Here is a 72,089-nt window from a genome sequence, read left to right as displayed (position 1 = left end):
AAATATCTTAAAAGATAAGATATTTTAAAATATCTTAAAAGATTTTATAAATATCTTAAAAGATATTTTTTTAAAATATCTTAAATATCTTAAAAGATATTATAAATATCTTAAAAGATATTACAAATATCTAAAAAATCTGACCTTAAATTTAAAAAAAAATATAATCAAATTTAAAAATAAGATAGATTTTTAAGCAAAAAGATAAATACTAATTCTATTCGAATTCAAATTACACTAATATCTTGAATTAATTTAAAAAAAATTAAATTAATTCAAAATGATAATTAGAATTGAATTAGGAATAGTAATAGTATATATACAAAACCATACAAAAAATTGGAAGTTAATTCCATGAAAAAGTATGAAAAATTGAAGAAAAAGGAAAAAATTCGAAACTGTACGGACAGTTCTGCGATCGTGCGAAACTATCAAGACATTGCCCCGATTTTGTCAAATCTTCAAAAAATCATAACTAATTCAAATAAAATCCAAATTGAGTTCTGTAAAAGGCTAACTTGCTTAATTTTTTCCATACTATCCAATAAAAATAATTCCAGAAACGAAATCACAATTATTGTTCACGAAAATTTCACAAACATCAATCAATCATCAAATAACACTCAATACAACATGATACCATCCAAAGAACATACAAACAATCGTTTTAAAGTCCAAATTTCTTGCAAATAAATCAATTACCATGGCTCTGAGGCCAGTTGTTGGAATTTATTTTACCAGGATCTTAGATCTACTCACAAGTATGTTTATTAACATCCTAAATATGAACTTTCTAAAACGATAAATTAAACACATATAAAGTTTAGGAAACCTTACATTAGGTGCAGCGGAATATAATGACTCCTTCCGTTCAGATATCTAGCCCTTGATTCCTTTCTGTAGCAGAACATTATCAATATCTGAACCTGGATCTCTTTCTCTGAATCTTTGATGCTGAAACTCCTTTGCTGATGATCTTTCTTCACGATCTTCCTCACTATGATTGAGGTATCACTTGATGTGTGTGGGCACTACTCATACACTAAGGATTTCGAAATTATCAAGGAAGAAGAGAGAGAGTGGTCAGCTAAAGATAGGGAGAGAGAAGGCTCAGTTTTTCTGAATAGAAAAAGTCAGAAGAAAAGTGTGTAATTTTCCTGAAGCCTTCACTATCGATTTATAGCATTCCACTAGGGTTTGATTTGAATTATATGGCATTAAAATAATGAAAAAATCATTTAAAAAAGATGACATAAGTGGCCGGCCCTAGGCTAGGTGGACTGGGCCTTGATTTTTGCAATTTTGCAATTTTACCACTTTTTTTTGTATCTGATTTTCTCAAAAATGCCAATTTCCTAATTCAATCATTTAAATGCCAATTCTAACTATTTAATAACTATAAATAATTATTAAATAATATTGTCATTTATCATATTTATTAATTGCACCATACAAAGTATCATAATTAACAAATATGCCCCTGTTAACTCTTTCTTTACAATTTCGCCCTTACTTAGTGAAAATTTCACAAATAGACATAGTCTAATTTGTGAATTATAATTGATTAATCAAAACCAATTACATGAGTCTTACAAGCAACATTATCTCAACTAGTGGGGGGACCATGGGTCTATATAACCGAGCTTCCAATAAGTAGATCAAGAATTTAACACTAAAATTCACTAACTTATTAATTCTTCGTTGAATCCACGCATAGAACTTAGAATTGCACTCTCAGTATATAGAATGCTCTATATGTTCCACCATATAGACACATCATTAGTTATCCATTGTTATAATCCTAATGTGATCAATGATCCTCTATATGAATGATCTACACTGTAAAGGGATTAAATTACCGTTACACCCTACAATGTATTTATTCCTTAAAACACTTGACCCCGTATAAATGATATTTCAGCTTATGTGAAATGAGTACTCCACCATTTATGTTCGTTTGGTCAAGCTCGAAGGAGATCATCCTTTGCTTACTATTCGCCAGATAGAAGCTATAGATTCCATGTTTATGATAGCGCTCCCACTCAATTGCACTACCGTGTTCCCAAAATGTACGTATCACCCTGACCTAAAAGTAGGCTTAACTAACAAATCAAAGAACACGAATAGCCTTTCAAGATTGAGCCTAATCATATCTGGATTAAGATCATTTGATCTAGGATCAACTAGGCGATATTGACTTGAATAGATATTACGGTAAGTTTAATAAATCTAAGTCAAAGTTCAATATCGGTCCCTTCCGATGCATACTCCATGCATCCAACCTGAGCTTTACTTTAACCAATGCTCTGGAAAGAACATAGCACTTCTCCAAATGCAAGTAAACTCTTGTTGTAGATTATCATATCAGTAAAACCCTGTGTCTGATAAATCTAGGAAACTTTATTCACATAGTCATGTTTACTTTCCAATGTGTTGACGGCACAATAAACAGGATCAAGTATGTGAAAAGGGTTTCAGATGAATTTATACATTATGTACATATAATCATGAAATAAATCATGTGAACCATGCAACATTAAATGTTATTTCTGATCTATATTAATAAACAAATCTGATTATATTGAAATGAGTTTTATTTAGGGCATAAAACCCAACACATGGACCTGATGAATAGAGTATTCAAGGATTTCCTCGATATCTGTGTGATTGTGTTTATCGACGACATCCTCGTGTACTCTCAATCAGAAGAGGAGCATGAGTTACATCTTCAGATGGTACTGCAACGACTTCGAGAACATAAGCTCTACGCCAAGTTCAAGAAATGTGAGTTTTGGTTGTCTCAGGTGTCCTTCCTAGGGCACATTGTGAGTAAAGTGGGATCAAGGTGGATCCCGGGAAGATTGAATCCGTCAGGGATTGGCCGAGACCGAAGACAGTGACAGAGATCAGAAGCTTCTTGGGATTAGCTGGGTACTACCGTAGGTTCGTGGAGGGGTTCTCCAAAATTTCAATGCTTCTAACCGAGCTTACAAAGAAGAATCAGCGGTTTATCTGGTCAGATAAATGCGAAGCTAGTTTTCAGGAGCTGAAACAGAGGTTGATTACTGCTCCGGTACTAGCTTTGCCTTCAGACAAGGAGAAGTTCGTAGTCTACTGTGACGCATCCAAACAGGGTCTGGGGTGTGTATTGATGCAAGCCGATCGGGTTATCGCTTATGCCTCCCGTCAGTTAAAGGATTATGAACAGCGATACCCGACTCATGATTTAGAATTGGCCGCAGTGGTTTTTGCACTGAAGATTTGGCGGCATTACCTTTACGGGGAGAAGTGTGAGATCTATACCGACCATAAAAGTCTCAAGTATTTCTTTACTCAGAAAGATTTGAACATGAGACAAAGGCGTTGGTTGGAATTAGTGAAGGATTACGATTGCGAGATCCTCTATCATCCCGGAAAAGCCAATGTAGTGGCCGATGCCCTGAGCAGGAAGGGTCCCGGGCAAGTAGCTAGCATGGTTCAGATCTCACCTCAGCTAGCAGAGGATATGGTTAGGTCCAGCATCGAGTTTGTGGTAGGTCAGCTTCACAACTTGACGCTGCAATCTGATCTGTTGGAAAGAATAAAAGTCGCTCAGATGACAGATCCGGAGTTAGTGAAGATCCGAGATGAGGTATTGGCTGGTCAAGCCAAAGACTTTTCGATGTCAGATAGTGGGATGCTTTTGTATAAAGCCAGGGTTTGTGTTCCGAACAGTGTGGAACTTAGAAATGAGATCTTCGAGGAGGCTCATTCTACCCCCTATTCTCTGCATCCCGGCACCACCAAGATGTACAAAGATTTGAAACCGTACTTCTGGTGGAGCGGTATGAAGAAGAATTTGGTAGAATTCGTATCGAGATGCCTCACGTGTCAGCAGATTAAGGCTGAACATCAGCGACCAGCAGGGTTGTTGCAGCCTCTAACCCTACCAGAATGGAAATGGGAGGATATTACGATGGATTTTGTGGTCGGGTTACCTAGGACCACGGGTATGTATGATTCCATCTGGGTAGTGGTGGATCGATTTACGAAATCTGCTCATTTTCTGCCGGTCAGAACAACATTTTCAGTGGATCAGTTGGCAGAACTGTACGTCAGAGAGATCGTGAGACTTCACGGGGTACCGAAGTCTATAGTTTCGGACAGGGATCCGAAATTCACCTCCAAATTCTGGCAAAGTTTGCAACGGGCAATGGGTACGAAGCTAAAATTCAGTACAGCATTCCATCCTCAGACAGATGGTCAGTCCGAAAGGACAATTCAGATATTGGAGGATATGTTGAGAGCCTGTGTTATGGACTTTGAAGGCTCATGGAGTAAGTATCTACCATTGATAGAATTCTCGTACAACAACAGTTATCAGAGTACGATAGGGATGGCTCCCTATGAACTGTTGTACGGTAGGAAATGCAGATCCCCTATCCACTGGGATGAGACAGGGGAGAGGAAATACCTAGGTCCAGAGTCAGTTCAGCGGACCAATGAGGCAATAGAAAAGATAAAAGCTAGAATGCTTGCCTCACAGAGCAGACAGAAGAGTTACGTAGATCCGAAACGCAGAGATGTTGAGTTCCAAGTAGGGGAACATGTGTTTTTACGAGTATCTCCGATGAAGGGGATTAAACGTTTCGGGAAAAGAGGCAAGTTATGCCCTAGATTTATAGGACCTTTCGAGATTCTCGAGAAGATAGGTCAAGTGGCATATCGGTTAGCATTGCCTCCAGCCTTATCAGCAGTGCACAACGTATTCCATCTCTCAATGTTGAGAAAATACGTTTCAGACCCCTCTCATATACTCAGTTATGAGAGTCTTCAACTTCAGCCAGACATGTCATATGAGGAACAGCCAGTGCAGATCCTGGATAGAAAGGATAAAGTCCTTCGAAATAAGACCATAGCTTTGGTCAAGGTTCTCTGGAGAAACAGTAAGGTGGAGGAAGCCACCTGGGAGCTAGAGGCAGATATGAGAGCTCAATATCCAGAGTTATTCAGGTTAGATTTCGGGGACGAAATCCTTTTAAGGGGGGGATAGTTGTAAAGCCCGCTTAGTTAATTTGGAAATTATCAGTTTGTTATGTTTAATTATGAAATTATTTATAGCTATTTAAATAATTTATTACTGTTATTTATGGAATTCAGAAATGCATGATTATGTCATCAGTAGTTTTTTATATTTTGCATTTCCGGTGTCCGGTATTTTGGAACTCGGCGTTTGGCTCAGTAGAAATCACAACTTAGTATGTTAGTAATTTGGGGACGGGTTTTAGACATTGGGAATGTCGGGAATGGCCGGGAATTTAGAATTTCCCAAAAATACCCCTTTAGTATGATTTTCATGATTTTATGGTGGAGGGGCAAAATGGTCTTTTTGCCCCATTAGTGTTTTGTCTTATGTGAGTTTATTAAATGAATTTAAATGGTTATTTTATTTTAATTAGTGGCTGAAATAAGTGGTTTAAGTGGCATTATTCATTTACTTTTCTCATTTTCTACACTTAGCAAAAATTAAGAAAGAACTTTGAAAAGAAAATTCTCTCAAGCCTTCTCTCTATTTCGGCTGAGGCATTAGGGTGCATGAAGCTGATTTTTCTCTTTGATTTCCAAGCAAACTCTCATCCTTTCTAAGCATTCTTCAAGCTAGGTTAGCTTCTCTTAATTTTCTTCTTTGAAATTATGAAAAATGGTGAAATTTTGAGTATATGCATGCTTCTTGTGGCTGTGGTTATTACTGTGTTTTGTTGTTGATTTCTGAAGTGTAAAGCATGTCTAATTGAAGTTAATTAAGTGATTTTGAAAGCATGTTAGATAGGTTGTGCAAGCTTTAAGTTTTTATGCAAAGTATGATTTTCAAAGAGTATTGATTGAATCTGTTGCTGGGTTATTGTTGAGGTTTTTGTTTGATTTCAGAAGCTATTTCAAGCTTATTTGAGTAGAATTAACTAGGTTTGAATGCATGTTAGTGGATTTAACCAAGTTTGAGTTTTGGAACTCAAAGCTTGGTCTTTAATGGTGAATTTTGTCTCTGTGAGTTCTGGGTGAATTTGTTGCCTTTAAATGGTTATTTGGGGCATATAGAACAGGTCTGGAAGGTTTGGATTGATTTGGGTTAGAATTGATCAAGTTAGGAATTTTTGAAAAATTCCTGCGAGGAACCGGAATTCCGGTTGTGCAACCGGAATTCCGGATGGGTGTCCAGTAATTCCCAGAACCGGAATTCCGGTTGGGCAACCGGTCTACCGGTTGGGGAATTTTCAGAAACCCTAGTTTTCCTCGTTTTTATGTTTTTAGGGGTATTGCCATGCTTTTTATCGATAGGGAAACTTTTAGTTCCTAGTTTTAGTCCCCGGGAAGTGATTTAGCGTGTCACTTATAGCGTTGTGATTTTTATGGTTTAGGAGTCAGTAATCTGCCACTCAGCTTCAGTTCCAGTCAGGTTGACCGGCACACCTGAAATCGGAATCCAAGTAAGATTAGTATAACAGTATGCATATGTAGATTACATGTTTAGCGTGCATGTAGGAAGCCTGCTAGATTACATTAGTTATGTATATAGGCTTCGAACCATCCAACCCTGTCACGTCGGTACAGGCTGGAGTATGACCAGCAGCCGGAGTATGACCGGTTCGACCGATCAGGCTGACATTTGGTTGGTGGTTCAGTGCTATTGACCTATCCCGTCGGTACAGGCTGGAGTATGACCAGCAGCCGGAGTATGACCGGTTCGACCGATCAGGAGGATACTTGTCAATAGTACCGTCCCTATGAACGTTCAAAACTCAGTACCATGTTGGACATGGCAGTAGTAGCTCAGTACCATGTTGGACATGGCAGTAGCGGGACTCAGTATCGTGTTGGACACGGCAGTTAGAATTATGTATGATATTATTATGCTTTTCTTACTGAGTCTGTCGACTCACAGTTTATGTTCATGTGTAGGTAAAGGCAAGGCTATAGCTGATGGACTGTGAGCGAGCTTGTGAGATTGTACATGTCGGGGCGGTTAGGCCTGGAGCGTACGATCCTCGGGACAGCAAGGCTGAATTTTGTAACTGGTCGTTAGACGACTTTTAATTTTATGTAATAGTTAAACAGTTAAAACTTTTGTAAATGATTCTATAAATCGGGATCCCGAGTCTTTTGTAATATGGTTTATAAGTTTAATTAAAAAGCAAAATTTTAATTAATCACGTTTTTCCATAAACCTCGTTGATTAGCAACGAGCTGCACAGTACGTTTAAAAATCACGTAATACGCCTAAGATAGTTAGGGTGTTTCACGTCCCTTCCAATGTATACTCCATACATCTGATACTTGTAAACTTTGCTAATGCCCTGGAAAGGACATACTACTTATCCAAGATGTAAGAATACCTATCGCTGATTATCATGCCAGTCTAAATCCAGTGAACTGACAAATCAGGGAATAAATTTTCAAACATATAATCAAGATTATATTCCACTGTGCTGACAACACTATAATCATTAACAAATTCATATGTTCTAGACTTAAATAGGATTTATACATTATATATATAATCATGAAATAAATCATGTGAACCATGCACTTTAAGGGATTCAGTTTTATGTTGTATTTCTTGAGGACTTTGAAGCACTCCTCCAAGACATCTATATGCCCCCAGCCTTCCTGAATTTGACGAGCATATCATCCACGTGCACTTCTATGTTTCGTCCGATCTAGTCTTTGAACATCTTGTTTACCAATCTTTGGAATGTAGCTCCGACATTTTTGAGAGCAAATGGCATGACCTTATAACACTACAGACCTATATCTATTAGGAAGCTTGTATGTTCTTGGTCCGATGGATGCATCTTGATTTTATTGTACCCCGAATAGGTATCCATGAAGCTTAATATTTTGTGCCCTATTGTTGCGTCCACAAGTTGATCTATTCTTGAGTGTGGAAAGCAGTCTTTTGGACACACCTTGTTGAGGTCGGTGAAATCAATACATACTTGCCATTTTTTGTTCGGCTTGGGTACCAGTACAGGATTAGCAACCCAGGCTAGGTAGAAAGCTTCAATTATGAAATTATTGTTGTGCAGCTTTTCTACCTCTTCTTTTAGCGCTAAGGCTCACTCCTTGTCCAACAATCTTATCTTTTGTTGAACAGGCCAAAAATAAGGGTCAATATTCAGGACATAGAAATTATAGAAGGATCGACTTTGACCGTATCCTCATGTGACCATGCAAAAATGTCTAGGTTCGCTCTCAGAAATTTCATCAATGCAAATTTTACTTCGAGAAACAAACCTTTTCCAATTTTGAGTTTCCTGGTCGATTTCAATTTCTTCTAATTCTTCGACTAGACCAACATTGGTATTTTGTTCCCCAAGTCGGGGATCCACATCTTCATCCCCGCCTTGGGTGGTTCCCTATTTGGCAATGTTTCTTCCCTTGTCTGAACTCTGAGTAGAGGATACTTCCTTTTTAGCGTTGGTTAGGGCAAGGTTGTAAAATTCCCGGGCAACCTATTGATTTCCTCTCAGGCACCCAACCCCATTCTTTGTTGGAAACTTAAGGCATGAATGAAATATCGACGAGATAGCCTTTCGGTCATATAAGCTGGTCGGCCTAACATGACATTAAAGACTGATGGAACGTCCAATATCAAAAATTATGCCATTATAGTTATGCTCTTCGGAGCTTCCCAGCAGAGAGGGGTAGGCAAATTTTCCCTAGAGGTGCAACACTTGTTGGGAATATTTTACCAGGATCTAGATTTACTAACAAGTATGTTGATTAACACCCTAAATATAAATTCTCTAAAAAAAATGAAATAAACACATAAGAGTTTAAGATAACCTTACATTGGTTGCAGCGGAATAATATGACTCCTTCTGTTCAAGATCTCTAGCCCTTGATTCCTTTATGTAGAAGAGCATTATCAAGTTCTTAACCTGGATCTCTTTCTCTCCTTCGAGTTTGGTTACCACCGTCTTACTAACTATAATTGAGTACTTGACTTGCTATGTGTGGGCATGGCACTCATTCACTATGGGTTCCAATATGTGAAGAAAAATGAAGGAGGTGAAATCTCTATAGAAGGAACTCTCTCATCTAGGTTTGGTTGAATAGTCAAGTTGAAATTAATTGGATGAGTGAGAGTATCATGTTCCTTTTATAGTGTTTCAACTAGGGCTTAAGGTTGAATTATATGGATTAAAAAAGAATAAAATATTGGGCAAAAAATCACACTTCGCCGTACACTTAAGTGGACAAATCTCTAGTTAGATTTTTGCCACTTCATTTCAACCACTTATTCTTCTTTTCAATAATACAATATTTTCCAATTCAAACCCATAAATGCCAAAACTATATATTTAATCATTATAATTAATTAATAAATAAAATTTCCATTTATGTAATTTATTAATTAGACCATACAAAGTCTCTTAATTAACAAATTGATCCCAAAACCTCTTTTCTTCACAATTAACCCCTTGCTTAGTGAAAATTCATAAAAAAAGACATAGTCTAATTTTAGAATTATAATTGATTAATTAAAAGGGATTTTTTCTATAATAAACTGAAAATGAAAAAAATTTACATTTATGACCTACATAGAGAAAATAAACAAAAATAGAAACTAAAAGTTGTTATTTACAAAAATACCTGCCAAAAAAAAACAGAGGGGATCCTCCTTCTTCGTGACCCAGCTGTAGAACCCCAACAACCATTTTCAACCATTTTCATTCCAAAACTAGGAAAATCATATCTAAAAAAATGTAGATCTCAAAGAAAAACTACTCAGATCCCGAAAATCCAAATACAAAAAGGGATAAAAAATTATCCAACCTCCATTGTTGTACAAAAAAAAAAAAAAACTCAAAAACAACATTCAGTCAAAAGCCCAACGTGTTCAGAGGAGAAGAATCGAAGAGAAGGAGATCTGTAATAATTGAAACTCACCCATGATTGAATCAGAGAAATAATTGAAGGTAATACAATTTCTTCATGAACATCTTCCAATCTTTTATTCTACATAAATGAGAATTTGTTATTAATTGAGGAAAACTAGAATAAATTGAAATAATAATAAAATATTGGTGAATTTGAACAAAAAACAACAACGGTTTGCATAAAACAAATATTAATGCATATAATTATATGCTACAGAGTTTTAATCTGCAAACAGTTGTTTATAAGTTGTTTTCTAGTAAAATAATGGTTGTTTGTGATCTACAAACGAGAAATGATGAATCTATTCTTATTAATTACTGAATGCTTTAAAATAGTTGTTTAATAGTTGATTTGACAGATTAAAATAGTCGTCCAGATCAAAATGTTATCTGCAAATGTTGTTGTTAGAAAGAGTTGTTTAGTAGTTGTTTTGCCAGATTGAAATAGTTGTTTGCAACTTCTGAAATTGAAACAAATAAATAATTTGCATTATTTCAGGATACGGAACCATTACAAATTTTGGTACAGAGCAATGGGCATTGGGATGACAACAACTCAGCACAGGCAGATTTGCAGCAATCTGGAAACAACCCGGCAACAACTTCCAAGCAACAACTATCTGCGCACACAATTGTATCAGTTCAAGACGATACATTTTTTCTAGGAACAGGGACCGTGACATCATAATCAACCATACAACAACCAGAAAACAACAAAGAAAAAACTACAGCAATAGATGAATATAAAAACAACTAAAAAAAAACTCAATAACAACACAAAAATAACATCAATAAAAATACATAAAAGAAATACAAAAAGAATGACAGAATACATTAGATTTTTTTTTTTTCCTTTTCGGCACAATGAAGCTTCTAAAGACATAAATAAATTAAAAGGATTCATATATAAATAGACTGCTACTACCTTTGATGGAGAAGAGGATTCAGTTTTTTTTTGGAGGCTAGTACCCATTTGCATTTGGGATTTTGACAGCCGATGAGTTTGGAGGAAGAAGAAAGCTTGGGCATAAAAGTTTGGATCTTTGATGGGTCAATGTTTGGAAAGTTACACCTGGAACAGAGATACCGAGAGGTACAAGGGAGCCAGACCAAACTGCTACCCGTGTCCATGACGAAGGAGGTGGTTTGTGGGGGTGAACCGAATTTGAGAGATATAGAGTAAGCTCCATAGCTCCGTGGAAAGAGAGGTGTTTTTGTGACTAAGGTGGAGTTGGATTTTGGTTTTTTTAGATGGTGAGCTCTGGAGAACAGAGGAAAGAGAAACAGAGAAAAAAAAAAAAAAAAGAGAAGAAGAATAGGGCAGATATGGAGGAGGTGGAGTGTAAGAATGGATAAATGAAAAATTTCAAAAAAAAAAAAATAAGAAAGGAGTTATGAGGTGGCGTGCGTGTATGTGTGTAAGGAAGAAGGGAAAAGGTAAAATTGTAATTATTAAACTTTTTGAAAAGTAAAATTGAAAAATGTAAAAGTTAAAAAAGTTTAAAAAACCGTGTATGGATAAAAATGTAAAAAAGGTGTCAATTTTGACATGAGGTGTAAAAATCTCTAATTAAAATCATTTAACTGAGTCTGCAAGCAGTATTATCTCAACTAGTGAGGGGACCATTGGCCTATATAACCGAGCTATCAATAAGTAGATCTAGAATTCACCAAGTAAATTCTCAACTCATTAATTCCTCATTGAACCACTACAGAACTTGGAATTGAATACAATCTCAGTTATATAGGACGCTCTCTATGAACCACGATATAGATATGTTATGATTATCCATTGTTACAATCCTAATAGTCAAGAATACTCTATAGATGATCTACATTGAATAGAGACAAATTTACCGTTCTACCCTTCAATCTATTTTATCCTTAAAATACTTAGCTACCTATAAATGATATTTTAGTAAACTTATATAATTACTGAAATGAGATCTCAATCATTTATCTCTATTCAGCCAAGCTCGAAGGAAATTATCGTTTCACTTTTATGTCCAGATAGAAGCTATAGATTCCATACGTATGATTAGCGCTCCCACTCAATTGTACTATCATGTTTCCAAAATGTACGTATCACCCAGACCAAAAGGTAGGCTTAACTAACAAATCAAAGAACACAAATAACACTCTTGAAATCGAACCTAACCATGTCAGGATTAAGATCCATACGCCTAAGATCAACCATTGATATTGACTTAGAAAGATATAACGGTAAGTTTATGATATTTTATCTAAGATCAATATCGTTCCCTTCCAATGTATACTCCATACATCCGATACTCGTAAACTTTGCCAACGCACTGGAAAGGACAGAACAATTATCCAAGGTGTAAGTATACCTATCACTGATTATCATGCCAGTCTAAATCCAGTGAACTGACAAATCAGAGAATTAAACTTTTGAACATATAATCATGATTATGTTCCACTGTGCTGACAACACTATAATCATGAACAAATACATATGTTCTAGACTTAATAGAATTTATTCATTAAATATAATCATGAAATTAAACATGTGAACCATGAAACATATAATGATTTCTAATCTTTATTAATTAGTAAATCTGACTATATTGAAATGGGTTTTATTTAGGGGACAAAACCCAATAAACTCACACTTGCACTAATATAAAACAAAAAGTGCATTTCAATTAATCTCAACACCTTGATATCCAGATCAAGTGCAGTACGTAGTATTCTCTCTGTAATAGGATCTGACAAGTTGTATTAAACACAACCTTTCTTCCACCATTACATTTCCTTAATCACAAAATCGTTGATATTGTGAAATTCCTCTCTATATGTCTACTCCTCTAGGGATACTGAATTCTTTACTTTTTGGCAACTACTTTTGTGTTAGTCAGGAAGTAACACTAGTAGTTAATAAATGTTTGTACAATGCAAAAAAATGTATAGAGCTTTCCATAGACTAAATTAGTATATTTCCTGCAACTTTAAAATTCAGTCTCTCTGGTAGAGTAATAACCATCTCATCAGCAGACTTTCTACCACTAAGGCAAGTCTAGAAACCTGATTTGGTGTAGTCTAAGAGTATTAAATACCACCCTTATCGACTAACATATAGTTCCTCTTTTTGATCTTAAAATTATTTTGATTGTCTTCCAATGTTCCTTTCCTGGATTAATCTAAAATCCCACTCAACAACAAGCGTCGTGTCTAATGCATTGCAAAGCATATCTGAGACCTCTCACTGTTGACTCAAAGATTGCCATTAGAAAAATGCTCCAGCATCTTACTAAAATAAGTTTCTAGCACTAGAGTAATTAATTAACCAGGTATACCACAAGCCATAGGTTTAGATAAAGTCAAACCTTTAATACAAGGAACAAGATGTTTTGTTAAGTCCGTCGAAAAGACTTATTTTCAAAAATTTTCTTTCTTGTCCTTGTAATAGAAAACCTTTAATAACTCCGTATGAATAGTTTTAACCATAGTTCTATTGGCTTTACTTGTTAGTTCATTATTCTGACAATCCATTTCTTTTTAAACAAACAATGGATTTTAATCACAAATGTCTCCAAAGTTATAACAAGTGGAGTTCCTTGAAACCCTCACACTATGACGAGGTACCGTGACTATCTGTCTAAGAATCTAAATGGTATTGACCTCTTCGATTGTGTCAAGACAAAAGAGGCAATGGGGCCATCTTATTTTGAATAAGATGATAGAACACTTTTGGAATCAAGAAAAAAAAAATTGTCTCCTCTATTTTGCTACTTTCTTTTCAGACTTAGTCATTTTCTTAGAAAAGTAGTATTTGTTGAAACAAACAATTTCTTATCTAATGACTATGCGATGGTCCACACATAATCACATAGAATAGCTATCAAACATGAAAACCTTAGTTAACAGTTTTAGCTTTTCTAAAGATCGTGATCAGGTCATCCATGATTCTATTAATTGTTTACACTAAGTACACAACTATTCCATCATTCTAAAATTTTCTTATCACTAGGGTAAATCCCTAGAAGGACTTATGCAACTACAAGTAACTAATCATAGACCTTATACTTTCATCAATATACAAATCGAATTTCTAGGGAGGTAAGTTTGGATACAATTCAAAAAAAAATGAACTTAATGATCTTTGAGCTGCATTTCCTGGGTTCTGTATTGCGGGATCCACTGCCGATGGATTTGCTAGATCGACCACGCCTGTACGAGTCTGCACCACCATCGTGCTTATGATTAAATTTGAAGTAAAGAGTGAGTTTGTCATTCTGTCTCTTAATAACAGCACCAAAATATTGACCTCGCTTTTGGCCAATGACAATAAGTCTTAATTGTAAGCGACAAGTAATATAATACAAATGTAATATAGTAAAATAAATAAAGAGATAGAGTTTTTGAAGAGGTCCAGCCCCGAGCAGTTCGGTAATAGCCTACTCCCCTTTATTTGTATTGACTTAAGAACAAAGAAGGCAGTGATTCCTCTCTTAGAGCTCTTACAATGATACTTGATATGTTTTTTCAACCTTTTGCCCAGTGAAAGTAAATCACTATTTATAGGGCTATAAGCTTTTAGGGAAATGTTTTCCTTCTGTTTACAATGTCTATAATTGGTAAGATTACACATTAAATACAGAATACAATGACTAAGGGATTTGGACAGCTTGTCTTATCCTTTTGATATGATCCCAAAGTTATAGGGATTGCTTATGTAATTCACGATGCAAGTGTTGAAGTGGCTAAATGTTGGCATGTTGTTCGGACTGTCCACTTGCCCAGTCAGGAAGGCTCCATCTGTGTAGATATATGCGGTGTTATGTTTGGCATATCTCTTTCGAGCAGGTGTTAGGTTATTTTTAAAATTAATTTCAGATTAAGTTTAGTATATTTTTAATTTAGTTTTAATCGTGTTTGGAGCATTTTCACGCTTGTTATCTTTTATTTTTGCACATTTAAAATGGAAGAACATTAGAAAAATATCAGAGAAAGAAGATGGGAAAAAAGATAAAAATATCTCACAAAAAGATGATATTTAAATAGAGAAAACTGTGCAAGAAAATAAAGCTGCAACTTCAAGCCTGAATTCGACTATCTTATGATTATATTTTTGAAAGAGTCAAAACAAAAAAGTTCTAGATCTCTCTTTTTTCTTTCCGGAACATCTTGAATCATCAAATTTTAAGCAATATCGAGAGAGATATGGCTAAAATACTATCAGTCGACACAGTAGAAAAATTACCGTCGAACTCCAACACGGGCAGCGGCATGGCTTTAGCATGCCACGGCCCGCCCCCCTAAACAGCACAAAAATCGCATTTTTCTCTCACGTGGGTGTTGGGGGTTTCCTAGTTCGAATAGGCATTTAACATGTGCGTTTTTATATCTTTTTAGTCCCTGAAAGCCTATATAAAGGGTGAACTGGAGTTGATTTCAGTCAAGCAATGTGAGAGGGAAAAAGGAGTACGAATTTTAGAGACAGAAGTCAATACTAGAGGCATTCTGCAGAGGGTTTTTAGCATTATTTTATTCTCTATCTTCTTCTCTTTCTTAAAGTTAATATGTGCGATTGTGCTCTCATAAACATGTGTAGCTAAACATTTAATTAGGGTTAGATGGAGATTGTTTAACATTGTTTTATGGTTTTAATATGATTTATTTTCCCCCTAATTTCTATGTATTCTATTTCATTTGTGGTTAACTACTTTTAATTGCCTGATCACCAATTAACTATCTATGATTTTGATGCGAGATCTGAGAAGTGTGTGTCAATTATGCTATAGTGAAATAGAACTAAATTTCGATATAGGACGAGAGTACCTATATGGTTTAGATAGCTTATAAGGTTTCTGTGTTTAATGCCTGTTGCATGTTAAATTTATCACGAGAGTAGAAAATTTGCATGTAATTGAGATTTATATATCTGAGAAGACTATAAATTACCTTAGTAAACCTGCTATTGCATAGAAATTAACATTAGGAAAATAATCATATTAGTCCATAATCAATAGAAACAATTGAAATCGAAGCCCTAGTTTTTATTAACTGTTAATTTTCTTAAATTGTTTCTCCTATCATTGTTTTTATTATTTTTCTAGTTTTAACCTATTCTTAATTTTTATTTAACAAAATAGAAGTAAAAGTTTAATTTTAGCATATTTAACTACAATCCTCGTGGGATCGACCTCACTCTTGGTGAGTTTACTACTTGTCACGATACGTGCACTTGCGTGTGCAAAATAACACAACAAGTTTTTGGCGCCGTTGTAGGGGATTGTTAGTTAATATTATTAAAAATTAAATTTTGTTCAAATTTGGTTTTTCTTCTTAGTTTTTGTATTAATTTTTTTGTTTCAAATTTTTATCTTTTTAGAACTAGTATAGTTTTATTTTTTTAATTTTACTAATGTTTTATTGATGAGTTTGACCTGCAAGGTAAATTCAGATGTTATACCTTGAGGATTTTGCCCAACAACACAATGAACCATTATATTCTGCTTGGAGGAGATTTAAAGAGTGTGGAGAGAGATGTTATCCCACTTTCTCAAGTGGATGTTTTACGTGGCTCTTTTATAATGGACTTAACGATGAAACAAGAAGATGGGTTGATTATGAAGCAGAGGCAACTGGAGCGCCTCTATTAATGAGAGGCTATGATGCAATAAATCTGTTGAATAATATGGCAGAATTTGATTACGACTGGCAGTGGGATCCATCACTTCAGGTTTGGAGTCACCAATACCCACCTTATTCCCCAAATTCATCTCAACAAACTGAAAAAGAGGAGTAACAACTAGCACTTCTACAATCACTTCCAGGAGAGATTAATCGCTTAACTGACATGGTGAGATCCTTATGTGATAATTCAATGGCTCATGATTCAAAATGTAATAACTCCAATGATGAAAGTTATGAGAGTTATTGGTACAATGAAGAAAGATTATTATTTGAATACAAGGAAGATAATGAGCCTACAATTGAAGATGAAGATCCTTTTGAAGTGGTATTAACTCAAAATTTGGCTACATTAGATTCTTGCTTGGTTAATAATGAATGTCGTGGAGTGAATGAAATCATGGAAGAGAATGAATTCATCCATGATCAAGAAATCATTGAACATGAAATCCAAAGTGAGGGTATGGATAGCCAAGTGGAGAGTGAGCAACAAGAAGAATGGTTGTCGGATAAAAGTGTAGATACTGTGACATTGAGGAAGAACATGGCATCATTGATTCAACTTCATCAATGATATTGAAAAATAAACCACCAATGGATCCATATATTTCATCAACACCATATTATATCCTCTACGAGCTACGAAAGGCTTCTCCCGAAGCTCATCATCCAAAGTCTTATGTTGTTGGTACTGACTTTGATTCAAACTCATCGCTTGCCAAGCTTGAAGTGAAGTACAACAACAATTTTCAAGTTGTCTTGCATGACGCTTATTATGGGCGTCAACCGCTTATTGATATGGCACCCAGGTAAGTTTCCTTTCCTATTTCTTTAGTGTCACATTGAGGACAATGTGTCACTTTAGTTTGGGGAGTGACTTAAATTTTTATTTTTAGTTTTTTGTTTTTAAGTTTTATGTCTTTTAATTTTTAATTTTTAGCTTTTATTATTGTGAGTCAATTTGAAAGTAGGTAGATAGCATGATTTGAAAAGTTCATGTATTTTTCGAAAAATTCGCGTGCTTTGTGATATCACATTCTTCACTAATTTTAATTTTATACTTAAAAGAACATAGAATCATATTAGGTAATTTTCTAGTAATTGAATTGGTTTATGTATGCTAATTTTATATGTGAAAAGTTGTTTGTAAAATTCTAGAACTTGCTTGCTTGCTATTTGAGGCGAAATAATAAATTATGCATGACTAGGAAAGTGATTTAGGCAATTTTTTGGATCGATTGTGCCTTTCAAGCCATTCCTGTAAATTTATCCTAGCTACCCTTTTTGAGCCTTAACCTATGCTTTGTTCTACACATATTGAGCCTAAAAAGATAAACCCATAAATATCCATGATATTTAACCCTAATTATACCATAAGTAGATCTTTAGTTTGGGGGAATTTTGATGGGAAGTTTATTGTATGTGTGTGGAAAAAAATGTGAAAATTGAGAGAATATAAAAAAGTTGATTGGCAACAACTTGAAAAAAAAAAAGAAGAAAAATCTGACAACCTGTGTCAAATCTAGATAAAAAAAAGATAAATATAAAGTTTTTGCAACCTTGTTGAAAAAATATCTCTCATGTAATTAGAAAAAGGGATATTGAGATTGTATGAAAAGTATTGTGGGTGACATGATTGGAGAAACTTATGGTATAGGAAAGCCTAAATGACAATTTCAACTACATTTACCCTAAGCCTAACATTACAAGCCTAGAAAGACCTTCTGATTCTTGGTTGTGCATTACTCTATATTAGTGGAGAATAGTGAGTATTGCAAGCATATGGAATTTTGTGTTAGTGGATTGATGGTTGTAATTGGCATGCATAAAGTGGTTCAATTGTAAGTTAATTGCATTCTATAATTTCATGAGCTAAATAAAAATAAATTGAAATCTGTCAAGGGTGTAATTGAACTGAAATTCTGGATTATATGTATAAGTAAATTTTTCATAATCATGTCATTGAAGCTACTTGAAAATTACTCATATTTTGGAGATTGACTTGTTTAATGTTTATTTGGTATTTTACTCGAGGACGAGTAAAAGCTTAGTTTGGGGGAATTTGTTAGGTTATTTTTAGTATTAATTTTAGATTAAGTTTAGTATATTTTTAATTTTGTTTTAATCGTGTTTGGAGCATTTTCATGCATGTTATCTTTTATTTTTGCAGATTTAAAATAGAAGAAGATTGTAAAAATATCAGAGAAGAAAGATTGGAAAAAAGATAAAAATATCTCACAAAAAGATGATATTTAAAATAGAGAAAACTATGAAGGAAAATAAAGCTTCAACTTTAAGCCTGAATTCGACTATCTTCTGATATGATTTTGGAAAACGTCGAAACATAAAAGTTCTAGATCTCTCTTTTATCTTCAGAGAACATCTTGAATCGTACAATTCCAACCAATATCCAAAGAGTTATGGCTAAAAAAATCAGTCAACGCAGTAGAAAAATCAGCGTCGAACTCCAACACGGGCCGCGGCATGGCTTTAGCATGCCGCGGCCCGCCCCCCTAAATAGCACAAAAATCATATTTTTCTCTCACTTGGGTGTTGGGGGTTTCCTAGTTCGAATAGGCATTTAACATGTGTGTTTTTCTATCTTTTTAGTCCCTGAAAGCCTATATAAAGGGTGAAATGGAGTTGATTTCAGTCAAGCAATTTGAGAAGAAAAAATGAGTACGATTTTCAGAGACAGAAGTCAATACTAGAGGCATTCTGTAGAGGGCTTTTAGCATTATTTTATTCTCTATCTTCTTCTCTTTCTTAAAGTTAATATGTGCGATTGTGCTCTCATAAACATGAGTAGCTAAACATTTAATTAGGGTTAGATGGAGATTGTTTAACATTGTTTTATGGTTTTAATATGATTTATTTTCCCCCTAATTTCCATGTATTCTATTTCATTAATGCTTAACTACTTTTAATTTCCTGATCACCAATTAACTATTTATGATTTTGATGAGAGATCTGAGAAGTGAATGTCAATTATGCTATAGTGAAATAGAACTGAATTTCGATATAGGACGAGAGTACCTATATAATTTAGATAGCTTATAGGGTTTCTGTGTATAATGCATGTTGCATGTTAAATGTAACACCCTAACTACCTTAGGCGTATTACGTGATTTTTAAACGTACTGTGCAGCTCGTTGCTAATCAACGAGGTTTATGGAAAAACGTGATTAATTAAAATTTTGCTTTTTTAATTAAACTTATAAACCATATTACAAAAGACTCGGGATCCCGATTATAAAAATATTTACAAAAAGTTTAACTGTTTAACTGTTACATAAAAGTAAGGGTCGTCTAACGACCAGTTACAAAAATTCAGCCTTGCTGTCCCGAGGATCGTACGCTCCAGGCCTAACCGCCCCGACATGTACAATCTCATAAGCTCGCTCACGGTCCATCAGCTATAGCCTTGCCTTTACCTACACATGAACATAAACTGTGAGTCGACAGACTCAGTAAGAAAAGCATAATAATATCATACATAATTCTAACTGCCGTGTCCAACACGATACTGAGTCCCGCTACTGCCATGTCCAACATGGTACTGAGCCACTACTGCCATGTCCAACATGGTACTGAGTTTTGAACGTTCATAGGGACGGTACTATTTATAAGTATCCTCCTGATCGGTCGAACCGGTCATACTCCAGCCTGTACCGACGGGATAGGTCCATAGCACTGAACCACCAACCAAATGTCAGCCTAATCGGTCGAACCGGTCATACTCCGGCTGCTGGTCATACTCCAGCCTGTACCGACGTGACAGGGTTGGATGGTTTGAAGCCTATATACATAACTAATGTAATCTAGCAGGCTTCCTACATGCACGCTAAACATGTAATCTACATATGCATACTGTTATACTAATCTTACCTGGATTCCGATTTCAGGTGTGCCGGTCAACCTGACTGGAACTGAAGCTGAGTGGCGGATTACTGGCTCCTAAACCATAAAAATCACAACGCTATAAGTGACACGCTAAATCACTTCCCGGGGACTTAAACTAGGAACTAAAAGTTTCCCTATCGATAAAAAGCATGGCAATACCCCTAAAAACATAAAAACGAGGAAAACTAGGGTTTCAGAAAATTCCCCAACCGGTAGACCGGTTGCCCAACCGGAATTCCGGTTCTGGGAATTACTGGACACCCATCCGGAATTCCGGTTGCACAACCGGAATTCCGGTTCCTCGCAGGAATTTTTCAAAAATTCCTAACTCAACCAAATCAAACCCAATTGGTTCCAAACCTTCCAGACCTGCTCTAAACACCCCAAAGAACAAATCTAAAGCAACAAACTAACCCAGAAACCACAGAACCAAAATTCACCATTAAAGCTCAAGCTTTGAGTTCTAAACTCAAACTTGAGCAAACCCCACAAACATGCATTCAAACCTAGTTAATTCTACTCAAATATGCTTGAAATAGCTTCTGAAATCAAACAAAAACATCAACAACAACCCAGCAACAGATTCAATCAATTCTCTTTGAAAACCATATTTTGAGCTAAAACTTCCAATTTTGAGCAAAGCAATTTAACACTCAATACTAACAACCTAAATAATCACAAATCAACATACTTAAATCTCAGAAACAACAACAACATTTCAGCAGCAACAACCACAAAGATTCAAGCATGCAACAACCACTTTCATCATAAATTTTAAGAAAAACAAAGTAAGAAATTAAAGCCAAGAAATACCTCAATGAAAATCACTTTGATCTTGCTAAAATAACTTGAATTCAACAAAGAAATCCAGCCCTAGCTGCTCCCCAAGCTTGGCCGAAAATGAGAGGAAAAGAGAGAGTTTTCTTTGGAAAATTCTATTTTCAACACTTAGTCTAATTTTTGTAAAAATTGGTGAATAACTCAAAGCCATATATCTCATTTATTTCAGCCAAATAACAATTAAAATAAACATTTAATTTCCAAATAAAAAGTCACTAAAAGACAAAACACTAATGGGGCAAAAAGACCATTTTGCCCCTCCACCATAAAATCACATAAATCAAACTAAAGGGGTATTTTTGGGACATTCTAAATTCCCGGCCATTCCCGACATTCCCAATGTCTAACACCCGTCCCCAAACTACTAACATACTAAGTTGTGATTTCTACTGAGCCAAACGCCGAGTTCCAAATACCGGACACCGGAAATGCAAAATATGCAAGCTACTGAATAACATAAATAACAGTATCATAAATTATTTAAATAGCTATAGATAATTTCATAATTAATCACAATTAACTGATAATTTCCAAATTAACTAAGCGGGCTTTACAACTATCCCCCCCTTAAAAGGATTTCGTCCCCGAAATCTAACCTGAATAACTCTGGATATTGAGCTCGCATATCTGACTCAAGCTCCCAGGTGGCTTCTTCCACCTTACTGTTTCTCCAGAGAACCTTGACCAAAGCTATGGTCTTATTCCGAAGGACTTTATCCTTTCTATCCAGGATCTGCACTGGCTGTTCCTCATAGGTCGTGTCTGGCTGAAGCTGAAGACCCTCATAACTGAGTATATGAGAGGGTCTGAAACGTATTTTCTCAACATCGAGACATGGAATACATTGTGAACTGCTGATAAGGCTGGAGGCAATGCTAACCGATATGCCACTTGACCTATCTTCTCGAGAATCTCGAAAGGTCCTATAAATCTAGGGCATAACTTGCCTCTTTTCCCGAAACGTTTAATCCCTTTTATCGGAGATACTCGTAAAAACACATGGTCCCCTACTTGGAACTCAACATCTCTGCGTTTCGGATCTGCGTAACTCTTCTGTCTGCTCTGTGAGGCAAGCATTCTAGCTTTTATCTTTTCTATCGCCTCGTTGGTCCGCTGTACGGACTCTGGACCCAGGTATTTCCTCTCCCCTGTCTCATCCCAGTGGATAGGGGATCTACATTTCCTACCGTACAACAGTTCATAGGGAGCCATCCCTATCGTACTCTGATAACTGTTGTTGTATGAAAATTCTATCAACGGTAGATATTTACTCCATGAACCCTCAAAGTCCATAACACAGGCTCTCAACATATCCTCCAATATTTGAATTGTCCTTTCGGACTGACCATCTGTCTGAGGATGGAATGCTGTACTGAATTTCAGCTTCGTACCCATTGCCCGTTGCAAACTTTGCCAAAATTTGGAGGTGAATTTCGGATCCCTGTCCGAAACTATAGACTTCGGTACCCCGTGAAGTCTCACTATCTCTCTGACGTACAGTTCTGCCAACTGATCCACTGAAAACGTTGTTCAAACCGGCAGAAAATGAGCAGATTTCGTAAATCGGTCCACCACTACCCAGATGGAATCAAATAAACCCGTGGTCCTAGGTAACCCGACCACAAAATCCATCGTAATATCTTCCCATTTCCATTCTGGTAGGGTTAGAGGCTGCAACAACCCTGCTGGTCTCTGATGTTCAGCCTTAATCTGCTGACACGTGAGGCATCTCGATACGAATTCTACCAAATTCTTCTTCATACCGCTCCACCAGAAGTACGGTTTCAAATCTTGGTACATCTTGGTGGTGCCGGGATGCAGAGAATACGGGGTAGAATGAGCCTCCTCAAAGATCTCGTTTCTAAGTTCCACACTGTTCGGAACACAAACCCTGGCTTTATACAAAAGCATCCCACTGTCCGACACTGAAAAGTCCTTGGCTTGACCAGCCAACACCTCATCTCGGATTTTCACTAACTCCGGATCTGTCATCTGAGCGAATTTTATTCTTTCTAACAGATCAGATTGCAGCGTTAAGTTGTGAAGCTGACCTACCACAAACTCAATGCTGGATCTAACCATATCCTCTGCTAGCTGAGGAGAGATCTAAACCATACTAGCTACTTGCCCGGGACCCTTTCTGCTCAGGGCATCGGCCACTACATTGGCTTTCCCGGGATGATAAAGGATCTCACAATCGTAATCCTTCACTAATTCCAACCAACGCCTTTGTCTCATGTTCAAATCTTTCTGAGTAAAGAAATACTTGAGACTTTTATGGTCGGTATAGATCTCACACTTCTCCCCGTAAAGGTAATGCCGTTAAATCTTCAGTGCAAAAACCACTGCAGCCAATTCTAGATCATGAGTCGGGTATCGCTGTTCATAATCCTTTAACTGACGGGAGGCATAAGCGATGACCCGATCGGCTTGCATCAATACACACCCCAAACCCTGTTTGGATGCGTCACAATAGACTACGAACTTCTCCTTGTCCGAAGGCAAAGCTAGCACCGGAGCAGTAATCAACCTCTGCTTCAGCTCCTGAAAGCTAGCTTCGCACTTATCTGACCAAATAAACCGCTGATTTTTCTTTGTAAGCTCGGTTAGGGGCATTGAGATTTTGGAGAACCCCTCCACGAACCTACGGTAGTACCCAGCTAATCCCAAGAAGCTTCTGATCTCTGTCACTGTCTTCGGTGTCGGCCAATCCCTGACGGATTCAATCTTCCCGGGATCCACCTTGATCCCATCTTCACTCACAATGTGCCCTAGGAAGGACACCTGAGACAACCAGAACTCACATTTCTTGAACTTGGCGTAAAGCTTATGTTCTCGAAGTCGTTGCAGTACCATCTGAAGATGTAACTCATGCTTCTCTTCTGATTGAGAGTACACGAGGATGTCGTCGATAAACACAATCACACAGATATCGAGGAAATCCTTGAATACTATATTCATCAGGTCCATGAATGCTGCAGGAGCATTGGTTAGTCCGAATGACATAACCAGAAACTTGTAATGTCCATACCTAGTGCGGAAAGCCGTCTTTGGAATGTCCTCCTCTCGGATTCTCAACTGATGATAACCCGAACGGAGATCAATCTTAGAAAAAACCGTTTTCCCCTGAAGCTGATCGAACAAGTCATCGATCCTAGGTAATGGATATTTATTCTTCACCGTCAGCTTGTTCAATTCCCTGTAGTCGATGCACATCCTCATAGATCCATCCTTCTTTTTAACGAACAAAACCGGGGCTCCCCAGGGTGACACACTGGACCGAAGGAACCCTATGTCAAGCAACCCTTGGAGCTGAATCTTTAATTCTTTAAGTTCAGCTGGAGCCATCCTATACGGGGCTTTGGAAACCGGTTCCACCCCTGGTGCCAAGTCAATCACGAAATCAATCTCCCGCTGAGGTGGTAACCCTGGAAGTTCTTCGGGAAAAACGTCCAAAAATTCCCGAACCACTCTGATGTCTTCTGGCCGAATGGTATCTGGCCGAGTGGTGTCCACCACCACGGCCAGAAACCCTAAGCAACCGCCGTGCAACAATTCTCTCGCTGACATAGCCGAGATCACCGGGATCCGAGATCCCTGAACTGAACCCACAAATACAAACGGTTCTTCACTTTCCGGTTGGAAGACTACCATCTTCCTTTTACAGTCAATGCTCGCCGAATATTTAGATAGGAAATCCATTCCTAAAATAATATCGAATTCGACTAAACTCATCTCTATCAGATCAGCGCTTAACTCTCTACCATCTATCCTGATCGGCATAGACCTAATCCACCTATTGGAGATAACCAATTCTCCGCCAGGTAACAGGGTTCCAAACCCTGATTCATATCTATCATAGGGTCTACCCAATTTACTAAAGACTCTGGCCGCCACATAGGAATGTGTAGCCCCAGAATCAAACAACACTGAATATAGCGAGTTGTTAATAGAAAGCTGACCTGTGACTACTGATGGGCTAGCATCTGCATCACCCTGCGTGATAGCGAATACCCTGGCTGGAGTGGGTATCGCTGGAGCTCGCGGTGCCTCTGGTCGGAGCTGGGGACATTCCCTCTTGAAGTGTCCGGGCATGCCACAATGGAAGCATCCCTGACCTTTGCACTCGCCCCGATGGTGCCTCTTGCAGCTAGGGCACTCGGGATAGGAGAATCGGGTCTCAGTACCACCAGGACGACTCCCTCTGTTCTGGTTCCCCCGGAACCTCTTGTTCTGACTCGAGCCGCCGGAAGCAGTGGGTGCTCTCTTCCTCTGATCAATGGCCGAACCACTACTCCCCCTGCTAAAACCTGATGCAGGAGGGGTACACTAACCGGAGTACTGGCTGATTCTGACATGCACCCCACTGCGCCCTCAGCTCGCAGTGCCTTCTCCACCATCTGAGCATAGGTGGTGCTGTCGTCGGTGGTAATCATCAGAGCATGCCTGATCTTGGGATTCAACCCGTCCAGATACTTCTCCTTCTTGCTGAAGTCGGTCGGCACAATTCCCGAGGCTAACCTCGCCAACCGATCAAACTGAGTAGTATACTCAGTGACGCTCATGTTCTCCCGCTGGGTCAGGTGAACGAACTCTTTCCTCTTGGCGCTTCTGACCGCCTCATTGTAGTATTTCGCATTAAAGAGTTCACGGAACCTTTCTGTGTCATGGTGGTGACGTCATGGATCTGAGACACCATGTCCCACCATACCAGGGCGTCCTCCTGGAACTGAAACGTGGCGCACACCACTCTGTCGTTGCCGGTGACACCCATAAAATTCAATATCTTGGTGATCACCCTCAGCCACTGTTCGGCTTTCATCACGTCCGGACCTCCCAGGAATACCGGAGGTGCTTGCTTCCGGAACCGCTCATATAATGGTTCCAATCTATGGGCCGCCACCACTATCTCGGCCTGGGCAGCAGGGGCAGGTGCCACTGGGACTACGGGCACAGGAACTGCAGGAGCACCTGGCATGTCTCAACCTCTGAATCTCGAGGTCTTGCTCTTCGATCCGGGCTTGCATCTCCGCAAACCGCAACTCCCAATTCGCGGCTCCCTGATCGGCAGGGGGAGCCTGGGCAGCCTGTGGTGGGTTCTCATCACCCCGACCACGAGCCCTGCCTCGGGGACCTCTGCCTCGGCCCCTAGCAGGTGGGGGAAACTGAGCTCCCTGTCCTTGATTCGACCCTACGGAGTTGCCCTGACTCCTGGTAGTCCGCCTGGCGTCCATCTGATTAGAACCGCCTGCAAAACCAAGAGTTGGCATATCAGGTCGTATTCAAGGAGAGCTTACTAATGCCGCTTAATTTGGAAATAAAAAAAACGAAACATGCGCCTATTCTACTATCAGGCTACTAACATGCTTCCTAACAGGCTTTTCTTTTTCATAACTGAATAAAATAAACTACTAAAGCAATAAAGGCTTACTGAACCGTGAACCGAGCTAACTGCTGATGATGATTGTACATGTCGTGACGATCTTCGGAAGACAACACAGCGGCTACGATACCAAATTGTAACACCCTAACTACCTTAGGCGTATTACGTGATTTTTAAACGTACTGTGCAGCTCGTTGCTAATCAACGAGGTTTATGGAAAAACGTGATTAATTAAAATTTTGCTTTTTTAATTAAACTTATAAACCATATTACAAAAATTCAGCCTTGCTGTCCCGAGGATCGTACGCTCCAGGCCTAACCGCCCCGACATGTACAATCTCATAAGCTCGCTCACGGTCCATCAGCTATAGCCTTGCCTTTACCTACACATGAACATAAACTGTGAGTCGACAGACTCAGTAAGAAAAGCATAATAATATCATACATAATTCTAACTGCCGTGTCCAACACGATACTGAGTCCCGCTACTGCCATGTCCAACATGGTACTGAGCCACTACTGCCATCTCCAACATGGTACTGAGTTTTGAACGTTCATAGGGACGGTACTATTCACAAGTATCCTCCTGATCGGTCGAACCGGTCATACTCCGGCTGCTGGTCATACTCCAGCCTGTACCGACGGGATAGGTCAATAGCACTGAACCACCAACCAAATGTCAGCCTGATCGGTCGAACCGGTCATACTCCGGCTGCTGGTCATACTCCAGCCTGTACCGACGTGACAGGGTTGGATGGTTCGAAGCCTATATACATAACTAATGTAATCTAGCAGGCTTCCTACATGCACGCTAAACATGTAATCTACATATGCATACTGTTATACTAATCTTACCTGGATTCCGATTTCAGGTGTGCCGTCAACCCGACCGGAACCGAAGCCGAGTGGCGGACATCGGCTCCTAAACCATAAAAATCACAACGCTATAAGTGACACGCTAAATCACTTCCCGGGGACTTAAACTAGGAACTAAAAGTTTCCCTATCGATAAAAAGCATGGCAATACCCCTAAAAACATAAAAACGAGGAAAACTAGGGTTTCAGAAAATTCCCCAACCGGTAGACCGGTTGCCCAACCGGAATTCCGGTTCTGGGAATTACTGGACACCCATCCGGAATTCCGGTTCCTCGCAGGAATTTTTCAAAAATTCCTAACTCAACCAAATCAAACCCAATTGGTTCCAAACCTTCCAGACCTGCTCTATACACCCCAAAGAACAAATCTAAAGCAACAAACTAACCCAGAAACCACAGAACCAAAATTCACCATTAAAGCTCAAGCTTTGAGTTCTAAACTCAAACTTGAGCAAACCCCACAAACATGCATTCAAACCTAGTTAATTCTACTCAAATATGCTTGAAATAGCTTCTGAAATCAAACAAAAACATCAACAACAACCCAGCAACAGATTTAATCAATTCTCTTTGAAAACCATATTTTGAGCTAAAACTTCCAATTTTGAGCAAAGCAATTTAACACTCAATACTAACAACCTAAATAATCACAAATCAACATACTTAAATCTCAGAAACAACAACAACATTTCAGCAGCAACAACCACAAAGATTCAAGCATGCAACAACCACTTTCATCATAAATTTCAAGAAAAACAAAGTAAGAAATTAAAGCCAAGAAATACCTCAATGAAAATCACTTTGATCTTGCTAAAATAACTTGAATTCAACAAAGAAATCCAGCCCTAGCTGCTCCCCAAGCTTGGCCGAAAATGAGAGGAAAAGAGAGAGTTTTCTTTGGAAAATTCTATTTTCAACACTTAGTCTAATTTTTGTAAAAATTGGTGAATAACTCAAAGCCATATATCTCATTTATTTCAGCCAAATAACAATTAAAATAAACATTTAATTTCCAAATAAAAAGTCACTAAAAGACAAAACACTAATGGGACAAAAAGACCATTTTGCCCCTCCACCATAAAATCACATAAATCAAACTAAAGGGGTATTTTTGGGACATTCTAAATTCCCGGCCATTCCCGACATTCCCAATGTCTAACACCCGTCCCCAAACTACTAACATACTAAGTTGTGATTTCTACTGAGCCAAACGCCGAGTTCCAAATACCGGACACCGGAAATGCAAAATATGCAAGCTACTGAATAACATAAAAAACAGTATCATAAATTATTTAAATAGCTATAAATAATTTCATAATTAATCACAATTAACTGATAATTTCCAAATTAACTAAGCGGGCTTTACATTAAATTTATCACGAGAGTTGAAAGTCTGCATGTAATTGAGATTTATATATCTGAGAAGACTATAAATTACCTTAGTAAACCTGCTATTGCATAGAAATTAACATTAGGAAAATAATCATATTAGTCCATAATCAATAGAAACAATTGAAATGGAAGCCCTAGTTTTTATTAACTATTAGTTTTCTTAAATTGTTTCTCCTATCACTGTTTTTGTTATTTTTCTAGTTTTAACCTATTCTTAATTTTTATTTAACCAAATAGAAGTAAAAGTTTAATTTTAACGTACTTCACTACAATCCACGTGGGATCGACCTCACTCTTACTGAGTTTACTACTTGTCATGATACGTGCACTTGCGTGTGCAAAATAAAACAATAGCAGGAATGTGAATTCGATTCCACGTGTCATCAGTATGTCACGCCACATCAGAGTACCAATTTTGGGATAACAAGAGGTATTGCTGACAGACCTCATTTTACTCACAGATCGCGTCCCACTCATAGACTTTGTCTTTGAGTGACTCGCGGATTTACTGGTTCCCATACCCTCTCAATCATTAGCTCGTTGAGTACTTTCTCCCCTTTGAGTTGGACGAATGTGTGTTCTTGACCTCCTCGAGGTCACGCTTGCTTCTTCATGCTATGCTCTTTTCCCCTAAGTGTGGTTTGTCGTATTTCCCCCATTAGGGTTTGTACGAGTCCTCTATGGATTTGGGAACAACTCTGGTGATTTCTTGTAGGTGACCTATGTTCTCCAAGTTGAGTCTTAAAATTCTCCTCATTGTCATGAGGAATTTCTCATTCATCCGTTTCCGGTTGCCTCCCATCTTCATTTCAGTGAGAGGGTTCTGGCTGATCATTCTAATTTTTAGGGGGTATCTCATTTTCCCCAAGTTGTTCTTCCCGTGCAATTTCCTGTCTCCTAGTTTTTGAGCCACGAGGTCTGCCTCATGGTCTTCTCACTCCAGGTTCAGGTTGAGTTTGAGCATTCATCCCTTGTGTCACCCTGGCCGCAGTTGCATCACGTTCTAATTCAGCGTTCCGCCGCTACGCCTCTTCCAGATGACATCTTAGGCGGGGGTTTTCCATTTCATAAGTACCTTCTCCCATAGGCTGGGCACCTCCATGATTGGGCTCTTCATCCCTTGTCCTAGGGCTCTGGGCCCTCCCACGCTTAGTTCTCTTCGTGCGTGCTATCCACGTACTAGGACCAACATCGGGTTGGGTTCTCTGTGAACATGTTGTCCGAATGCTGGGGCCACCCTCAGGTTGAGTCCTCTATGAGCGGGTGATCTGTCGAGACCGTGGGTTGGTAGACCTTCTGGAGCCCATGGACTCTTTCCCAGAACGATGATTAGTTTCCTCCTGTGGGTATTAACATTTTCTGGGTTTTTAGCCATGAAGGAGGTGGTTTTTCTTCAAAAGAAAAGAGGGTTTTTTCTGAGCTTTTTCACATGGGCTCTCAATGAAAGCACCAAACTGTTAATGCAGATTTTTGTTACTAAATTTGAGCCTAACCGTAACAATCTCACACAGAAAAAATAAAGTTTTAAAAGTAAAAGTATGAACACAGGGTTTCTTACGTGGTTTTGCAGTTAAAATTATGCGTAGTCCACGAGTCAATCTTATTCAGATCTCTAATTGTTTTCTCAGGGCGTCTTTTGTATGAGTTTTTCCGTCCCGTTTTTGTTCATGCTTGCCACTACTTATAATTACATAGTGGGCAGTTAATTACAAAATTGACTATAATCTGTTTACAATAATCATCCCCTAAAATCAAGGGGTTTGATTACATATCACGTACTGTAAATTCGTTTATTATTTGAAAATCATACATATGTGATTTTTCCGATTTTACTAGGTCAAAATGATCAAGTATTTAAACATGTATTTAATTGTTGTATCTGGGGATGTCTCGAGAGAAGCTTAGTTCCAATGATCACAACAGCGAGTTGGGGCCATTTTTTCCTACCAAGGTCGATGATACACGTCTTGTGACAATCGCATTTCTTATTTACAAAGAGTTCTTCGAGGCTCGTTTGAATTTTAGCTTTTGACTTGTCAGGAATGTAAGCCTCACGAAGAAAATTTTTGGAGTTAACTGGGTGAAGTTACTGGAAGCCTTCCCATAGCGAAATAGGCACCTCGCTTACTAGGTCTCGAAATAACCCGAATGTTGCACTTAGTTTGTTCATTATACACTAAGTGCTTCCGCAGCTGATATGGGTCGCTTTTGTCTTCCTAGATGTAAGTTACTTGATGCCTAGCTATTCACATTCAGCGACATATGGTTTCTCGCTAATATACTAAGCAATAGCTTGTATATTGATTCCTCGATTAAGACCTTATAGTCAGTAGGTTACAAATATACTTTGACACTTACGTAATTAATGTGTTATTCCATACAAAGCAATTGCATCGATCCATATTCCTTTTATCCTAACACGTGTCCCCCACTGAGATGGTAGCTGAATTTTGACTATAGCAATAGTTAATTATTAAATAAAATTGACATTTATCTTATTTTTTAATTAGATCATACAAAGTCTCTTAATTAGTAAGTAGACCCAAAAACCTCTTTTATTCACAATTAAGCTCTTCTTTAGTGAAAATTCAAAAATAAGACATAGTATAATTTTAAAATTATAATTGATTAACTAAAACCAATTAACTGAGTTTGGAAGCATTATTATCTCAACTAGTGAAGGCACCATGGACCTATATAACCGAGCTTCCCACAATTAGACCTAGAATTTACAAAGTAAATTCCATAACTTATTAATTTTGCCTTGCACCACCATAGATTTGGAATCGCACACTCAATGATATAAAACACTATATGTACGAAGATATAGATACATTATGATTATCTATTTTTACAATCCTAATAGTAAAAAATCCTCTAGAGATGATCTACCTTAAACGGGTTAAATTTACCGTTCTACCCTTCAATGTTATTTATCCATAAAAAACTTAGCTACCTATAAATGATATTTCAGTAAACTAATATAATTACTAAAATATGATCTCAATCATTAATTTCTATTCAGTCAAGCTCGAAGGAAATCATCGTTTCACTTCTAAATAATTATAGAAACTATAGACTCTATATTTATTATTAGCGCTCCCACTCAATTGAACTACCATATTCTCAAGATTAAGTATCTACCAGAACAATTGGTTAACTTTCATGAAAAACTTGAAGAACATAAAGATATAACAGTAAGTTTATGATATCTTATCTAAGATCAATATTGGTCCAATCAAATGTATACTCTATACATCCGATACTTGTAAACTTCGCCAATACCGTAGAAAGGACATAACACTTATTTAAGGTGTAAGCATACCTTATTGCCAATTATCATGTTAGTCTAAATCAAGTTTACTGACAAATCATGGGACTTAAACTTTTGAACATGTAATCATGATTATACTCTACTCTGTTGACGACACTATAATCATGAACCAATACATATATACGTTCTAAACTTAATAGAATTTACACATTAAACATAATCATGAAATAAATTATGTGAACCATGCAACATTGAATGGTTTCTAATCTTTTATTAATTAGTAAATCTAATTATATTGAAAGGGGTTTTATTTAGGGCAGACATCCATGGGTTACTCGACCAATAATTTGTCTTTAAGGGGTCTAGATGGCCAAGCAACCTTAGAAAAAGGCTTGTCGACCAGCGTGTTCCTTTGACACGAACTTTGACTTTGTTTTTCTTTCAAGCCTTGATGAAACTAACGTTTCACGTGGCAACTCCTAGGGGTCTTTGAGTGCTCTTTATGAGCACGGGAAGACCTTGGAGGCTGCCCTCCTGGCGAGGGACCAGACTATATCTGAGATGGAGGCTATGAACCTAGAGAATCGGAGCATGATTTCCGGTTCGGAGACTATGCTTTGTACTAGGAACAAAGAAAACACCACGCAGGCTGCTACTATTACTAGGATGGAGGCTGACCTTATGGGGTGTGAAGAGTAGTTGAGAGCAACCCTTGCTGGCTAGCAGGCCATATGGGATGAGTATTTTGACTTGTCTTCAGAACTCATCTGTGAGTTCAAGCTGCGCAACTCCAATGTTTACCTTTCATACATGGGCAATGAGGCTTTCCTGGAGAGCATATTGGCTCAAGGGAAAGCGTTGTTCGAGAGACGGTTAGGAGTGTACCGGATTGTCGTCCAGCCAGAAGGCGGGATGTCTTACGATTACGAAGATGGGATACATTCCTAAGAGGACTTATCCAAATGGGCTTGACCCACTTTACCTTTACTAAAGGACCCACTGATGAGCCTTCGATGCTGACCTGGACTCCACGTGTCCAAAGCTAAAAATGTGGATAACAATATATTTTAGCTATGCGGTCATTACAAAAGCCTTCTTCAGAAAGGACTCTTCGTGAAGAAGACTCTGTATTTATATCTAGTCATATAGAAGGCATTTTGATAATTAATATTTATAAATATTTTATATATTTATTAAAAAGTAAATAACATCATTTTAGTATCAGGTTAAATGTAATTTATTCATTTTTTTGTTTAATTTCCTAATTAATCACAACTATTTATCAATGATGTATTGACTTATTTATCGAGATTTTGGGAAAACTAATTATAAATAATCAGAACTGAAGAAATAAATAATCAAAAGAGAAAAAGCAAGAAGGACACAAATAGTTGTTACGTGTTTAGGGAGTTAACTAGCTCTAGTCCATGAGTCGATTTTATTATGTAAATCTTTAGCTTGGAAAACCTTTGGGAATACAATAAATGTAAGTTCTCGAGTTTTTTTGAGCAAGTATTGTAAGAGAATTCAACATCTAATTTGTAGGATTCATTGGGTATTTATAGTATTTCAAGAATTACTCTTAGTTTTTCTTTTCCCTCTATTTGGAAGTTTATAATAAATTACACACTTGGGCTTCCTCGTGAAGTCTAGCCCACAAAGGAGAAGATATGTTGACTAGGCAGATTGGATTCGGTTGGATTTAATCAAAATCGTGTCCTACAATTGTGGAAATTAACTATGAATTAATTACTTGATATCTATTTTAGGAATTTTTTCCGTTTACCTTGATGCGGTTTTCTATTGAGATCTAGCGAACAAGTATTTCCATATTTTTTCATTGAAATAAAAAGGGAAATTAGACTGGTCTTCAAGGAACACGATGTCTTACCCTTTTGGCCTCACGATACTGGACCTGCTTTCGGATACGAACTGTCACTAAGGAAGGTTATTCGATCACGGAGTTGTGATACGTTGTTGGAAACTCTTGTCTAAATGAGCCTATCCCACTTTACCATTTTTAGGAGATCAACTAGTGGGTCCTTAATGCTAACCTAGATTCCACGTGTCCAATACCGAAAATGCAAATAATATGACTTGTTAATGCATATTTTTGTTAACCAATATGAGCCTCACGGTATGACTCCACAAAGAAGAAATAAAAGCTGTAAGAATAAAAATATCAACACAAGGTTTTTTACGTGGTTTTGCAGTTAAAATTCTGCATAGTCCACGAGTCAATCTTATTCAGATTTCTGATTGTTTTTGTCAAGGCCCCTCTTGTATGAGTTTTCTCGTCCCCTTTTTTGATCTTGTCTGTCACTTTTTATAATTATATAGTGCACAGTTAATTACAAAGTTGAGTGTAATATGTTTACATTAATCATCCCTAAAATCATGGGATTTGATTACATATCACGTAGTATAAATGCGGTTTATGATTTGAAAATCATATAGCTATGATTTTCCCGCTTTTACTGGGTCATAATGATCGTGTTTTAAATCACGTTTTTTAATTATGGTTTCTGGAGTTGTCTCGACAGAAGCTTGGTTCAAGTTATCTCAGTAGCGAGCTTGGGCCATTTTTCCTTCTGAGGTCAACGATGCATGTCTGATGTCAATCGCGGTTCTTATGTACAATGAATTCTTCAGAACTCATATGAATGTTAGCTTCTGACTTGCTAGGGTTGTGAGCCTCGCTGACGCTAACGGGATGAAGTTATATGAGGTCTTCCCATAACGAGACAAGTACCTCGCTTACTTACTCTTGAGTCGATCCGTTTGTAACACTTAGCTCATACACTAAGGACTTTTGAAATTGGTATATGTCGCTTTTGTTTTCCAATGTGTACTGTCCTTGATGCCTCGCAATTTGCATTCAGCGTCATATGGTTTCTTGCCAATATGCTAAGTACAAGTTTGTATATTAGTTCCTTGCCTAAGACCGTACAGTCTGCAGGTTACAAATATACTCTGATTCTCATGTAATTAATGAGTTATTCCTTATAAAGCGATTGCATCGATCCTTATTCCCCTTATTGTGACACGTGTCCTTCACTGAGATGGCAGTTGAATTTCGGGTATAACATTACTAAAAGTAAGTATATTCATCATGATTAGGAATTTGATGTAACTTTTAAAAATATTATATATATATCCTACATTTATTTCTTTTATATAAAGTTATTTATTTTTGTGAATAGTTAGTTGCTTGTAATAGCCAAACAAGGTTATGCTTACACGAGCTCGTTGCCATGTGTATTATTGTTATTAGATGGACAGAACATACGAGAGAAAACTTTGACAAGAGATCCGCCACTATTAATAAATAAACTAGAAATAAAAAAAATTGACACATAAGTGCCACATAATTACGATGCTTAGAAATGCTAAGAGGCACCAATGGTGCCTAGAATTCTCGGTGTCATATTGCTATTGACGCAATTAAGTATCAGGTCTCATATACTTTAAGGTAATAACTTTCGGAAAATATCGATAACTAATCATAAGGCGTAACCTCTAGGTGGTGCTAGGCACCACTGGTGCCCAATAGTAATGCTCTCAATGTTATCAAGGTTCTTAGTACCACTATGAGATAGCATCGTATAATTGGTTAGCGATTTTTATAATCTTTATTAAAGTAAAATATAAAAACTGATATTGAATGACATCAATAGCGATATTTTTTTTTGATGAATCAGTAATTTCATTACTAAAAAAAAAAACCTTTTTTTTTTCTACAAACTAAAAGCAAGAGAGGCCTTTAACTTTATCTATACAATATTAATTACAACAAGTACAACCATTATCTATCACTTTGTTTAATCTTTTTTGGCATCAAAAGAATTATTCTATTCTTAACTACCCACTTTAATTGCTGCATTACTTCAGAAATCATCACCCTTTTGGAATTCCAAATTTTATCATTCCTAGCCATCCACAACATGTAAACAAGAGCAGCAATCCCAGCTGCAAAAATACTCCTTTTAAACCTGAAAATTTTGGCTTTTCTCACCCATTTCATCAAGCTCTGTAGTGATGTAGCAATGGTATTCAATCTCAGCCATTCCTTCAATCGCCTTAGGCAAGCTGAAGCAAAACTATAGTTGGAAAACAAGTGCTCTGCTGATTCAGCATAAATATTACAGAAAGTGTAAAAATCGTGATCAATCAGTCCATGTTTTAACAGTCTATCTCGAGTTTTGAGTATATTTACCATAGCTAACCAAAGTAGGAAGCTATGTTTTGGTACATTCAATCTAGACCAGACTTCATTGCTTCAAGAAACCTTCCCCCGATCCTGTTCAAACTAACTGTTACCATTTGCAATTTTATATTCTTTGGCAGCAAAGACATCTTGCTGCACTAGGAACTAATTTTGTCTTTGAGCTCCACCATCTTCTTCCAATACAAACTCCCATTCATCGAAGCTTTGTACCCCAACCATGTTTGTTGTTTAATATATACATTGTGCACCCATTTCACCCACAAAATTATCCTTCTTTTCTTAAATTTCCCACACATGTTTGACCATGGTAGCAGAGCTACAATTTGGAATATGCATCAGACGTAAACCACCTATGTTCTTTGGACAACATAGCTTCTCCCAAGCTACAGACCCTACCCCACACATTAAGCTTTTACTTGTCCACAAAAAACTTCTGTAGATGGCTTCAAGTTCTTTAATAATCTGCTTGGGAAGGAACATTAATTGACACCAGTAAATATGAATTGATAGCAGAACAAATTTTATTAGTACCAACCTACCTAGCCAAATTCCTTGTGCTCCATGTCATAATTCTTGATGTCATCCTCTACACTAAGCTGCTACAATCGGATGCAGCAATCTTCTGGGCACATATGGGCACACCAAGGTACTTGAAGGGGTCATGTTGTCTTATGGAGCCAGACATATCTAACACCCTTCTAACTTCATGCTCACTCATTCCACTATAGTACACTACTAACTTAGAGTTACTAGCCAGCAACCCTGAAGTTGCAGAGAACAGTTTTAGAGCTTGCATCATCAAAAACATGCTTTTGAAGTCCCCTTTACAAAACATTAACACATCATCTGCAAAACTCAAATGGTTTAACCCCATGTTAGCACACCTTTCATGGAACCAAAATCTTTTTTATTCCCAACCTTCTTCATTATTCTACTGAGATATTTCATACCCAGAACAAAAAGCAATGGGGACATTGGATCACCCTGTCTTAGTCCTCTCTTAGCTTCAAAGAAACCATGCATGGTTCCATTGAACATAAGAGAAAACATTGGTGTTCTTACACATATCATGACACAGTAAATGAATTTCTCAGGAAATTACAAAGCTTGCATCATTTCCTTAAGAAAATCCTAATCCAATGTATCATAAGTCTTTCGCAGGTCAAGTTTGATCATGAAATTGGGCTTAGCTACCTTTCTTCCATAGTTCCTTATTAAATCCTTGCAAATCATGAAATTGTGTGCTATATACCTACCCTTAATAATGCCTCCTTGATTAAGAGAAACTAAATCAGGCAGGATGTTCTTAAGACTAGAACGTATTAATTTTGTAGCAATCTTATATAGCACACTACAACATGAGATAAGCCTAAAATCACTCACCAAATTAGGACTCTTGACCTTTGGAATGAGGGTGAATACTGTTGAATTGATTTCCTTCAGAAGATTACCTGTCTAGAGAAAAGATCTAATAGCATCACTCACATTCTGTCCTATCAAATCTTAATTATCTTGGAAAAAGAAACTCCCAAACCCATCATGACCAGGACTCTTTATTCTAGGAATATTAAACACTGCTTGCTTGATTTCTTCACTGGTGTATTCAGCTAGCAATACTTAAGCTTGCTCCTTGGACAAAACAGGTCTTTCTGCAATGATAGCCAGCTTGAATTTTTTTCCATTGTTGCAATTTTGATCCAAGTAGCTAATTGTAATATTCCATGAAGGCCTCTGTTACCTCCTCTGGTTTGTCAACTCTATCAACTCTAGTATTAACAACAAATAATACTATTTTGTGCTCTCCTATCTCTTAAACTAGAAAGATAGAAGGCCTTATTCCCATCCCCATCTTTAATACAATTTACTTTGGATTTTTTCTACAGGAAAGAGTCATATATTTTATGAATCTCTTGAAAATTCACTCGGGCATCCTACTCCTTCTACTCCGAAACCAGATCACTAGGATTCTTTTGCACAGCTTCCTGACATTCCTCCAGGTTAGATTTAGCCTTCAAGTCCAAGGTCTGAATATATGAGAACCCCTACAGGTTAATTCCTTTGAAACCATGCTTTAAAGCCTTCATCTATGTCACTACTTGATACATACTAGTCCCATGGATATTAACCTTCCATGCATCTTCTATAGCCTGCTTGAAAGAAGGGTGATTAGAAAACATCCTAAAATACTTGAACAGCTTCCTACCACTTTGGATAATAGGCAACACTGTCAATAAAAGCAGAGGTGTGATCAAATAGCCCTTCATTAAGGAACAAGGCCTCAGCATTCATGAATTTACCCATCCATCTCTGATTTGCCATGACCCGATCTATTTTCGAGTAAACTCTATCTTCCTTTTTTTTGATTATTGTTCCAAGTGAAAAAACTACCACTTTGCTTTACATCTTCAAGCTGACACTCCAAAACACATTCCTTAAACTTGAATGGCAGTAAAGCTCTCTTTTCTCAATTCTCTCCCCCTTCTCCTGTATGTCATTAAAGTCCCCTAGGAATAGCCATGGTTCATGCACCTTAAGATCTATTATTCTTTCCATAGTAAACTTCTTCCATCTTCACTATTAAAGCCATAGACAAAAGAAACATAGAAACTATCTCTATTATCTAAAGTTGTAACCTAAAGATGAATCAACCGGCTTGAGCAAAATAGAATATTCATAGTGAAACTCCCTGAATTCCAAGCCACAATTATCCTTCCCCCTTAGCCCATGCAATTTTTGCTATGAAGCATCAATTAGAAAACATCCTAACATACAAGGCTCCAAGCTTTGGAGCCTTGACTCTCATCTCGAGGAGACCAACCAGCCCCACCTTGTGCTTCTCAATGAATTTCTTGAATTCCTACTGCTTTTGTTAGTTGTTGATTCCCCGGACGTTCCAACTTAGTATCTTATCCATTGTGAAGAGGAGGATCTCCCCCTCCTCTTGTGCCTCCAATTTTGGGCCATTACTCTTGATTAAGTTCTCTTTGCTCTTGAATATGACCTTCTATTTCCTCTAGCACATTAAAAGCATTCGAGGTTTGAGGGTCAGATATTGCTATCTGATTTTTTTGTTTCCAGCCATCTGAAACAAGCTTGAAACCTTCACCATCAGCCTCTTTTCCTTTGTCCTCCTTAGGCTGCTCAATTTTCTTCTCCTTTACAACCCATTCTTGTTTCTTTCCTTCTTTTTTCCTGAAATCTTCCACTTTGTGACCTATACCTTTGAAATGCTTACAAATTATGGGTTTCCACTCATAATTCACCGCAACCGAAACATCATTCCCATATTCATTCTCAAAATGAATCATATCAGGAAAACCCTGATTCATGGAAACCTTAATTAACACCCTCAGGTATGCCAGCTTATCTCTGCCCTTTGTAACCTCATCAATCATAAGAGGCTTCCCTAGCTGACCTATTATCTTGAAAAGAGACCTTTGACCTCAATACTTCAATTCCAAATCCTCAAGCTAAATCCAGATTCGAACTATTCGAATATCCTCCTTTTTGAGGTTGAAATTTGGATCCCATGCTTTCATAATAACTGGACGCTTATTAAAGAATATGTGCCCCCAGCTAACACTTCATCCCTGATCTCACTGCTATTGAATCTGATTATAAAAATGCCATAAGAAATCATACCTATTTTATCAACTTTGTCCTTCCAAATCCTTCGAGCAATGCCTTCAAGGACCGAGAAAGGTGGATTAGCACCTAAGACATAGCAGACAATGGCTGATTTCCAATAAGCAACTTCCTCTTCTAGATCCTCCAAGGTTATTCTGACCTTCTTCTCTGTACTCTGATTAGCAAAGGAGGATTCCAGGTTCCTCATCACAGCCCCTGATTTGAGTATTGGTGGAGTAGACTTTTGTCCTTTTGAGATAGAATCTTGGCACTTCTTGTTGGAAATTATTTTACCAGGATCTTAGATCTACTTACAAGTATGTTGATTAACACCCTAAATATGAACTTTCTAAAACGATGAAATAAACACATATAAAGTTTAGGAAACCTTACATTGGGTGCAGCGGAATTAAATGACTCCTTCCATTCAGATCTCTAACCCTTGTATCCTTTCTGTCGCAGAGTATTATCAAGATCTGAACCTGGATCTCTTTTTCTGAATCTTTGATGCTGAAACTCCTTTTGCTAAAAATCTTTCTTCACGATCTTCCTCACTATGATTGAGGTATTGCTTGCTGTGTGTGGCAACTACTCTAATCACTAAGGGGTTTCGAAATTATCAAGGAAGAAGAGAGAGAGAGAGAGGGTGGCGGCCAAGGTAGAGAGAGAGGCTCAGGTGTTTCTGAATGAAAAGTGTGTAATTTTCCTGAAGCCTTCACTATCTATTTATAGCATTCCACTAGGGTTAGGTTTGAATTATTTGGCATTAAAATAATGAAAATATCAGAGGTAAAACTCCTATAAAAGTGGCCGGCCAAGGCTTATTGGATTTGGGCCTCACTTTTTGCAATTTTGCAGTTTTATCACTTTTGTATCTGATTTTTTCAAAAACGCTAATTTTCTAATTCAACCATTTAAATGCCAATTCTAACTATTTAATAACTATAACTAATTATTAAATAATATTGTCATTTATCATATTTATTAATTGAACCATACAAAGTATCATAATTAACAAATATGCCCCTAAAAACTCTTTCTTTACAATTTCGTCGTTACTTAGTGAAAATTTCAAAAATAGACATAGTCTAGTTTGAGAATTATAATTGATTAATCAAAACCAATTACATGAGTCTTAAAAACAATATTATCTCAACTAGTGCGGGGACCATGGGTCTATATAACCGAGCTTCCAATAAGTAGATCAACAATTTATCACTAAAATTCACTAACTTATTAATTCTTCGTTGAATCCACGCATAGAACTTAGAATTGCACTCTCAGTATATAGAATGCTCTATATGTTCCACCATATAGATGCGTCATTAGTTATCCAATTTTAATTTGATCAATGATCCTCTATATGAATGATCTACACTGTAAAAGGATTAGATTACCGTAACACCCTACTATGTATTTTATCCTTAAAACACTTGACCCCGTATAAATGATATTTCAGCTTATATGAAATGAGTACTCCACCATTTATGTTCGTTTGGTGAAGCTCGAAGGAGATCATCCTTTGCTTACTATTCAACAGATAGAAGCTATAGATTCCATGTTTATGTTAGCGCTCCCACTCAATTGCACTACCATGTTCCCAAAATGTACGTATCACCCTGACCTAAAAGTAGGCTTAACTAACAAATCAAAGAACACGAATAGCCTTTCAAGATTGAGCCTAATCATAACAAGATTAAGAACATTTGATCGGCGATATTGACTTGAATATATTTTACGGTAAGTTTAATAAATCTAAGTCAAAGTTCAATATCAGTCCCTTCCGATGCATACTCCATGCATCCAACCTGAGCTTTACTTTAACCAATGTTCTGGAAAGAACATAGTATTTCTCCAAATGCAAGTAAACTCTTGTTGTAGATTATCATATCAGTAAAACCCTGAGTCTGATAAATCTAGGAAACATTATTCACATAGTCATGTTTACTTTCCAATGTGATGACAACACAATAAACAGGATCAAGTATGTGAAAAGGGTTTAAGATGAATTTATAAATCAAATAGACAAGCAATTGATAAAGTGAACCAAAACATACACAAATGAATGAAAAATACTTCTGTTTCTTTATTGATGTTGAATAAAATAGATTACATTGAAATGGAGTTTTATTTAGGGCATAAAACCCAACAAACTCTCACTTGCACTAATATAAAACTAATCAGTACATATCAATTAATCCTAAATTCTGACAGTGCTTTTCAAAAGCTGTTACGACCAAGACTTTGGTAAATGGATCAGCTAGGTTGTCCTCTGTGTCAACTTTCTCAACTAGTACATCCCCTCTTGCCACGGATTCTCTGATAATGTGATACTTCCTTTCAATGTGTTTGCTTCTCTTGTGGCTTCGAGGTTCTTTACTGTTTGCTATTGCTCCATTGTTATCACAAAGTAGGACCAGAGGCTTTTCCATTCCAGGAACGACACCTATACTGGTGAAGCACTTTCTTAGCCAGACAAGTTCTTTAGCAGCTTTGGCTGCAGCTATGTATTCAGCTTCCATAGTCGAGTCCGATATCGCGGTTTGTTTTGCACTTCTCCAAACCACTGCTCCACCCCCAAGAGTAAACACCATCCCAGATGTAGATTTCCTGTCTTCAAGACTTGCCTCGAAATCTGAATCAGTGTAGCCTATGGGATTTAAAGCACCACCCTTGTAGACTAACACAAGATTCCTTGTACTCTTTAAGTATTTCAGAATATACTTAGCGCATTCCAATGTTCCGTCTGGATTAGGGCGATACTGCTCACGATTCCCACCGCATAGCGGATGTCGTGTCTAGTGCATAACATTGCATACATTAGACTTCCAACTGCAGAAGCATAGGGAATTTTTGCCATGTCCTCTATCTCTTGAGGATCAGTCGGAGACTGTTCCTTAGATAGACGAATACCATATCTAGAAGGCATGTTTGCCCCATTGGTGTTGTTCATGGAGAATCTCTCTAAGACTTTGTCTATGTAGGTTGTTTGAGAGAGAGCAAGAGATCTGTTCTTCCGGTTTCTGATAATCTGAATACCAAGAACATAGGCTGCTTCACCCAAATCTTTCATATCGAATTGAGTGTTGAGCCATTCCTTGATGTGATATTATACTTTACAAGAGCACTAAGCACCATGGGTACCTTTTAGCATTTCACATAGAGCATTATTATTGAGTAAGAGTGTATCCTAACGACGAGTAGGCCCTAGGCATAGGCGGGCTAGGCCCGCGCCTAGGGCCCACACTTCTACGGGGGCCCAAAATAAAAAAAATAAAAGAACTTATTAGCCTTTTATTTAAGTAAAATTTAAGTGTATTATGAGCAACAAATATTCATAGCTTAGTTGGTTAAGGTGGATAACATAATGTTTAAGGTCATGGATTCTAATCCCATAATACTTTTATTTTGATTTTTTGAGAGCCCGAAAATTTAATTCTCTACATAGAAACTCCCATAACAACTCACAGAGCAACTAAATCGCAATCAAAATCTACATAACAACCTGCATGGAGCAACTCAAACTGTAAATTTAAAAAAAAAGTTAAAAAATAATATGTGGATTAATTTTTCTAAAAGCTATTGTATTAAATTATAAAGAACCTTATATATAATTATACCAATAAGACTATTGACATATAAATGTGTGCTAGGCACCATGAGCAACTTTTAGCATTTCTCTTTCTCATAATACAATATATGTTTGATAAAAGGTCCTTCCCACGCCATTGCACGTGTGATTAGTAGAAGTTTCATTTTTAGATTTCCACACAAAACAAATCTCGAGGCAGGAGTCGCCTAGCACTGGTGTTTGGATACACGGATATAGAATTCTTCAATGCTTCCAATTCCAAATAATATATGTACCTATACATTTGTACCGAACCGAAGACCTACCAGCTATGAATGCTTCCACTTCTCCCATACCCTTTTGCCCTTCAAATCCACTGTCGGCGAGATTTTTATATTTATTTATTTTCCTTTAAAGTTAAATATAAGAAACAATTAAATAAGAAAGCTTAGCTGTTTGTCTGTACTTTGAGTTGTACAAAATAGGAGGCACACATATCTTAGATATCTTTGAAAATCATTTCATTTCTTCTTTCCACTCACCTTCCAAATGTCCCAAACCGATGTCTAATGCTTCCTACTTTCTTTATTCAATCATCTACACACAGCACTACTCATTCCAACTCTGTATATATATCATCCTCTACTTCAAAATCTCTTACCACACCAAACCCGTTTAGGTTTTAACTATTTTGTTTTCTCCCTATTGATCTGTAGCTACCTCTCCCACCCCACTATTTTCGCAAATTCAGTGCTCATTAAAACACAATGACTACTACTTCTTCTAGCTGCAATAGTGTGATAATATCGCCTAGAAAGCTTCGATCCGATTTGTATTCGTATTCGTACCAAGATGATTCCAATATCCCATTAGTGGTTAATGTGTTGGCTTCTCTTATAGAAAGAAGTATGGCACGAAACCAAAGGATCATCTCCAAGAGTGGGAGTAGTGGTTGTAGTAGTAGTACGAAGAAATGGAGTTTGTCTAGTGGATCAGATATGAGGACTCGAATCTTTGATTGCCATGAGACTCCAGATATGACCATTCAGTCCTATTTAGAAAGAATTTTCAGATACACAAGAGCAGGGCCCTCTGTGTATGTCGTTGCCTATGTTTATATTGATCGTTTTTGCCAGACCAATCCTGGGTTTCGAATTAATGCTCGAAATGTACATAGGCTTCTCATTACTACAATTATGGTGGCTTCTAAGTATGTCGAAGACATGTAAGTACATATTTATACATTTCATCGAAACATTTGATTATTTATCATTTAGTTTTCGAATGTTAATGAGTTTGATTATTTATGCAGGAATTATAGGAACTCTTACTTTGCAAGAGTTGGGGGACTAAGCACTAATGAGTTGAATAAGTTGGAGGTTGAATTTTTGTTCTTGATGGGGTTCAAGTTTCATGTGAATCTAAGTGTTTTTGAAAGCTATTGCTGCCATTTGGAAAGAGAAGTTAGCATTGGGGGAGGTTACCACATTGAGAAGACATTAAGATGTGCTGAAGAAATTAAATTCTCCAGCCAAATTGAGCAAGGGAGATTTAATCAAATTGCTCGTGTTATGCTATAGTGATTTATAGTTAAAATTAGTTGATGATGATAGTCATCAACTTATAAAAAGATTTTTTCTTTCATTTTTTGGGTATGTTTTTCCTATATACAAGTGAGAGTGAGACTGTAATTCGCTGTATAGAATTGAGGTATATATGTATAAATAGAGGATGCCGGATTTATTACTTTGGTAAATTTTAATGGTTTCTTGATTACATTAATGATCATTTAAAAAAAATTATATTTTGAACAAATCAAAAAGGTTAATTGTTCTCAAAATTTGGTTGGGTGTCTAATCAAATGATAAACAACTTATTATTCAAAAAAAAAAAAATAATAATAATAATAAACCACTTTTTTTTTATTTATTTATTTTGTATTTTTTTGCTATCAAATGATAAACCAACACATTTAGGATTGGTAATATTTTTTTTTTAATTTTTTAATTATAAAAGCAAAAGTAAAATTTTTGTTTTTCAAATTTTATTTTTGAAAAATGAAAAAGCGTTCTTTCACTACTTTTGTTTTACAATTTTAAAAATAAAGATAAAATGTGTTCTTTAAAACTTCATTTTCTTATTTATTTTTTGATTTTATTTATGTTGGTTCCAGGTCCAGGGTCGAGTTCTGGTTTGGTGTTATGGCGAAGGCTGGGTTTGGGTACTACTCGGGTCTAGTCAAAATTTAAAATATTGATTAAGAAAAAAAATCTTTTTAACAAAAAAAAAACTACTGAAAAAATGATTTTTTTTGTCTTCAAAATTTTGAAAATTTTGATTCTTAATTAATAATTTAAAAAGTGAAAACACTTTATAAAATATAATTTTAAAAAATATTTTCACTTTTTTAATTTTAAAAATATAAAACTCATTAAAAAAAGTATTACTAAACATCATTTTAATATATATTTACTTATATATATCTTTATATATTAAAAGTGCCTATCTAACAGCATTTCTTGGTTTAACAGAATATACTTAAAAGTAAAAAGAATATTATGTTAAATTTAACGATTAGTTTGATCTCACGTTAACAAATAAACCCAATAATTAAACCCAAAAAATTAAACAATCTTTTAAATATTTTAAATATTAATAATCTCTTTTTAAATTAAAAAAAATCATCTTAGCCACATATCTCTCTAACAAACCTATCTTGGGAGAATATTAATAATTTTTTTTATTTATTATTAAAAAAGAAAAATCTTTATATATTAAAGTTAACCTCACGTTATCTAATGTTTTCTCTGGATATACCACTTCTATCTTTGAGTGATTGCAGATATACCACTTCTGTCATTGACCTACTTTTTAGCTTTATAAATAGAGATGTTCATATAATATTAATACTTTACAGAATATTTATAGATATAAACTTACATTACAATGTTAAAAAAAGAACTAAATAGAATAATCTACTACTCCAATAATAAATTTATTTACAATTTTATAATTACACTAATATTATTTTTAATACATTATTAAATAATATTTCAAATATAAATATTTAATTTTTTCAAACAAAAAATTTGTAATCTTTAAAAATAAAATACATTCAAAATAAAAAAGACCAAAATCTTAAATGAAACTAGCAATACGTGGCTCGGCACGTACATTCACCTAGTATATATAATATATGTATATATATATATATATGTATATTTGGTTTCTTAGATTGGGTTGGGATGATTTTAATTTAGAACCTCCTTTTTATCAGTTGTGAAACTATTAGATTATGCATATGAGTACACCACACTTAAATCTTATTGTGATGGTATAATTTAGTTTATTTATAATCACTAATATAATTAGAGCATTTTCAATATTAGTGATTATAAATAAACTAAATATAATTAATTAATTAGAGCATTTTCAATAAAAAGCTATAAATATGGTGTATTACTATTTAAAATATTTTGCTAAAATTTAACTAAAATTGTAATGTAAAATGTGTGTCAAATGTGGCCCAAGCTAAAAATTATGTCAAATTTAACACAAAAAATAGCATGAGTCAAATTTTAACCCACAATAAATACTAACTTTTTTAATTACCTCTTCGTCATTCATTAATACTATTTATTAATGAAAAATACTTTTTTATATTTATAAGATATTAAAATAATATAAATAAAATTAGATGTTTGGTATATTTTCAATGAGAATTAATGGCAGTATTAGTTTTTATAGCTAATTTGTACCTTGTGCGCACAAATACAAAAAATTGAGCCAAATATAATTTTATAGTATATTTTTGGCTAAATTTAACTCAAAATATACATCATCCATCCAAGATGATCTTATCTTCTGACATAGAAAATAGTGGTTAGACCATCTCCAATGGAAGATCTGAAATTTTAGTTAAATTTGACACAAAAAATAAGTTTGTGCTATATTGAACCTACTATTTACATTTGTACTCCAATGCACAAGTTGTAAAACAGAAAAAGATAATTGAATATATTGATGGTTGTTTACCGAGATTTTCGAAAACAAATTCATAAGAACTTAATGAATTGTAAAATATTAAATAATAAATAAATAGATTTTTTACGTGGCTCAGGTGTTGATGATTCTTCATCCATGAGTCAGTTGTATTAGCCTTCTTTGGCAAGTATTTGAGTATTAGAAATGTTTATAATGACAAACTTTGTATTCCTCTTCTTTCTCTTACAGAAGAAAACTTTCTAGGAATTTTGGCAGAGGTTTTGGAAGTAAAAATTGTTCACCTTTGTTCATAGAAAGTAGAGGTATTTATAGGCACACATGGGGGTAAGGGCACACCCTTTACCCATCTAGTATTTTGTACTCTACTCATAGCAAGGGCTGGTACTACAGCCAGGAAGATTTGACCATAGGTGATAAGAAGCTTCTCCATCGTGTGGCGTACAACTATAGTGGGAGATTTCGTACAAACTAAGACACGTGTTGTGCAAAGGTTTCTCCTTTGCAAAATACTCTCTACATAGGCTGTTGGGCGAAAGGCATGTCCAGAGGTGCGTAAACGCACTACCATGGCCTAGCATGGGGGATAAGATCCGACCTTGTGTTAGAAAAAAGTGTAACTGCCTATAGAGCAATTTCCATATGAAGCTGATGTTGTTATTGGCTTTGAGTCGACTGTCACGCCCCGAGACCATTACACGAGAGGTCTCCGCCAAGGCTTGACTATAAATTATAAAACCTGTTCATATTAATGAACAAAGTAATCAATTGTGGCACACTTGTACATTTTTTTGGGGCACACATATGGTAAGGCATAATACTCTCCAAGTGAGCTGAGAAGTCTTGATGTCTCCAATTTATCGGTCACTTGTCTAAAATGTAGCTTCTGGCCGAATAAAAACGTAAAGTGTATACAAAGGTTATACATAAAGAGGATAATTACATTAAATTTTAAACAAAGCTTATGAGATCTCGTCAAGGTTGTGAACCTCTGCCTATTTGTAGTACCGACATAAGTGGTCTACATTCCAGGTGTGAGCGACCCACGATCCGTCCATCCTCTTAAGGTGAAAAGTTCCTTGGCCCACCTTTTCAAGTATTTCGTAAAGGCCTTCCAAGTTTGGGCCAAGTACTCTCACCCCCAGTTCCTGCGAAGCAGGGAATATTCTCCTCAAGACAAGATCTCTAACGTCAAATGTACGACTTTTGACCTTAGAATTGATGTGTCGAGCAATTTTGCCTTGGTACATCTTGAGTTGGACCTGTGACTGTTCCTGCAGTTCTTCGGTTAAGTCCAACGATTCCTGGAGCAAGGAATGGTTCCAGGAAGGGTCATAAGTATCTCGTCGATGAGAGGGGACTGTGGTTTCTACTGGGATCACTGCTTCACACCCATAGGCCATTGTGTATGGCATGTGTCTTGTTGAAGTTCTCTCTATCGTCCGATAGGACCCAACGAACTCAGGGAGGTTCTTTCGGCCAGTGAATTTTATAAGCTTGGAGTTTCTTCTTCAACGTAGTTTTCAGGACTTTGTTCACAGCTTCCACCTACCCATTGGCCAGCGGTTGGGCTACAGTTGAGAAGCTTTTCACGAATTTATGTTGGGCATAGAAGTCGGTGAAATACTTGCTATCAAACTGTTTCTCGTTATCTTAGACAATTTTATATGGAAGTCCGTACCGACACACAATATTTTTAATAACAAAATCTAGGGCCTTTTTAGAGGTGACAGTGTTCATTGGTTCTGCCTCAAACCACTCGGTGATGTTATCAACCGCGACTATTGCATATTTGACTCCTCATTTCCCTGTGGGGAGGGATCCTACTAGGTCAATTGCCCAAACTGCAAAAGGCCATAGGCTACTAATAAGCATTATCTTAGTGGGTGGTGCTCTCAGAACCTTAGAGTATCTTTGGCATTGCTCACACTTCTTTACATATACTATGCAATCCTTCTTCATTGTGTGTCAAAATACCCCTGGCAAAGGATTTTATTGGAAAGACTAGGCTCTGAAGTGTGATCTTGGCAAAAATTTCCACGAACCTTATGGATTACTTATTCAGAGATGGCTCTTCCCATTAGGTGTCTGGTGCATGTCTCCCGGATCGTCGAGAAATCAAAGGATGAAATCTTATAAGTTATCTCGATTAATCCTCTCAGTTAATACATCTTTTCTCATGATCATGTCACGTGTCTTTCGTCTGAAAAACGTGTGGATAACAATAATCATTTAATATTTTATTGAGAATATAAAAAAAAATTATTATTATTTATTCTTTTATTATTTATATAATAGTAATATGGTAAATAAAAAATGTAAAGTTTAGTAAAAATCAATAAATCACAATATCTAGTGGCATTATAATAAATATAAAATTTGTATTTATTGTTGGCTAAATTTAACATAGTATTATTTTTTGTGAAAAGTTTGCCATAATTTTTAATATGTGTCAAATTTAATAAACTTTTTAGAATATCATTATGTAATATTTTTTTTAATGATGTGTACGTCAAAATACCTATTGATTCATAACATTGCAACACTACTACAATGTAAGCCTTTAGCTTCCCTCTTTTCAACCCAATTACAAAAAGGGAAGCTAAAGGGTGTGAAAATATCTGCATTGACATTTAGAGGCGGTTTTTTGGTAAAAACCGTAGGTATAGAATATATATATATCTATGCCGTCGGTTGGGGGTTGGGGAAAAATCAGGGTTTTGTTAATAACCCTATGGCGTCGGTTATTGGGTATTAACCGACGCCATAGGTGCCACCTTTATTCGACACGTGGCACCTATGGCGTCAGTTATACCCAATAATCGACGCCATAGGGTTATATATCACACCCTTTGTGCTTCGTCTTCCTCACTTCCTCATTTCACACCTTGTTGAACACGAAGAACAGCCACCCACAGTAGCCCCAAACCCACGAAAAAACCCTCGCGAACCACCACTAAAACAACCTCATTCTCCCTCATTTCTTAACCATTTTACCCCATTTTTGTCTTAAAATATTCTATTTTCTATACCTAAACCTATACTGTAAAAAAGTTTAGTTTTTTTCCCCTCTATATACCAAACCGAACCTATTATAAAGAAAGGTGGTGGGTGTCACTCCGACCACCAATTTTAGCGGAGAAAACGTTGACTCTCAACGCCCATTAAGGTATAAATATGCTTTCTATTCATTTTATTTATGTACATTGGTATTATTTCGTTTTTGTAAATTTTGTTAGAATTTTTTATTTTATTAATATTATATTGTGTGTGTTCTAGAGGTGGTCGGATTTTTATAGCATTTTATCGTTGGATTGCGTTTATAAGGTAAATATTTATTAACTTGATAGATAATATATATGTATATATTTTGTGTTTTATTATTGAATATGTGTTTATATATATGTTGTCTGTATATACTATTTGTGTATTTTGTGTATTTGTATTGTATATATATTTGTTGTGAATGAAAACGAGAGGTAGTAGGAATTTAATTAGTTTAGAGATAAAGTTTTTAAAATAATGGTAGTGTGATATATAATTGATTATATATGTATATATATTTATATGTTATTTTTAAAAAAATTAACTATGGAAATTAGCAACTAGCTAGTAACTTGCTACTTTGTTTAATAACTAGTAAGTAATTTAATAATTGAAATTTTAATTTGGTTGTATATTGCATTATGTTATAGGTAGTGTGCTAATATTTGAGGGTCGACATATTTCGGTGTTCATCGGATTTGCAATAGGTATATCCATCCGCTAACCTTTTGTTAGTATAATTAATTATCAATGCATGCTTAGTTGAGTTTGAATATCTTAAATATTCATCCGTAGTGAAGTAGGTTCTGCGAATACATGTACTGCGGTCGGATGGGTGGATAAATTTTGTATTGTTTATGTTAGTTTCTTTGTTCTGTATTGTTATATTTGTTTTGTTTGTTGCTTTAGGCACTTTTAAAATTTTTGGGAACGTCCAATTACAACTGTTATGCTGCGAAAATTTCGGTAGAATTTGGATCAAATTTTAATATAAAAATTATAAATGTTAAAGGAAAAGTACATAACATAAATAACTAGGTTATTACTCGCTAGTTGTAAGAAATTAGGTGACATAACACATTCATATTTGACTCAAAACATGTTCGTGTTATTAGGTCTTTATATTTGACTCAAAACATGTTCGTGAAATTAGGTGACATTTGTTTTGTTTGTTACTTTAGGCACTTGTATTGTATAATCTAATTGATGTGTCCATGTATTTATTATACTTAGTAGGTCTTTATATTTGACTCAAAATATGTTCGTGTTAGTAGCATGATTATCAATGTGAAAGTTCATATTTGAAAGGTTCTCAAATTTTGTTTATTAATGGTGTTAGGAAAATGTTATTAATAAGTTCAAATTTTTTGGAAACGTTCAATTATAGTCGTTATGCTGCCGAAATTTTGGTAGAATTAGGATAATATTTGATTTTATTTTCTCTTAAACTTAGTTGTTCGGATTTTATCGGAAGTGACTTTACCGGAAGTCAAGTACATAATTTTTGGTACAAGGTATGTTTTCTTTAACTTACTTTTATAACAATATTTTTTATATATATTTATAATCCTTAAATACTTAGAGTAATTTTCGAATAATATTAATACATAGGATAGATATTGTTGAGTGTTAATGATAGATATAGTAAGCTAAAAAAAAAAATATAAAAATATTGGGATAATATTAGTGTAATACATTTACTTAGAGTAAAGGTTTTTTTAAAAAAAGTAAATGTGTAAAGATATTAAATTACATCAAAATTAAAAAATTACACATTATTTTTATTAAATATACTAATTATTATACAAAACATAACTTAAAAGTTTATAAAAATAATAATAATATACTAGAAAAATACAAACCCATATTAAAAGTATAAGATTTCCAGGAATGATCTGCAACACTTTCTGAAGATTCACATGGAAGAGAATGGTGTCTCACGTTATTTTTTACAATTGACTCACTCATCCTCTTTAGGTCCAAAACCAACATTTAGTCACTGGAAGGTTTTGGGGTGAGAACAAGACTGGGTGGGGGTCAATGGCGGAGCCTCCCAAAAAAATAATTATATACAATTTTTTATATATATTAAATATGTAAAAAAATAAATTATATATATAATATAGTAATTTATAATTTCCCCCAAAATCATAAATTCCCCCACTTCATACATTCTCCTCTCGCGAGTGGTGGGGGTAGTTAAATGGGATCTCAAGGGGTAGTGAGAATTTTTTTTTTCTTTTTTATAAATTTTTTCATATGATTAAATAAATATAATTCGATGTATAATAAGCATTAAATATTATAACAGGGTTAGTTTGGGAATATTAAAATATTAAATGCAGTAAAGGTACCAAAGTGGATAGTTTTTGCAAACATAAGGTACTAATTAATCATTATTCAAAATAAAAGGTACCAAATGTGTATTTCAACAAAACATAAGGCACCAAATGAGTATTTACCCAAATTTAAATGTATAAAAATATTAAATTACATAAAAATTAAAATATTTCACATTATTTTATTATTCAATAAACTAATTATCATACAAAACATAACTTACAAAATTATAAAAATAATACTAATATACTAGAAAAATACAAACTCATATTATAAAATTTAAATGTATAAAGATATTAAATTACATCAAAATTAAAATATTACACATTATTTTTATTAAATATACTAATTATTATACAAAACATAACTGAAATAATTATAAAAATAATAATAATATACTAGAAAAATAGACATATTATAAAATTTAAATATATAAAGATATTAAATTACATAAAAATTAAAATATTACACATTATTTTATTATTCAATAAACTAATTATTATACAAAACATAACTTAAAAAATTATAAAAATAATACTAATATACTAGAAAAATACAAACTCATATTATAAAATTTAAATGTATAAAAATATTAAATTACATAAAAATTAAAATATTACACATTATTTATTATTCAATATACTAATTATTATATAAAACATAACTTAAAAAATTATAAAAATGATACTAAAATACTAAAATACAAACACATATTATAAAATATAAAATATTAATAAAAAAATACCTAATATACAAACAATTAGAGCAATGTAAATTTGTATTTATTTAACTTTTTAATTTAATTTTATTTATGCTTTAATTTAATTTAATTAATTATACAAAAATAAATTTAAATTTTTAATAAATGTAAAAAAATATATTAATTAAAGCTGAAAAAAAATTTTAGGAAACTCCTATGGAGTCGGTTATTTTATAAAAACCGACTCCATAGGGTCCCTATGACGTCGATTATTTCATAATAACTGACGCCATAGGGTACCTATGGCGACGGTTATTTCATACCCCTTTAGTGTCACCTGGATCAGCGTCGGTAGTGAATTTCGCCAAATCCGACGCTGAAATGCCTTAAAAACCGTCTCTAAAGCTCAATTTTGTAGTAGTGCATGCAATATATAGTCATGGTTTTTTATTGAATTTAATGTGGGTTCCCCTGTAAACACCCATATTTGTGAGTATGATTGCTGATTGTGTTAGTTGTGACCCTTTGTTTACTGAAGGAGTCTGATCTAATAGTAATGACCTGCATCACCTCATTATTAAGGATGATACTGCAATTGGAAAAGTTTGAAAGTGACATCTGTAAATTAATTAAGCACATAATTGCTAGTTAGTACATACTGACTTTTTATAAAAAATTATATAATGATAAATACATCTGGCCTTCCTTTAATCATAATTTAATACTGAATTTTTCCCCAGAAAACAATTAATTATATATAACAAATATATGCATGCATTAGCATATGCATATATGCATATTCGTGTAGTTTATTATCACACCGATACCTGCATAGGATCTAGCATAGAATAGAATAATATCGTAAGGTAGTACCAACAAACGACAAGTTAATCAACAAGGCATAAAAAAAAAAGATTTGAGAATAGTGACAAGATGTTGATAGGAAATCTTCTCTTTTTATAATTTAGGATAAGATATATAAGGTTTCATTATAAAATTAATTAGTAGTTGAAGGAGTAATTCATTTATTATATATATAGTGTTTTATTTTTATACATTAATAATATGAGACTAAGTATACACCCTCCTCACGTTTGGAGTTAGAAAGTGTGAGTATAACGAACGACCTTTAAGAGACCACAATCACATTTAAAAGAATCCTACAAAGTCAAATCAAAAAATTTGTAGGTGTACACGTCAAAGACTCCACTACTAAAAACTAACACACAATGGCTAAAAGATCTCAAATGAAGGTTAAATGCATGGGAGAAGCGGTAGTTTTTTGTTTGGCTCGTCTTTTTGGGCTGACGATAATTTAGGTTCACAACAGATCTTCTCTTTTATGGCTAGTATTTTAGGATCGGCGACACTTCAGGCTCACAATAGATTACAAACAACTCTGATACAATGTTAGAATTTAAGATAAGATGTATAAAATTTTATTTCAAAATTAATTGACAATCAGAAAAATAACACATTCATAGTTTTACAAATTAACAATGTGGGTGTAACTTTAATATATTTATTTTACTTTTTCTTATATATATGGGAAAAAAAAAATAAAAAATATGAGATTTGATTAAATTAGAGTAATTTGATGTAAAAATCCAGTGTTCAATACTATTGTCGTTTAGTGAGTACCATAGGTCAAATCTGTTGTCGTTTAGTGAGTCCTATTGATTAGCCCCTAATATGCCCCGGACACGGACCTAACGTAACCTCTGCGATCAATTAGTTAAGTGATAATTAAGTTATGAATAATAATGCACGATTGGACATTACTAGTTGGTACAAGATTATTTATGAGCTAACAACATCTTTATAATTACATGTATATTTATATAAATTTTGGTATAATTAATTTGAACTTTAATGTGGTTTGTAATAGTTAGTAATCACAAAGAAAAGTAAGTTTTGGCTCTATGGTAAATTTTTGCCGACGAGAAAATTTGCCAACAAAAGTTGCTGGCAATACTTAGTTGAGAAAGTCATGTTTGCCAACGAACAATTGTATTTCGCCGGTGAAAGTCGCATCTACCAGGGACAAAATTTATTGGTGAAACATTGAGGCACCGATAGAGCCTCATCGAGAAAGTTTTGCCAACTAGAAATATTGTCAACAAAACATTTTCGACGTATTTCTTCATTTATGAGAAAGTTTTGTCGGTACATGTAACTTTGTTGGCAAGACATTTTTTTTAAATAGTTTTACCAGCACTATATAATGCTCCAGTAAATTTATTTTGTACTTTTTTAATATAATAATGAAATATATATGCAATTTGAATGTAAATTTAAATTAATTTTAAAATTTCATAAATAATAATTCAAAATAATGAACATAATTTCGAGAGTATATTATAGTTACACTAAATTTATGTAAACATTATAGAAAAAATTAAAAAGTGGTTGTCATAGTTTATGAAAATTACTAAAATTTACACTGAAAATACTATAATAATAATCACACTTTCAACAACATCATCGTCATCATCGTTGTTCTGGGTGGGAGCGGTGACCTGTGATGAAGATCAAGTGCAAGGATGACATATTGGTTGAATCAGGGACAACTCGGGCATGTTGAAGACAGGAACGATGCTAGAGAAATACCTGAACTGGTCCTAGAACTTACTTTGATTTTGATTTAGAGTCTGCATCCTTTGCTGATGATAATTATTACATTCTTCTGCTCTTCTGTCCTTCGTTTCAGCGCCTCGTAATCTTAGACGTTGACTGTAGCCTGCCTGGATGGACTTGCCCTAGGAGTTTCCCTTTTGGCCAAGCCCTAAGTTTGAGCAAAGGTCCAATGCCTCTCAAGTGACGTGACCGCTCACTAAGAACCTATCATAACAAGCAGGTCTACAGAAAATTGGGTCAGATCTACATTGTATTTACCAGGGACATCACTTGGCATAGGTTGAGGTTTGTGTTTGTCAAGCTTACTAATTAATTGTTAAAATTCAATTTAAATTAAATATAAAATGCTAGAAAAAAATTTCTAGTGTTCTCTCTGAAGAACAAAGTTCCTATTTGTCTTCTCGTTTGATTACTGATAACGATTTTATTGAGTTAGACTGTATTAATCCCATGAAAAAGAAATCTAGTGGTACAAGGTAATGTGAAATTGACTTTGATATGTCCAAAGAATATGATCGGATAGAATGGTATTTTATGGCTAAGATTATGGATAAGTTGGGGTTTCATGCTTATTTGATAAATACGTTGTTGACTGTATATCTATAGTGGAGTACTCTAATCTTTTTAGTGGAAGACTTGCTGGTTCTATTCATCCTAAGAGGGGCCTTAGACAATGTTACTCAATGTCTCCTTTTTTTTTCTTGTTATGTGCCAAAGGTTTGACTGTATTGGTTAAGAAAGATTATGCTAATAACTATCTTCGTGGCATTTCTTATGGGACTATGGGGCCAATTATTTCTCACTAACTTTTTGCAGATGATAGTCTTTTTTCTTTATAGTTTTGGTAGATACATGTGAGAGATTCAAATTGCTTTTGGCTTGGTATGGTATTGCTTCAGGTCAAAATATCAATTTCTAAAAGTCTATTGTTTGTTTCAACCTAAATGTTTATGTATCTGGTAAAATGATATGCTTGGTTCGCTTGGTTATATGGGAGAGTGTCATGAAAAATATTTGGGCCTTCTTTGTTAGATTGTTCGCTCGTCAAAATAAATCATTGTTGTTTGATTCTGTATGAGAGCAGATCTAGAATTAACTCAATGGTTGGAAGTCAAAATCTTTTTCTATGGCAGGTAGAGAGATTCTGGTTAAAGTTGTTATTCAAACTTGTTATCCTGATTTTTGCTCACTTGACGTGGCATGTCCACGTGGCCAGAATTAATACCATGTGGGAGTACAACTCGCCAACAAGAAGGGCAAACTATCTACTCAGCACTTCAACCAATGAGGAGTCTGAGTACTTAGGTGGGATAACAAAGTGACGAACTAGCCACCTCAAGGGGGGTGGCCGGCCACCCCTGGCCAGCTCTATGGCTGGCATAGGCTGGCTAGCTTTTGCACATCATATGACCAGCCAGCATGCACTCTACAGGTGCATGGCCGGCCAGCCTTTGTCCTAGCATGATTTCGGTGCCCAGCTTTCATCTGTGGATAGCAAGTCAAACTACAAATTGCGCCTTAATAGTCCACGAAAATAGAGGGAAATATCAACAACATCCCTATTTTTGAGGGACAATTTAGTCATTTGTATTTTATTAATTTATTATGTAAAAATAGCTTTTTACCTATTTTTAAGGAATATTAGGAATGTAAGCTCTCCTATATAAATAACATTAGCCAAACCCTAAAAACCTAGTCTAACACCCTAAGCCTTAAGCTCTAAGTCTAATAACTCATCTCATCTCCCTCTCTCTCTCTCTCACATGCCCATTGCTCTACTCTTGCTTGAGATTTTCCAACCCTAGTTCTCACATTGTAATCTTAAGAGAGCTACTTTAGATCCCATCACTATAATGGTGTAAGTAGTATTGTTAACGCAGATTTTCGTTAACCAAATTTGAGCCTCACGATTATGATTCAACACAGAAATAATAAAACTATAGAAAAATAACATGTAAACACTAGGTTTTTACGTGGTTTGCAATTAAAATTCTGTATAGTCCACGAGTCAATCTTATTCAGATTTCTGAGTCTTTTTCTTTTAGGGCCTCTTGTATGAGGGTTTTTTGTCCCCCTTTTTATATTGTTTGCCACTATTTATATTTTCATAGTGATAGTTAATTACAAGGCTGACCAAAATGTAATTACAGTTATCATTCCTTAAATCATGGGATCTGATTACATATTACAAAATGTAAATGTGGTGCATGATTTTGAAAATCATACAACTGTGATTTTCCCACTTCCACCGAGTCATAAATATCGTGTATTAAACACATCTTTAATTGTTGATTCTGGAGATGCCTCGACAGAAAATTGATTGTCGTGATCCCAATGGCGAGTTGAAATCATTCTTCTGTTCGAGATCGACAACATACGGCGATCGCGAATATAAGGAAATCTACTGACTTGCCAGGGTTGCGAGTCTCGCTTCTGCTAGTTGGATGAAACTATAGGAATTTTCCTCTTAGTGAGATGGTCGTCTCGCATTCTTATACTTCCAAGCCGGTTCGACTTTTATACTTAGTCTGCTTATTTGTGAGCCAAGGTATGTGTTATTCTTCTTTGGGGCCTCGCTATTCTTTTTTAGCCACATATGGTTTCTCGTTAAGACTCTAAGTACTAGTTCGTACATTGATTCCTCGCCTAAGACTATACAATCAGCGGGTTGCAAATATACTCTAGTACTTACATAATTAATGAGTTATTCCATAAAAGATACGACACCGATTCACATTCCCTTTATCTTGACACGTGTCCTCCAGAAGAATTTTGGGTATAACAATTGCCCTTTAAAAAGTTCTCTTTGAGTAAAAAGAACTTTTTAATAATTACGGAGGGCATTTTTGCCAAATTCCTTTCTTAGAAAGGACACCTCCCTTGATTCTAGCGGTTGTGTGGTTTCGAAGATCATTATGAATCGCTTATTCATATTTTGGCTTTGTGTATAAAAGGACGGCTCAAGCTTGTCATTTTTCACAAACCTTCTGGCTCTTTTGTGAAATCCATTTTCAGAATGGATTACTTCCTTCCTATCAAAATGTCCTTTCTGAGTTTAGAAGTTTATCTTTCCTGACTCATAATACCTAGATGCACCAACAAATTTTCATTCGTTCCTACAGACTTCAAGCCTCAACTGGAGCATGAAACGATGGATTCCAAGGCTTACGAGCTTCCAACCAATCCGAACCAGGGGAACCCCGTGACCTGCCATAACCAATCCTCACAAGTGATCCCAAAGGGTATAGATCTTGTAAGCGATCTCAAAGATCCTCCTCAGGTTGATGAAGAATTCCAAAGGAAGATCGGCATGGTTTCAGGTAGATTTGGGGAAGAAGTTGGCGTGGTTTTTATCAGAGTAACCACCCAACTTAAGGCCTTATCCTGTGCTAGGGGATCTTTGCGTCAGCTCTCTTCAGTGTTGAGAGATTTCTTGAGGCTGGGAAATAGATCTCGGCTTCAGGAAATGGGATCTTCTAATGATGAGGGGAATGAGGCGTGTGTAAAGACCAAGGCTCTCTACGTGTAGCTGATCTTTCTCAAGCTATGTGTAGACGGTCTTTTTCAAGCTATATGAAGACGGTCTTTCTTGAGTTCATCGGCTTCCCCTCTCATCATAAGCTTAGGAGAATGACTTAATGGTTTGCCCCTTGTGGCATTTTTGTAAAGACAAATCTGTAACCAGTCTTAGGTTTTTCTTATTCTAAATGCCTTGTACTGCTTTCATTCAAACTTAATACAATTGTATTTACTTGCGTTATTATTCACAATGTAAACAACTATATTTTGATCGAATATACAACACTTTTGGGTTTGTCCATTGCTCCTAATCTTCTTGCTTTAGTAGTTAGTAATCTACAAAACTTTATGATTTTTGAGCAGTTGTCGATTCTGCCTCACAATTTGTAACACCCTAACGAGCATAGGCGTGTTAGCGTGATTTGTAACGTACTGTGCATCTCGTTGCTAATCAACGAGGTTATTGGAAAAATGTGAATAATTAAAATTTTGCTTTTTAGTTAAAACATAACATATTATACTTATAAGATTTCGGGATCCCGTTTACAAAATACAGTTACAAAAGTTTGCTATTCATTTACAAAATATTTGTCACCCAGTTACTAAACAACAAAACTCCTGATATCCCGAGGATCGTACGCTCTAGGCCTAACCGCCCCGACATGTACAACCTTCATCTGCTCGTCCTCACGATTCCTCAGCTTTAGCTTTGCCTTACCTACACATGGAAATAGCACTGTGAGTCGACAGACTCAGTAAGAAATGCATAACATATATCATACAAATAACCTGAGTTATAACCTGGCGCTCATACACCTGATCATAACCCTAATCCCCGTGTCCCACATGGTACTGAGTCTAGAACGTTAATAAAACAATAATATCGACCATAATGTCAGTCTATACTCAATATTCTAGTCATACTCTAGCCATATTGATGTGACAACATCGATAAGTATTTTAGCCAACATACATTTATCAGTAATCAGCACAACTCTATGTATACTATTACTGCTATCAATGTAATCTAACAGGCATAACAACATGTACGCTAAACATGTAATAACATATGCATGATATTATACTAATCTTACCTCAATTCTGAATTTACGTGTGCCGGTCAACCTGAGTGGAACAACTGCTCGGCGAATTATAGGCTCCTAAATCACATCGATATCAACACACATAAGTGACTCGCTAAATCACAACCAGGACTAAGTTTTAAAACCGAAACCCTATCTACTGGAACTTAATATAATACTATCCCAAACTAGCAGGGAATCAACTAATTAGAAACCAGAAACTAACACGAAACGACAAGCTGAAAAACTAGTCTTCCCGCTACTGCAAAATCCGAGTAACCGAGTTTACAAGAAGTGTAAAACCGGTTAACCGGTTTACCTTGAAAACCAACAAAATTCAAACCCCTAACAAAATCGTTTCCAAACTTAACCAAACTTTCCAGACCTGAATATTATACCCTAATAAACATATTCCAAGCAATAAAACAAAAATCAAAGCTCAGAATCAATTTTCACCTTTAAAGCTTCAAGCTTGAGTTCTAAAACTCAAAGCTTGCTAAAACCTTCAAACAACGACTAATTCATGCTTAACTCAACATAATAAATCATATTCTAACTACAGAAACATGATTCAAACACCAACAACAACTATGGAACTCAATCCCTCAAAACATGCATAATTTCATAACTTGAAGTTCAAGAAAACCAAAGGAAAGTTGTCTAGAAGCTTACCTTAGCTTGAAAGCTGCTAGAAATCACAGCAAATTGATGATGAAAATAAAGAACCCTAGCTTCCATAGGATTTTCGAGAGAGAGAAAGCCTTTCTTCTTCTTTTTTTTTTTTTTTGTAAAATGATTAATAAAAATTGGTTTTATTTGAATTAAAAATCAGCTAATAAAAGTAATAAAAATTTGATTAATAAACTTAAATCCCAACTCACAAAAGACAAAAGACAAATGGGGCAACATTACCATTTCGCCCCTCCCACACTAAAAGTCATAAAATGACACTTAGGGGTATTTTGGGAAAATTCTAAAATTTTGACTATTCCCGACATTCCCAATGTCTAAATTATCGTCCCGTTAAACTAAAAATACTAAGATGTGATTCTAATAGCCATACACCGCGTTCCAATGTTGTTGTGCACCAAAATATGCAAAATTATGAAATTTCTATATATAACATAAAAATGCATTCCGAATTCAAATAAATCATCATAAATAACTAATACAATACCACTAAATGATTTTCATAATTAAACCCTAATTATCTTCTAATTTTCAAATTAAAGTTAAGCTGTCTTTACAACTATCCCCCCTTAATAAGATTTCGTCCTCGAAATCTAACCCGAACAACTCTTGATATTGAGCTCTCATGTCTGATTCTAACTCCTAGGTGGCTTCCTCTACCCTGCTATTTTTCCAAAGTACTTTGACCAAAGCTATGGTCTTGTTCCAAAGAACCTTATCCTTTCTCTCAAGGATCTAAACGGGTTTTTCTTCATAAGACATATCTGGTTGCAGCTCAAGATTTTCGTAACTAAGCACATGAGTAGGGTCTGAAACGGATTTTCTCAACATCGAGACATGGAATACGTTGTGAAGTACTAAAAGAGCTAAAGGCAAAGCTAATCGATAGGACACTTGTCCAACATTCTCGAGAATCTCGAAAGGTCCAATAAATCTAGGGCATAACTTGCCTCTTTTCTCGAAACGCTTGATCCCCTTCATAGGAGACACCCGTAGGAACACATGATCCCCTACTTGAAATTCTACATCTCTGTGTTTCGGATTTGCCTAACTCTTTTTCGTGCTCTGGGAAGCAAGCATTCTAGCTTTAATCTTCTCAATCGCTTCATTAGTCCGTTGCACTGATTCTGGACGTAGATATTTCATCTGCCCTGTCTCATCCGAGTGAATGGGAGACCTACACTTTCTGCCATATAATAGTTCATAAGGAGCCATCTCTATCGTAATTTGATAGCTATTATTGTACAAGCACTCTATCAATGGTAGATACTTACTCCAAGAGCCTTCAAAATCCATAACACAAGCTCGTAACATATCTTCCAATATCTGAATTGTCCTTTCTGACTGTCCATCTGTTTGAGGATGGAAAGCTGTACTGAACTTCAGTTTGGTACCCATAGCCCGTTGTAAACTTTGCCAAAACTTCGAAGTAAACTTTAGATCTCTATCTGAAACTATGGATTTTGGCACACCATGCAACCTTACTATTTCCTTGACGTACAAATCTGCGTATGGATCCACTGAAAAGGTTGTTTTAACTGGTAAAAAGTGAGAAGACTTTGTAAATCGATCCACCACTACCCAAATTAAATCAAATAATCCCGTGGCTCTAGGTAATCCAACCACAAAGTCCATTGTGATATCTTCCCACTTCCACTCAGGTAGGGTTAAAGGCTGCAACAACCGTGCTGGTCTCTGATGTTCAGCCTTAATCTGCTGACAAGTTAGGCATCTCGATACGAATTCTACCACATTCTTCTTCATTCCGCTCCACCAAAAGTAAAGTTTAAGATCTTGATACATCTTGGTGGTGCCGGGATGCAAGGAATATGGAGTTGTATGAGCCTCTTCGAGAATTTTATTTCTAAGTTCCACAATATTAGGAACACAGACTCTGGTCTTAAACAACAACATTCCAATGTTTGACACTGTAAAGTCTTTAGCTTGACAAGCCGAAACCTCTTCTTTGACTTTTACTTACTCTGGATCAGTTAGCTGAGCAGTTTTAACTTGTTCTAACAGATCAGATTGTAGCATCAAGTTATGAAGTTTGCCTACAACAAACTCGATGCTTGATCTGACCATATCTTCTGCTAACTGAGACGAAATTTGAACCATTCTTGCTACCTGCCCGGTACCCTTTCTGCTAAGGGCATCAGACACTACATTGGCTTTCCCAGGATGATAAAGGATCTCACATATCGTAATCCTTAACTAACTCGAACCAATGCCTCTGTCTCATATTCAAATTTTTCTGAGTAAAGAAATATTTGAGACTTTTATGGTCAGTGTAAATTTCACACCTCTCTTCGTAGAGATAATGCTGCCAAATCTTTAAAGCAAACATTACTGCGGCAAGTTCTAAGTCATGAGTCGGGTATTGTTGTTCATAATCTTTCAACTGACGGGAGGCATAGGCAATAACCTGATCGGCCTGCATCAGAACGCACCCCAGACTCTGTCTGGATGCATCACAGTAAACTACAAACTTCTCTTTGTCAAAAGGCAGAGCTAACACTGGAGCTTTAATTAACCTTTGCTTCAGCTCCTGAAAAATTGATTCACGCTTATCCGTCCATGCAAAATGCTAATTCTTTTTGGTGAGTTCGGTTAAGGGTGTTGAAATTTTAGAAAACCTTAACGAACCGACGATAGTACCCAGCCAGACCCAAGAAACTTCTAACTTCTGTCATGGCCAATCCCTGACGGATTCTATCTTTCCCGTATCCACTTTGATCCCATCTTTACTAACAATGTGTCCAAGAAAAGACACCTCAGACAGCCAAAATTAGCACTTCTTGAATTTGGCATACAACTTATGTTCCCAAAGTCCCTGCAAAACCATCCGGAGATGTTGCTCATGCTCCTTTTCTGACAGAGAGCACACAAGGATGTCATCGATAAATACAATAACATAAATATTGAGGAAATCCTTGAATACCCTATTCATCAAATCCATAAAAGCTACAGGAGCATTGGTCAGTCCAAAAGACATAACCAGAAATTCATAATGTCCATACCTAGTGCGGAAAGCTGTCTTTGGGATATCCTCCTCTCGGATTCTCAACTGATGATAGCCCAATCGGAGATCAATCATTGAAATGACACTTTTCCCAAGAAGTTTATCAAAAAGATCGTCGATCTTAGGTAAAGGATATTTATTCTTGATTGTTAGTTTATTCAGTTTCGGTAGTCAATGCACATATGTAAAGACCCATCTTTCTTATTAACAAACAATACTGGAGCTCCCCACGGTGACACAATGGGCCGAGAAAACCCAATGTCAAGCAACCCCTGGAGTTGAATTTTCAATTATTTAAGTTCTGCTAGAGCCATCCTGTAAGGAGCCTTGGAAACCGGTGTTGCTCCAAGTGCCAAGTCAATCACAAAATCAATTTCTCTCTGAGGTGGTAAACCAAGAAGTTCGTCGGGAAAACATCTAGAAATTCCCAAACCACCTTCATGTCTTCCAGCCGAACTGAATTCTGGCTGCCACATACGAATGAGAGGCCCTACACATCCCTCTTGTAACAATTCTCTAGCTGTTAGCACCAAAATTACTGGGATCTGAGATCCCTGAACCGAACCGACAAAGATAAATGGTTCTTCACCTTCAGGTTGGAAGATTACCATCTTCCTCTTACAGTCAATACTGGCTGAGTACTTGGACAAGAAATCCATTCCTAGAATAATATCAAAATCCACTAAATTCATCTCTATCAAATCAACACTCAACTCTCTATCTTCTATTCTGATTGGCATAGACCTAATCCACCTTTTGGAGATAACTAACTCTCCGCCAGGCAGTAGGGTTCCAAACCTTGATTCATAACTATCATGCGATCTATCCATTTTACTAAATTCTGGCGGCCACATACGAATGAGAGGCCCAAGAGTCAAATAACACAGAGAAATAAGAGTTGTTGACCGAGAGCTCACCTGTTACCACTGAAGGGCTAGCTTCTGCATCAGCCTGAGTTATCGCGAACACCCTTGCTGGAGTGGGTGTCGCTGCAGTCTTCGGTGCCTCAGTTCTAAGCTTGGGTCAATCCCTTTTGTAATGCCCTGGCATGCCAAACTGAAAGCATCCTTGCCCTTTACACTCCCCCAGATGGTGCTTTTTACAACTGGGGCACTCTAGGTAAGTGTATCGGGTTTCGGTGCCACTCTGGCGATTGCCACGACCTTGGTTCCCCCGGAATCTCTTGTTCTGACCCGAGCCACCGGTTGCAGTGGATGCCTTTCTTTTCTGGTCCATGGCCGAACCACTACCTCCCCCGCTAAAACCTGATTCAGGAGGGGTAGGAGTCCCGCCAACAACTGGAGTCCCACCAGACTCTGTCATGAATCCAACTGCGCCCTCTGCTCGTAGTGCCTTGTCCACCATTTTAGCATAGGTAGTTCTGTCATAAGTAGTGATCATCAAGTCATGTCTAATCTTCGCATTTAACCCATCCATATATTTTTCTATCTTACTAAAGTCAGTTGGCACAATTCCCGAGGCCAACCTCGCCAAAAGGTTAAATTGTGTTGTGTACTCAGTAACACTCGTACTTTCTTTCTGAGTTAAATGAGTGAATTCTTTTCTCTTAGCACTTCTAACTGCTTCATTGTAATACTTAGCATTGAAAAGTTCTTGGAACTTTTCCCAGGTCATTGTTGTAACATCGTGAATCATAGACACCATGTCCCACCAGACCAGTCCATCTTCTTGAAACTGAAAGATGGCACAGACCACCCTGTCAATACCGGTGAAACCCATAAAGTTCAAGATTATAGTAATCACCGTTAGCCATTTCTCAGCTTTCATGACATCCGGACCTCCCAAAAAAATTGGAGGTGCTTGATTGCAGAACCTTTCATACAGGGGTTCCATCCGATTCACTGACACAACTGGTTTAGCCTGGACAGCAGGGGCGGCTGCCACTGGAATTTCTGGAGTAGGCATTGCAGGAGCACCCTGCTTTCGTAACCGTCGAATCTCATTATCTTGTTCCTCAATCCTGGCTTACATTGCTGCAAACCTATTATCCCAATTTTGGGCATCCTGAGCAGCTTGGGCAACCTGTAGCAGGTTAACATCACCCTGGCCACGTGCCCTGCCCCTGCGACCTTTACCTCGATAACGAACATTTAGGGGAATTTGAGCTCCCTGACCAGCATTAGATCCAATCGAATTGCCCTGGCTCCTAGTATTTCGACTAGCGACCATACTAATCTGAACAACCTGCGTAAATAAGAGCTAGTCTGGTCAGATTGTGTTCAAAGAAAAACTTACTAATGCCGCTTATTTGGAAATTAAAAACATGTGCCTATTCTACTATCAGGCTACTAACATTCTTCCTAACAGGCTTTTCTTAGATCACACTATAGAAAATAAACTACTAAAGCAATAAAAGCTTACTGAACCGTGAAACCAGCTGACTATTGATGATGATTGTACATGTCGTGACGATCTTGGGAAGACAACCTGGCGGCTCTAATTCCAAAATGTAACACCGTAACTAGCATAGGCGTGTTAGCGTAATTTTTAACCTATTGTGCAGCTCGCTGCTAATCAACGAGGTTATTGGAAAAATGTGAATAATTAAGATTCTGGGATCCCGTTTACAAAAGACAGTTACAAAAGTTTGCTATTCATTTACAAAATATTTGTCACCTAGCGACTAAACAACAAAAAAGTCCTCGTGTCCCGAGGATCGTACGCTGCAGACCTAACCGGCCCGACATGTACAACCTTCATCTGCTCGTCCTCATGATTCCTCAACTTTAGCTTTGCCCTTACCTACACATGGAAATATCACGGTGAGTCGACAAACTCAGTAAGAAAAGCAAAACATATATCATACAAATAACCCAGGTTATAACCTGGCGCCCATACACCTTATCTTAACCCTAATCCCCGTGTCCCACAGGGTACTGAGTCTAGAACATTCATACGACAATACTATCGATGTGACAACATCGATCAGTATTTTAGCCAACATACATTTATCAGTAATCAGCACAACTCTATTGCTACTATTACTCCTATCAATGTAATCTAACAGGCATAACAACATGTACGCTAAGCATGTAATAACATATGCATGATGTTATACTAAACTTACCTCAATATCAAATTCAGGTGTGCCGGTCAACCTGAGACAAACAACTGCTCGGCAAATTATAGCCTCCTAAATCACAATGATATCAACACACATAAGTGACTCGCTAAATTACAACCGGGACTAAGGTTTAAAATCAAAACCCTATCTACTGCAGCTTAATATAATACTATCCCAAACTAGCAGGGAATCAACTAATTAGAAACCTGAAACTAACACGAAACGACAAGCTGAAAAACTGGTTTTCCCGCTGCTGCAAAATCCGGGTAACCGGTTTTACAAGCACCCAGAAAACCAACAAAATTCAAACCCCTAACCAAATCGTTTCCAAACTCAACCAAACTTTCCAGACCTACATATTGTACCCCAATAAACATATTCCAAGCAACAAAATAACAATCAAAGCTCAAAATCAATTTTCACCATTAAAGCTTCAAGCTTGAGTTCTAAAACTCAAAGCTTGCTAAAACATTCAAACAACTACTAATTCATGCTTAACTCAACATAATAAATCATATTCTAACTACAGAAACATGATTCAAACACCAACAACAACTATGGAACTCAATCCCTCAAAACATGCATAATTTCATAACTTGAAGTTCAAGAAAACCAAAGGAAAGTTGTCTAGAAGCTTACCTTAGCTTGAAAGCTGCTAGAAATCACAGCAAATTGATGATGAAAATAAAGAACCCTAGCTTCCATAGGATTTTCGAGAGAGAGAAAGCCTTTCTTCTTCTTTTTTTTTTTTTTTGTAAAATGATTAATAAAAATTGGTTTTATTTGAATTAAAAATCAGCTAATAAAAGTAATAAAAATTTGATTAATAAACTTAAATCCCAACTCACAAAAGACAAAAGACAAATGGGGCAAAATGACCATTTTGCCCCTCCCACACTAAAAGTCATAAAATTGCACTTAGGTCTATTTTGGAAATATTCTAAAATCCCGACTATTTCTGACATTCCCACTGTCTAAACTGTCGTCCCATTAAACTAAAGTAACTAAGATGTGATTCTAATAGCCATACACCGCGTTCCAATGTTGCCGGGCACCAAAATATGCAAAATTATGGAATTTCTATATGTAACATAAAAATGAATTCCTAATTCAAATAAATCATCATAAATAAATTCAATACCAATAAATGATTTTCATAATTAAACCTTAATTATCTGCTAATTTCCAAATTAAAGCTAAGCGGTCTTTAACCAATTGCAGTTATAATCTCCCTTAAGCAAACTTAAATATACTTTACGGATTTTATCACTTTGTATATTTTTAATTTGCTCACATGAATAGTTATATTATCTATTCATTTTCTAGGTTTAAGTACTTTATCAATGCGTCGTGATGCGTCGTTTAGTACTTTCCTAGCTCGTGAGAACCATTAGTATTCAGTTTTGTACGCTAGATATAAATTTTGATTTTCCACTCCCATCAGAGAGGTTATAAATAAAAAATTATAGTTGTTTGATCTCTTCTTCGTCAAAAAGGTTTGATCAAGGTGTTATAACGATTCGACCCCTTTCTCGTCAAAAAGGTTTGGTCAGGTTGTTAGAACAGTTTGACTCCACTTTCGTCAAATAGGTTTAGTGAAGAACCTTTGAATTTCAAAAAAAACAAAATTGAAATGGCGGGTTTGCATTATACAATGTATTTCCAGATGAATTCTGGTTAGTCATACATAAATGCCCCTTAAGTAATTTTAAAGAATGAGACTTTGTAATTACTTAATATAAATGATTCTCTTTATTCATAACTAATGTTTTAAGCTTACATCAGTAATGCTAGTTACATCATTTATTTATTGATAGTAGGGTCGCAAATGGTCAACATTCTAGTAGTTTTTTATTAGCGAGCCGTCAGGCCGAGCAAATTTATAGACTCCGACTCCAACTCCAACTACTGCTTCGATAACATATGGACCCTCCAAGTTTCGGTTGAACACTCCTGCTGATGCATCTCTTGTATTTGCAAAGACTCGTCTTAACACCACGTCTCCAACATTGAGCAGTCTTTTCTTGACTCTTTTGTTGAAGTATCTTGTGACTCGGTGTTGGTATGCAATGTTGGTGATTTGCGACTCAGTTCATTTTTCCTCAAGTAGATCCAAGGACAATTTTAAAAGTTCTTGGTTTCCTTCTTGATTATAAAACTCTCTTCTTTGAGTCGATATATTCACTTCAACAGGCAGCATTTCTTCCAAGCCAAATGCTAGCAAGGAAAGGGTGTGTCCTGTGGCTATTTTCTTGGTAGTTCTATGGGCCCAGAGCACCTGAGGTAGCTCGTCAACCCATCTACCTTTGGCAGCGTCTAACTTCTTCTGGATAGTATCATTTCGGGTCTTATTTGTTGGGATTTTATGACCTAAATAAAACCCATTTCAATCTAATCTGAATAGTTATCAATGAAAGATTAGAAATCATTTATGTTTACATGTAGTTTTCATGTTTATGGTTTAATATATACAAAATCTGTTAAGTCCAGAACTTATAGTTATTCATAATTATAGTGATGTCAACATAGTGGAATGTGGTTGTTATTATATGCTTCAAAAGACAATGTCCCTGATTCATCAGTGCATTGGATTTACACTAATGTGATAATCAACGATATAATATACTTACACCTTGGATAAGTGTTATGTTCTTTCCAGAACATTGGCAAAGTATGCTAGTTTCAAATGTATGGAGTATACATTGGATTGGGATTGATATTTATCTTGGTAAAGATATTATAATCTTACAGTTGTATCTTTCTAAGTCAATATCACTAGTTGATCTTAGATCAAAAGATCTTAATCCTGACATGCTTAGGTTCAATATCAGGAGTGCTATTCACGTCTTTGATTTGTTAGTTAAGCCTACATTTTGGTTAGGGTGATACGTATATTTTGGGAACATGATAGTACAATTGAGTGGGAGCGCTAAACATAGATATGGAATCTATAGCTTCTATCTGGACATAGAAGTGAAATGATGATTTCGTTCGAGCTTGGCTTAATAGAGATAAATGAAAAAGCTCTTGTTTTAGTGGTTATATTAGCTCACTGAAATATCATTTATAGAAAGCTAAGTGTTTTAAGGATAAAATACATTCAGGGGTGAAATAGTAAATTTATCCCTACTCGGTGTAAATCATCTATAAAGGATATTTGATTATTGAGATTAGAACGATGGTTAAATGTTTATAGCGTATCTATATCGTGGAACATATAGAGCATTCTATATGACTGAGAGTGCAATTCCAAGTTCTATGGTTGATGAAATAAGGAATTAATAAGTCAGGGAATTTACTTGGTAAATTCTAGTTCTGCTTATTGGAAGCTCGGTTGTATAGGCCCATGGTCCCCATACTAGTTGAGACCATACTGCTTGTAAGACTCAGTTAATTGATTTTAATTAATCAATTTTAATTCTAAAATTAGATTATGTCTAGTTTATGAATTTTTACTAAGCGAGGGCTTAAATGTGAATGTTGACCTCAGTCTTAGTCAATGACAGTGAGTCTAATTTAGTTAGCGACAAGTAGTTTATAGCGATTGAAGTATAATAAAGCAATATAAAGACACAAAAATTTTATAGAGGTTTAGCCCCGAGCAAATCGATAATAGCCTAATCATTGTTATTTGTATTAACTCAAGAACAAGGAGAAAGATTCCTTTTCTTATAGCTCTTACAACAATATCTCTGAATATGAATTCTTAGCCAATGTCTCTCAAGTAAAATCCTTCGAACCTTCGACCAGTTAATATGCATCACTATTTATAGGGCTATGAGCTTGGAAAGGAAGTATTTCCCTCCTCGTTACAATGGATATAAGCAGAAAGATTGCATAATAAATACAGAATACACCGATTGTGGGATTTGGACAGCTTTCCATATCTCTGTAATCTGATCCCTAAGTTATAGGGATTTCCTTGCTGACTTACGATGCGAAAGCTGAATTCGCTAAGTGTTGGTCTTATTGTGCGGATTTCTAATTGCTTTGCCTCGAGCATGCATATGAGGTATCCTGCTCGGACTATATCTTGGGAGTAGATACTCAGAGTCGATTCCACGTGTCACCATCATGTGATGCCACCTCAGGGTGCAAAAATTGGGATAACATTTGCCTCCCAAGTCTGTACGAAACTTCTAAAGTTTTTTGTAGACTTCATCCGAGCTATCTTTGCATTTGAATGGGTGACATGTGTCAGGTGCGCCTGTTTGCAACTCAATGTGAGGCTGACTGGGAGTCCCTTCGGTTTTCGGCTAATAAATGCTCTGATAATTAATATTTCGAAATCTGATT

At 36.1% G+C, this 72,089-nt stretch overlaps 2 protein-coding genes and 1 long non-coding RNA gene across 3 annotated transcripts; 2 read left to right on the top strand and 1 right to left on the bottom strand.

The window, feature by feature from the left end:
* Positions 1 to 9,633: 9,633 nt before the first annotated feature.
* LOC133037904 (uncharacterized) lies at positions 9,634 to 10,982 on the bottom strand. The gene is made up of 3 exons (XM_061115665.1): positions 10,846 to 10,982; positions 10,436 to 10,540; positions 9,634 to 9,999 (listed from the first exon to the last, which is right to left on the bottom strand). Exons 1-3 carry the CDS (start codon positions 10,897 to 10,899, stop codon positions 9,847 to 9,849), a joined length of 312 nt encoding a protein of 103 aa, XP_060971648.1. The 5' UTR covers positions 10,900 to 10,982; the 3' UTR covers positions 9,634 to 9,846.
* Positions 9,852 to 10,886, top strand: LOC133037905 (uncharacterized). The gene is made up of 2 exons (XR_009687895.1): positions 9,852 to 9,959; positions 10,420 to 10,886. It is a non-coding gene; the product is annotated as an uncharacterized LOC133037905 (long non-coding RNA).
* A 32,955-nt stretch (positions 10,983 to 43,937) lies between the features above and the next one.
* Positions 43,938 to 45,419, top strand: LOC115715628 (cyclin-U2-1). Its single transcript, XM_030644286.2, has 2 exons — positions 43,938 to 44,896; positions 44,984 to 45,419. The coding sequence occupies exons 1-2, from the start codon at positions 44,439 to 44,441 to the stop codon at positions 45,249 to 45,251; spliced, it is 726 nt and encodes a 241-aa protein (XP_030500146.1). The 5' UTR covers positions 43,938 to 44,438; the 3' UTR covers positions 45,252 to 45,419.
* Positions 45,420 to 72,089: the final 26,670 nt, after the last annotated feature.

Source organism: Cannabis sativa, chromosome 5 (assembly GCF_029168945.1).
Source record: "Cannabis sativa cultivar Pink pepper isolate KNU-18-1 chromosome 5, ASM2916894v1, whole genome shotgun sequence".
NCBI lineage: Eukaryota > Viridiplantae > Streptophyta > Magnoliopsida > Rosales > Cannabaceae > Cannabis > Cannabis sativa.
This window is presented reverse-complemented; position numbering and strand designations above follow the sequence as displayed.

Coding starts and splice junctions, on each gene's coding strand:
- LOC133037904 (XM_061115665.1), bottom strand. CDS start 10,899: ATGCAAATGGGTACTAGCCTCCAAAAAAAAACTGAATCCTCTTCTCCA. Junction 10,541..10,845: donor AATCCTCTTCTCCATCAAAG/GTAGTAGCAGTC, acceptor TTGTGTGCGCAG/ATAGTTGTTGCTTGGAAGTT. Junction 10,000..10,435: donor ATTGCTCTGTACCAAAATTT/GTAATGGTTCCG, acceptor TCATTTATGTAG/AATAAAAGATTGGAAGATGT.
- LOC115715628 (XM_030644286.2), top strand. CDS start 44,439: ATGACTACTACTTCTTCTAGCTGCAATAGTGTGATAATATCGCCTAGA. Junction 44,897..44,983: donor TCTAAGTATGTCGAAGACAT/GTAAGTACATAT, acceptor TTATTTATGCAG/GAATTATAGGAACTCTTACT.